General features: G+C 41.1%; 1 protein-coding gene across 2 annotated transcripts; it reads right to left on the bottom strand.

Annotated features, from left to right (window-relative positions):
• Nucleotides 1-19,236: 19,236 nt before the first annotated feature.
• Nucleotides 19,237-71,515, bottom strand: LOC115260662 (transposon TX1 uncharacterized 149 kDa protein). Of its 2 annotated transcripts, XM_029861806.2 has the most exons (5): nucleotides 71,002-71,515; nucleotides 42,022-42,161; nucleotides 20,264-20,537; nucleotides 19,736-20,203; nucleotides 19,237-19,666 (listed from the first exon to the last, which is right to left on the bottom strand). In XM_029861806.2, exons 1-5 carry the CDS (start codon nucleotides 71,017-71,019, stop codon nucleotides 19,496-19,498), a joined length of 1,071 nt encoding a protein of 356 aa, XP_029717666.1. In that variant the 5' UTR covers nucleotides 71,020-71,515; the 3' UTR covers nucleotides 19,237-19,495. The 2 variants fall into 2 exon arrangements, with proteins under 2 accessions (XP_029717666.1, XP_062701593.1); XM_062845609.1 differs by lacking the exons at nucleotides 19,237-19,666; nucleotides 19,736-20,203; nucleotides 20,264-20,537; nucleotides 71,002-71,515 and adding an exon at nucleotides 33,281-37,449.
• Between the last annotated feature and the right edge of the window lie 574 nt (nucleotides 71,516-72,089).

The raw sequence follows: 72,089 nt of genomic DNA, 5'->3' as shown, positions 1-72,089 counted from the left end.
CTCCTGCAGATTTAAAAGGCTGAAAAGATCTTATCGCATTTTCCACTCTGGCCTTCGTGAAGATTTCATCAGCTAAATCTGAGGCGGTGTTTACTGTACTATTTGACTCCATTGAGTTTATACTAGGACATCCTTCACCTTCCAGAGATATAGTATCATTGGAATCCACACTTAGAACCGAACCCGGAAAATGGGTTTCCATCATTAAATCCAAAGTTTCACGAGGAGTTTTGGTAAAAGCTCCATCGTCACGCTTCAGATTTCCCAATTCATTTGAATGATCTTTTGCAAGCGTTTTTTGTAGTCTAGCAACTACTGGAGTACTGTTTATGTTTTCACATGTCAGCACCCAAGATTTTCTTTTAGATTTTCGTATTTCGTTGTTGTACTCAGTCAGGGCTTTCCTATACTGAGTCCAATCTCCCGTTTGTTTCGCTCTATTGAACATTTTACGAGAAAATTTTCTTAGGCGATCCAGTTTAAAGTTCCACCATGGCACGTCTCTAGTAGAAGACGATTGTATGGTGGGACAACTGCTGTTATAGGAATTGATGATACTTTCATTTACTCTTTGAGAAAATGATTCCAACTTTTGGGTTGAATCGATAGTTTCCCCCATTGTAAATGAATGCGAATTCAACAATTCTACATATTGATCCCAGTTTGTCTTCCTGGGATTTCTAAATGCAGTTCTAGAATAATCTCCACCGCTCCAATTGAAGATTATGTGTTTATGATCAGATAGAGAAATCTCATCTGACACGTGCCAGTTTGTGATCTTGTCAAAGATTGCAGCGTTGCACAGTGTTAGATCCAAGACCTCTTGTCTGATTGCATTTAAGAAAGTAGGTTTATCACCATTATTACAAATGTCTATATTGTTCGAAGACAGATACTCTAATAGTGACTCACCTCGACTGTTAATATCCGTACTACCCCAAACCGTGTGATGCGCATTGGCGTCACAGCCAATGATGAACGATTTGTTGTTTTCTTTACAGAATTGAACAAATGATGCGATCTCACGAGGAGGTACCTCAGGAACATCACCAGGAAAGTAAGCTGAAGCCACAGCGATCTCAGTTTTACCCCTAGTGGTTGGTACCTCTACCATGACCGCAACAATGTCCCTTCTGATAAACTCTGTAATAGGATAACATTTTAACGTTTTACGTACTAGGACAGCAGTTCTGGGAGAATCTTGTTGCTCATCATAAAATAGTTTACTATTTTGTGTCAGAACACCAAGAATCTTTCGTTTATTGGACCATGGCTCTTGAATAAGCGCCACTTCCAGTCCTTCTTTTTGAAACCTTCGACTCAACACAGCAGAAGCACCTTTTGCGTGATGAAGGTTTACCTGTACAAACTTGATTCCAGTCATGAAAATATACATTTACCCACTTTTGTTAAGCCTCGGAATTGAGACTTAAGAAAAGTAGCCGATTATCCCGGAGACAAATTAGGTCCACTACGTCATTGCTCCGTTTAACACAGCAAGGGCAAAAATACTGTGGAGGGTGCCCTGGTACTCCACAGGCACCGTTAGCGGCTAGGTTTTTATTAGACCCCCCTAACCATTCATTCCTAGGCACGGTACGCATTATGCCGCTTGACACCATGAATTAGGGGTCACCTGTTAGTGGACTCTTACCACCGGAACAGACGGTCCGTAGTGTTATTCTTAGCCAGTTGAAGGAACTGCTACCGACACTACACGGCTATCTAGGCTGATCGGGAATAGAAATTAATATTGATGATCAAAAATCAAATGTAGTTATATCGAAATGACATTTTCAGCACTGTTGCTTATAAATACACCCATCACATGTTTTCCTGAATATATTTTACGTCGAATGTAGTAAACCTAAATGAAAACAAATTTTTGGCCTGTTAGTTAGATTTTATACTAAAGTTCGCATAAAATTAAGATTTCTACAATAAATATTACATATTTGGCAGCACTTCCGTTCAGATAATGTTAAAATATATGATATTTGTTTAGAATTAAAGATCTCAATAGATACATTTTTTTAATTCAACAGGTTATGCTAGTCCATCACGATAGACTCATAATTGATGAACTGGCAACACTGCACATTTTTTTAATCCTTCTTATACTTGATATAGTTCAAATCAGCACAAAACGTTTTTATATGGTATCGAACAATGTTTTTTTGCGAAATTTATAAACTGCACCTGATTTTATATGATATTTTATATAAAAAATGAATATATTTTCTTAAAAACGCTATATCTCAGGAACGACGCAAATTACTTTGGGGAGTCAAGCTTTTTCGATTGAAAAACGTCTAATAAACACGATGGCAACAAAATTTTTAAAATCAAAATATACGTATTTTGAGAAAAATCGATTAGTTTTAAAATTGAAAAATATGATATCTGGCAACACTGCATCAAAAAATAATATTTTTTTCTGAATTCCCTGAACGATTTCCTTCAAAAAAGCCGAAGGTCGAAAATGTGTATGTGCAATCGTTTCAATGATAAAAATAAAAGAAACAGAGGATAATTTTCATATCGGCCGAAATGAGGGGTGCTGCCACGGGCCGAGGGGTGATCCGATCGGCACCAAAATTTGGATTTTTTCTTTTTCCATCTAAATAAATGTTTCAACCAAATTTGGTTCAAATCCGTGATGGTCGATTGCAAGTTTTCACATTTTCTCGGACACTTCATATGGAATGACCCTTATATGCACAATGAACAAAAAGCTAGCTTTGCTGGGGCCCGTGGTGTAGTGGTCACACGTTCACTTCATAAGTGGATGGTCATGGGTTCGATCCCAGCCCCGGCACTTGCAATTTTTCGTCAGTTCCCGAGCAGAGGAGAATATATAATTCATAACAACAGAATCACATAGCCTGTTTTTATATCATAATTTGTTATTATTAACTTATCAAAGTATTACTTTTTTATAACATGTTTTGTTATGCAATCTTATTTTCTTATGATCAAGTTATTAAGTTTCATCCACTAATCAAAACTTCAATAATATACTTTGTTGTAGACAAACTTTTGTTATTATTCTACTATTGAAAATGTACAAAAATGTGATGAACTATAACACAACAATAACAAGTTTTTATATTCACTGCAAGATTCATTGTTATTAAGTTGTTATTGAATCTAACAAAACATGTTATTCAACTGGTTTTTCAAGAACATATTTTTGTTATGATTTTTGTTATTTTGTCGCTTATGACAGACAAGTTTATAACATAATTATATATGTTAACAAGATATTAAAATCCTCGTGCTCATTATTCTACCATGGACAGGGTGGAAAGCAAAGGCAACCAGTGCGATGTAGTAGAATTAGAATAGAATACAATTAGGCGCTATAGTAAAGTGTAAGTGCAGCTGCCAATTGGAATCGCCCACGCAGTGCCCTGTAGACAAAAGAGCTTTAAATTAGGTTAAGTAGTTGAAAGAAAGGCACGGTAAAGGCTGGGTATGCTGCGCAATTCAGATTCCATTGTGATCCATTAGCCTCTGCCCAGCAACTCCTATCCCTACCTCCACGCGGTACCGGCCGAAAACTATGAGCAACCTTAGGGAGATCGGGTAACCAACCCCGGTGGGAACTTTGGTCGTAGGCTGACAGGGAAGGGGGGGTTCCCAGTTAACCAGTGATCGTATAAGATGTTGCATAAGATGTTAAAGTGGAGGCGATATGCGTACATTTTATATGCGCCTAAATGGAGGCATGCACGTATATGGCCTCCACTTTATCATCTTATGTCACATCTTATACGATAACTGGTTGTCTGGGTTTGCTTCGGCAAACCTGAGCGTCTGTTCTCCAGGAGGAGCGGCTCACAACAGCGTCTGATCCCCATGTTAGGGGCGGCTGATCTACGTCCGAGTGCCAGGGAAGGACTCTAAGCTCAACTGTGCACTATGGTCCTCCGGAAAGTAGGGGTTTGGTGTCAGGCCCTACGAGCCAGCCGTAAAAAACCATTGTAATGGAAAATCAGCAACAGAATAATACGAACCGAGACCAACGGCAACGACCCCAGCGAACAAAAAGGACTTGCGATTGGAAACTCGGTACGTGGAACTGCCGATCTCTCAACTTCATTGGGAGCACCCGCATACTCGCCGATCTACTGAAGGACCGCGGGTTCGGCATCGTAGCGCTGCAGGAGGTGTGTTGGACGGGATCCATGGTGCGAACGTTTAGAGGTAATCATACCATCTACCAGAGCTGCGGCAACACACGCGAGCTGGGAACAGCTTTCATCGTGATGGGTGATATGCAGAGGCGCGTGATCGGTTGGTGGCCGATCGACGAAAGAATGTGCAGGTTGAGGATCAAGGGCCGATTCTTCAACTTCAGCATAATAAACGTGCACAGCCCACACTCCGGAAGTACTGATGATGACAAGGACGCATTTTACGCGCAGCTCGAACGCGAGTACGATCGCTGCCCAAGCCACGACGTCAAGATCATCATAGGAGATTTGAACGCTCAGGTAGGCCAGGAGGAGGAATTCAGACCGACGATTGGTAAGTTCAGCGCCCACCAGCAAACGAACGAAAACGGCCTACGACTCATTGATTTCGCCGCCTCCAAAAATATGGCCATACGTAGCACCTTTTTCCAACACAGCCTCCCTTATCGTTACACCTGGAGATCACCACAGCAGACGGAATCTCAAATCGACCACGTTCTGATTGACGGACGGCACTTCTCCGACATTATCGACGTCAGGACCTATCGTGGTGCCAACATCGACTCCGACCACTATCTGGTGATGGTCAAACTGCGCCCAAAACTCTCCGTCATCAACAATGTACGGTACCGGCGACCGCCACGGTACAACCTAGAGCGACTGAAGCAACCGGATGTCGCCTCAGCATATGCGCAGAACCTCGAAGCCGCGTTGCCAGACGAGGGCGAGCTCGATGAGGCCCCTCTAGAGGACTGCTGGAGTACAGTGAAAGCAGCCATCAACGACGCAGCCGAGAGCACCATCGGGTACGTGGAACGGAATCGACGGAACGAATGGTTCGACGAAGAGTGCAGAACGGTTTTGGAGGAGAAGAACGCAGCGAGGGCGGTAATGCTGCAGCAAGGGACTCGACAGAACGTGGAACGTTACAAACAGAAGTGGAAACAGCAGACCCGCCTCTTTCGGGAGAAAAAGCGCCGCCTGGAAGAAGCGGAGTGTGAAGAAATAGAACTGCTATGCCGTTCCCAAGAAACACGGAAGTTCTATCAGAAGCTCAACGCATCCCGCAACGGCTTCGTGCCGCGAGCCGAAATATGCAGGGATAAAGACGGAGGCCTCTTGACGGACGGACGTGAGGTGATCGAAAGGTGGAAGCAGCACTTCGATCAGCACCTGAACGGCGTGGAGAACGTAGGCACGGGAGCCCACGGCAACGGAAGGAACGACGACGCCAGTGCAGCGGAGGACGGAAATGAACCAACTCCCACGCTGAGGGAAGTTAAGGATGCCATTCACCAGCTCAAAACCAACAAAGCAGCTGGTAAGGATGGTATCGCAGCTGAACTCATCAAGATGGGCCCAGAAAAGTTGGCCACCTGTCTGCATCGGCTGATAGTCAGGATCTGGGAAACCGAACAGCTACCGGAGGAGTGGAAGGAAGGGGTAATCTGCCCCATTCACAAGAAAGGCGACCATTTGGAATGTGAGAACTTCAGGGCGATCACTATTTTGAATGCTGCCTACAAAGTGCTATCCCAGATCATCTTCCGTCGTCTGTCACCTAAAACAAATGAGTTCGTGGGAAGTTATCAAGCCGGCTTCATCGACGGCCGGTCGACAACAGACCAGATCTTTACCGTACGGCAAATCCTCCAGAAATGCCGTGAATACCATGTCCCAACGCACCACCTGTTCATCGACTTCAAAGCGGCATACGATAGTATCGACCGCGCAGAGCTATGGAGAATCATGGACGAAAACGGCTTTCCTGGGAAGCTGACTAGACTGATTATAGCAACGATGGACGGTGTGCAAAACTGCGTAAAGGTTTCGGGTGAACTATCCAGTTCATTCGTATCTCGCCGGGGACTGCGACAAGGTGACGGACTCTCATGTCTACTCTTCAACATCGCGCTGGAAGGTGTGATGCGACGAGCCGGGCTCAACAGCCGGGGAACGATTTTCACAAAATCCGGTCAATTTGTGTGCTTTGCGGACGACATGGACATTATCGCTAGAACATTTGGAACGGTGGCAGAGCTGTACACCCGCCTGAAACGCGAAGCAGCAAAGGTCGGACTGGTGGTGAATGCCTCAAAAACAAAGTACATGCTGGTAAGCGGAACCGAAAACGACCGGATCCGTCTGGGTAGTAATGTTACGATAGACGGGGATACTTTCGAGGTGGTGGAGGAATTCGTCTACCTCGGATCCTTACTGACGGCTGACAACAACGTGAGCCGAGAAATTCGGAGGCGCATCATCAGCGGAAGTCGGGCCTACTACGGGCTCCAGAAGAAACTGCGGTCGAAAAAGATTCACCCACGCACCAAATGCACCATGTACAAAACGCTAATAAGACCGGTGATCCTCTACGGGCACGAGACATGGACCATGCTCGAGGAGGACCTACAAGCACTCGGAGTTTTCGAGCGACGCGTGCTAAGAACGATCTTCGGCGGTGTGCAGGAGAACGGTGTGTGGCGGAGAAGGATGAACCACGAGCTCGCTGCACTTTACGGCGAACCCAGCATCCAGAAGGTGGCCAAAGCCGGAAGGATACGTTGGGCAGGGCATGTTGCAAGAATGCCGGACAACAACCCTGCAAAGCTGGTGTTTGCAACGGATCCGGTTGGCACAAGAAGGCGTGGAGCGCAGAGAGCACGATGGGCGGACCAGGTGGAGCGTGACTTGGCGAGCATTGGGCGCGACCGAGGATGGAGAGCGGCAGCCACAAACCGAGTATTGTGGCGTACTATTGTTGATTATGTCTTGTCTTAATGATGTTGAACAAATAAATGTATGTATGTATGTAGTTGAAAGAAAAAAACAGGCTGGCTTTTCAACAGCGTCTTAAATTTTTGTATTCTTCAGAAAATTTAAGCTCAGATTTATATACACTTACCAAAAATCCTTCAGAGTCACATGACTTGGTCTTGATCGTCAAGACTAAAAAAATCCTTACGTATCGTGTAGTTTACTCATCAAGCTTGTTTTCGGTTATTGTACGATGTTATCTTCGCATGCAATAAATCTTATTTATATCAAGAACAATCATGTGTATCATCTGTAACAATCCAAACTGTAGCATCAATCTTTGCCTTGAAACAAAGCTTTCAATGTCCTACATTTGTCTTCTAAGGTAGAACATCTTGACTCTCCTACTTGAACTTAGTTGAGAGGAAACGTGGAAAATCTTCGGTTCATTCTTCCATTAAGCATTTTTTTCTCCTTCAGCAGGCGTTCATCAATCAACCTGAACAGTTCAAAGAAAAAGCCATGTTTTCTTCATTTTTTTTTCTTTTGAGGCGAGATGCTCCATCCTTCTTTGTTTGCCTATATTATTCTTCATTTTTTTCTGTCCCAGATAGCGGCCAAGGAAGAGCGGTTCGATTGATTTGGCCATACACACAGCTACTTTGCTGCCCTACACCAACATCGGTACCAAAAGAAAAACCGGAAAAAAGCTTTATTTGCCTATTGATTTCTTCCTCTCCGACGTCAGCACTTTCCGGTTGTCGTGGTATGATGCACACTAAGAAAAATCAACAAGGATTTTTATGAACAATGTTTCAGGAGTGAACTGTAGCTATAGTTGAAGTAGCAGCAATTTGTTTTATCAACGGAAGATATTTTCAATTTTTCGCCGTGTTTCTTCATGTGGGTTCCCGTCCGTCTATACCTACTATCCATTGATCATCAGTGGAGCGCAAAGTTCGGGCTAAAGTAAACGGAATAATTGATTATTTGCTTCCTACATTGGCCACAGAAGTGGCTCATCAGTCACCCGGGTGATTGATAGGGAAATCTTTAAAATCTAATCTAAGCGATTGCCCTTCGTGTGGCTTCTGGGCAGGATCGTGTTGAATAATTATTGGAAACTAGCTGACCCGACGTGGCTAGCCACTGTCGTTTTCCATTTTTTAAATAACTTTTCATCAGATAATCATAATCATTATTCAAGTTATGTTTTGTTTTATAACGTTCTGTGTTGAAAATCTTGAAAAATGATGATTCTCAATGTCAATGCAATGTTGTACCAAACTCTAAAAATGAGACAATTTACGGCTTTCCCGTGGGTGGACTCGACGGATGAACTTCATTCTCATACACCGCAATTTGAGTGCCGACGTCTTTCAAAAACTCGAAACGTGTATGGTGGCGCATGGTGAGTTGATAAAACCGAATTTATTGCTTTATTTCGTTCAACAACATTGCGTACAAGCCACCCACGGTAGGGATGGACAAACTTTGCCTGAACTGAATCATGCATTGTGTTACGCGCTTCATTGGCAGCCGCTATTCAGGCGACTTTCTGTGGAACGATAAAATGGGTTGGTAGGTACGTACCAGTGAAGTAAGGCAAAGCTTTAAAAAGTTTTGTCATTTATGATTCATAAAACTCAGAAAAATCGGATTGAAGTGACATGACGAGCAATAAAGTCATTTACAAACGATAGGGACGGAAGCGTATTGACGCAGTACAGTTTCAACAAGTTTTTTTTTTCGTTTTATGATCAACATATTTTATTCATGGAGTTATTCAGGAGCATGTTGACGTAGCAGGGGATGGCGTATCGTGTTCGCCAGCTTCCGATATATTACTGTTTATTGAACACAATGAACTAATTTACTGCATAATGTTGATCAATTTATATGAAAAGTGATGAAAAGTAGAAACTTTAGACCTTATTGAGCTGTAGGAACAAGCTGTGACGATGTCTGAAATAAGGCAGCTGATCGATAGTAAGGAAACTCTTGAAATGTAAGATAGTGAACAGCCTCAACAATCAAGATTATACAAACGTAGGCCAATTTACAAAAAATGCTATTAAGATGGACTGAACATTGCATGAAATGATTTGTATAATAATATTGTATAATTTATTTTCAAAAATAATTTTGCAGGGTTTTCGTGTTTCGTGCCCAGCTACTCATTGAGTGACAATTTATTCAATTGATAAGGATTTGCTTCTCATTTGATAGGTGCTCTGATTGAATGAAATCGTTTCGAATATGAATAAAAGGAAAAATGACTGAAAAGACTTGTTGGTTAGTGTCCAAATGAATGAGATATTTTTTTTTGCAATACTGCTTTTGTCCATACACAATTTTCAAAATTTGTATGGACCGTAGACTTTGGCCAGATCCAATCGTCCCCCCTTCCCTAAGAGTCTACGTCGTTTACGGACTTGTCCTTCTGACTTCAGCTAGATTGAGGAGGTACGACTCGAGCGTCTGTTCACCAAGGAGGTGCGGCTCAAACAGCGTCTGTTCTGGCATCCAGCGGCTGAGTAAGAAGACTAGTCACGCATCTAGTTCTAGCATTCTAGTTCGCAGACTAGTCACTGCATCACGCCCAGCTAGATCCAAGGTGGTGGCCCCTTCAGCGTGGTCGTCCCAGTGATGGTTGGGACACTAAACAGAACTGGCACGATGGCCCTCCGGTGAGATAAGAGCGTTTGCGTAGGTCCAATAAGCCCCACCCGTGAAAATCATCATTACGCATAACATAGCACAAAATATTACTTGATAAATCAGCAAAGACCTGCACGAAGAAAAAATGACGATTGGAAACTTGGAACATGGAATTGCAAGTCTAGGTTTCGCAGGATGTGACAGGATAATTTACGACGAAATACATCTCCGCAACTTCGATATCGTGGCGTTGCAGGAACTTTGCTGGACTGGACAGAAAGTGTGGAAAAGCGGGCATCGAGCGGCTACCTTCTACCAAAGCTGTGGCACCACCAATTAACTGGGAACAGGATTTATAGTGTTGGGCAAGATGCGACAACGTGTGATCGGGTGGCAACCGATCAACGCAAAGATGTGCATGTTGAGAGTTAAGGGCCGTTTCTTCAACTACAGCATCATCAACGTCCACTGCCCACACGAAGGGAGACCCGATGACGAGAAAGAAGCGTTCTACGCGCAGCTAGAGCAAACATACGATGGTGGCACGCCGCGTGATGTGAAAACTGTTGTCGGCGACATGAACGCGCAGGTATGAAGGGAGGAAATGTACAGACCGGTAATCGGGCGAAACTGCCTGCAGGCCGTATCGAATGATAAAGGCAAGCGATGCGTAAACTTTGCAGCCTCCCGTTTTATGGTAGTCCGAAGCACCTTCTTCCCCCGCAAAGATATCCACAAAGCCACCTGGAGATCACCCGACCATCAAACAGAAAACCAAATCGACCACGTTCTAATCGACGGTAAATTCTTCTCGAATATAACCAATGTCCGCACATACCGCAGTGCAAATATAGACTCGGATCACTACTTAGTCGCTCTATGCATGCGCTCAAAACTTTCGACAGTTATCACCACGGGTTGAAGTCGAACGCCGCGGCTCAACATCGAGCAGCTGCGTAACGTAGAAGTGACTCAAGACTACGCGCAGCAGTTAGCAGTGGCCCTACCAACGGAAGAGCAGCTTGGCGCAGCTACACTTGAAGATGGCTGGAGGGATATCTGATCTGCCATAGGTAGTACCTCGGCTGCAGCACTAGGCTTCGCGACTCCGAATCACAGAGACGACTGGTACGACGGCGAATGAGAACAGTTGAAAAACGAGAAGAATGCAGCATGGGCGAGAATGCTGCATTACCGTACGAGAGCGAATGAGGCACGTTACAGAAGGAGTGAAACAGGCAGAACTCAGTCTTCCGGATGAAGAAGCGCCAGCAGGAAGAACGAGATCGCGAAGCGATGGAAGAACTGTACCGCGCTAAGGACACACGAAAGTTCTACGAGAAGCTGAACCGCTCGCGCAGAGGCTTTGTGCCACAAGCCGACATATGCCGAGATAATCACGCGAATATTCTCACTAGCGAGCGTGAGGTGGCCGAGAGGTGACTACATCATTACGATGAACACCTCAATGGCGACGTTGCAAGTACCGAAGGTGGCGTGGTAACAGATCTAGGAGTATGTGCACAGGACGAAATACTTCCGGCCCCTGACCTCCAAGAGATTGAGGAGAAGGTTGGCCGGTTGAAAAAACAACAAAGCTGCTGGAGCAGATCAACTACCAAGCGAGCTTCCAAAATACGGTGAAGAAGCACTGATGAGAGCACTACACTGGGTCATTACCAAGATTTGGGAGTAGGATGTATTACCGGAGGAGTGGATGGAAGGTATCGTGTGTCCCATCTTCAAGAAGTGCGACAAGCTGGATTGCGGAAACTATCGCGCAATCACACTGCTGAGTCGTGCCTACAAGATACTCTCTCAAATTTTATGCCACCGTATTGCAATAGAATTCGTGGGGCTGGGTTCATAGGTGAACGCGCTACAACGGATCAGATGTTCGCCATCCGCCAGGTGTTGCAGAAATGCCGCGAATACAACGTGCCCACACATCACTTGTTCATTGATTTCAAATCGGCGTATGATACAATCGGTTGAGACCAACTATTGCAGATTATGCACGAATACGGATTCCTGGATTAACTGATACGATTGATAAAGGCGACGATGGAATTTGTGCAATTCGAGTATCAGGGACACTTTCGAGTCCCTTTCGAATCTCGCAGAGAGTTACGGAAGGTGTTGGTCTTTCGTGCTTGCTGTTTAACATTGCTTTAGAGGGTGTAATTAGGAGAACGGGGACAAACACGAGTGGGACGATTTTCACGAAGTCCGTTCAACTGCTTGGTTTCGCTGATAATATTGATATAATAGCTCGCAAATTTGAGACGATGGCGGAAACGTACATTCGACAGAAGAATGGAGCCAGGCGAATCGGATTAGTAATTAATGTGTCAAAGAACATGATGGCCAAGGACTCCAGGGAGGAATCACCGCGCCCGCCATCCTGAATTTCTATCGACGGTGATGAAATCGAGGCGGTTGAAGAATTCATGTACTTGGGCTCACTGGTGACCGCCAACAACGACACCAGCAGAGAAATTCAGAGACGCATTGCGGCAGGAAATCGAGCTTACTTTGTAGTCCGCAGAACTCTACGATCGAACAAAGTTCGCTGTCACACGAAGTTGATTATCTTTAAAACGCTGATTAGACCGGTAGTCCTGTATGGGCACGAATCATGGACGCGTGTGCAGAGGACCAACGCGCCCCTAGAATTTTAGAACGGAAGGTGTTGCGTATCATCTACGTCGGAGTGCAGATGGAAGACGGGATTTGGAGAAGACGAATGAACCACGAGCTGCATCAGCTGCTAGGAGAACCAACCATCGTCCACACCGCGAAAATCAGGAGGCTACGGTGGTAGGGTCACGTCATCATAATTTCGGATAGCAACCCGATTAAAATGGTTGTCGAGAGCCATCCGACCGGTACAAGAAGTAGAATGGAGGCGAATCCTACGTACAACAGAGAAAACTCAGCTTCCTAGTTTTTCGTGATAAAAAAATAGTTAGTAGTGTCCTAAATGTTATGTATAATTACTTGTTTTAACCATTGTCTGTAAAATTGTAAGAAATTGATGAAGTTTGTTCATAATCTGACTACATTCTTTGTGCATTCCATACAATAAGACAAAGAACGATTTTTCTGTAAGTTTTGTGTTCACCTTTGTAGTTTTCCCTGTCTAATTCTAATTTGTGCAATGTCAAAAAAATAGAACCCTTGAAAAAGATGGCATGGCCCGAAACGTCGGGCGTAGAGAACATATGTCGTTTTAATTGCACACCGCAGACTGAAGGCCGAAATAAACCCTTGAGTCTATATTGTTTTTCGTAGGAAAAAAATAGGAGCCACATACTTAATAAGGGAACCAATACCCTAGATGGTTCCACCAACACCCGTATTTCTATTAACGAGTTCAGTCCTCTCACTGATTGGTAGTATGAGTGGTTTGGTAAGAAGTTAGAAATCGTACAGCGATAAGAAGAAACCTTGGGAGAACCTGTAACAGTTGTAAAATCGGATAGTGACTGTGCGCAATTAGCAAGATAGAGAGAGAGTTTAAATTGGGCGGTGAGAGAAGCGTATAACCGTTTGGTTCATCCTAGGTGAACCACTTCCCCTTCATCCTGGTGAACCACTTCCCTTATTGAATTCATTTTAAACCAAATGAACACCTCCCATGGTGGATGAATACGGGAGATGAGTGTTTGCACCAATAGCCGTGCAATTTTGACCATTTTACAACTACGATGATTGCCAGATTTTGGGTTCCAAATGGATATAGATCGCGGGCGAAAAGTTTAAATTAAAAAAATCTACCTACAGAAAAGAGATAGAAGGTCAGGTTCAGGTTAGATGGACAGGAAGATGAAAGGGACAAAACTTTAGGCACATATGGTCGGCGTTAAGTCAGACCGGACCATCTGTTTTCTAATGATTTTGGGAAAATGTCCTGCAAGCACTTGGAATGTCAAATCGAGCGCATTATTTTCTGGAATACTATAATTCTATTATGTAATGAAACATCTGCATCAAAATATCGTCGAAAAGTTCAGAGTTATCGAACTCCTTCACTTTTCTTTACGTGCCCAAAAAATCGCGTAGTCCACTCTGACTTATCGCCGACCATATAAAGATCTAGTAACTTCCGCCAAGGATTTCGCGACGATAGTAGTAAAATCTTGGTGTAAATGAGATCTTTGCCCATTCCTGATCTAAGTCAGGCGATCATTTTACAGCCTGATTCCATCGTGACAAGTTGTTTTAAAAAACTGCAAGTCCAAAGGTGATAGAATTGTTCTACAGTTGCACGTGTGAAGTGTACAGTAGTGCCTGAAAGGTAGCTAAAAACCTTGTAAAGTTATTATAATTAGTTCTACTAGTTAAAACGTTTATTTTATTAGGACTAAAACTGGACTAAAAGCTAGAAAACAAAAAAAAAGTGTGTGAAACGTAAAACGAAACGAAAAGGTAGGGATAAAGTGAAGTTAGCTAGATATTGGGGTGATTTTAACACGTGGCTTTCCATACCCACGGGAAAGTGGCTTTTCCGTTTGGAATATTTTCATTTCCAGGACGAAAGCTGGTGAGCAAACGAGCCCGCCTCACCGAGCGAGCATCCATAAGGGACCGCCACGAGGGCCGGTGAAGCCGGCGTGGGTTCAGCGTGAGTCCATCGTGAACCGGCGCGAATCCAACGTCTGTGGAAGACTGACGAGTGACAGGGTCGAAGATCCTGGCGGCGCAAAACGTGTCGTAGTGAATCCAGCCGTTTCGAGAGCAGCTTCCGAGAACCACGTGTCCCGTCGACACCTGGTTCAAACAAGCATCAGCAGGATCGGATACGGGATAGAAGGTAGTCATCTCGTGGTCGCAATCAATTAGTGCGCGTGGGTCGAGCTAGCAACGCCCCCCCCCCCTGCGATCCCACGAATCAGTCACGTCCCCACGAATCCGAAGCTTGGGGTGACCCGAGCGTATGAGTGACCAGCATTTGACGTAGGCGCATGAGTGCCGGCGTTCCATTACCACGTTTCCCGCTCGTACACCGAGCACCAAGAGCGCAGCATCGGTAGCAGATCGGCCGCAACGGCATGTTAGGGATTAGGGCGATGTCAATTATTCACAGGTCCGGGTGAACGTATATGTTTGCCTGTATTTGTTGAAAAAAATATGTAAACAAACTGATCAGCTGATCGCGACGTCACGTTCGCCAGAAAATTTGTTCGCAGCTTCTGGAACGATTCTATACCATTACCCGGAAAACCATTACCCGGAAAACCATTACCCGGAAAACCAATACCCGGAATGCCATTTACCGGAAAACCATTTACCGGAATGTACCGTTTACCGGAAAGTACCATTTACCGGAAGGCACCATTTACCGGAATGTGCCATATACCGGAATGTACTATTTACCGGAAAACCGTATCTCGAAATGTACTATTAACCGGATATATACTTACCCTCAAGTAACACACTTGTCACAGAAGAGTCACGGTGGCACAGCGTTTTGTTGCACAGAAGTCATTGCAACTTACTTCAAGAAAGTAAGTATTTATATGTTAGAAGTAAGTCACAATATCTTCTACGCAACAAAACCTTGCGCTGCCGTGACTCTTCTGTGATGAGTGGGTTACTTGGGCCGTCTACCCCCGTTGGTTTGAATGACACCTCATGCAAACTATCGGAATTCATTTTTAATTTGAACTTATGGCAACTCTGTGCATTTGATCAATTATTTGTTTTAACGATGTGCAGATTAGCGGGTTTCAAATTAAAAATTGCTCAAATTAGATGCGATCAAACCAACGGGGGTGGACGGTACTGAAATGTGCATGTCCAGAAAAAAAAGTTTATGAAAACTTTGCATGGTAGGGGCTATATACCACATGGTCTATATTAAGCTATGTACATAGTAACATAGTTCCTACTTCTGAAAGCCAATCCAGACAGAAGATTTAATTCTTAGTCCAACCGAGGATCATTCATCATAATAAAATAGATAAAATAGAAGAACCCAATTATTATTAGGCTACATAGTGATCAGGCTAGAGCAAAGACTAAAAACGAGCATCGAAAGAACAGCCTGTTGCTAGAAGAAGAGCAAATATCTAAGAGTGAAATTTACTATTTGTTATTTAAACAATTCTGTAACAGGCTTAGTTCAAAGAACAATACATTGAATAAAGAAACATATCAGACAAATGTTTTCGTTTTTGATTCAGTTCCAACCTGGGTTGGAACTGGATCAGATAACAGTTTCAACCCCAACCCAACTTCGGTTTCGCTTGTACTAAAGTTTGTTTGACGTTGTTTGTTTACACATTTTCCGCCGATCCAGTTCCAACCCAGGTTCAAAAACGAATTCGACAAAAGTTAATAGTGTCGTAAATCAAGTTTGCAACGATGCAACTTGATGCAATTGAAGAAGGGCAAAACTTCTACCTAAAAAACAGCAATTGCCAATAAACAACATGGTAACCAAACAGCTCTATAACAGTGTATGTCAAAAGAACAGCCTATGTTTTAAAGAAGGAAAAACAATAAATGGAATTAATAGATTGATCGCCAAGTAATTCTGTAACGTTACATCGTAAGAAAGAATAGCCTAAAAATTGAAGAAGGGCAAATCTCCTATGCAGTAAAAAACCGACTGCCTATAAACTTCATAAATTAACCTAGAAGCAGAATCTGTGACAAAATGGAAGAAAATGTCATATGGAAAACTACAGTTTTGTTTCCAGTCTAAAAATGTTCATTCAGCCCAACGATGCTTGCTCTATTTTGCTAAGTGAACTGAATCGAGAATCTATTTTTAGTTATATATAATCTTGAAACCATATTTAGAATATAGTTTAAAGGCTTGACTATCTTGAACTTGATCATCAACTGATAAGATTAATCGAAATAAGAAACAGAATATCAGATCAGGTTTAAAAACACCGAAACATTTTCTGAGACCTTAGGTTTTCCTAGGCCTTTCCGGGAAATAACTCATTTCGGAAAATGGGGCAGTTCGGAAAATGGTTTTCTGTGAAATGCATTGTTCCGGAAAATATATTTCTGGGAAAAAAAAAATTGAACCTTACGACCATAACAGTAAACCTAGAAAGAACAGCCCATGTTAAAAGAAGGGCAAATATCTGCTGGAAATATTAGCAATCAGCACATTGTTTATAAACTCGTTGATGAACCACATGTATGTACACTACATGATAGCTCCTTCGGTCAACCAATTTACTGCTAATCATAATTTGGCGAAACTAGTGTGCAGCTAAATTACCGCGTCATGGTTTGGATCAAAAGATAACCGGTGCAAAAGGCATGGGATCAAATGCCTGGATATCGCTGTGCAATCTGGAAACAAATTTCGGGAAAACAATCTTTTCCGATAAATGGTTTTCCGGTAAATGGTTCATTCCGGTAAATGGTACATTCCGGTAAATGGTTCATTCCGGTAAATGGTCTTTCCGGTAAATGGTTTTCCGGTAAATGGTTCATTCCGGGTAATGGTTTTCCGGTAAATGGCATTCCGGGTAATGGTTTTCCGGGTAATGTCGTAGAACCTTCTGGAACGTGACGTCACCTTCGGCAACTTCGTGCGATTTCGATTGCCGAAGTTGACATGACACGACTACTACTTCAAAATTATCATATCACAAACACCACTTTGCCCGATGGGCCTAACCTGGTGAAATTTAGAACATTGGGATTAGGGCCCATACGCAGAAACGATACCCATTGCGAACGATTAATACCACTGTAACCGAACAAACTGGCTTTCAATATAGATTATCCACAGACAAACAGACGTAACACTTGCGAAATTTCCATCGACCTCGCTTTTAACGATCATTTTAAATTTTCATAGTTGTGACTTTCACAAGCAGATGCGCGCGCATCGTTTTTCTATGCTTTTGACGTTTCACACTAGCGCCTTCTGTTGACGATATTGCACAACACAGTGATTCGTGCAACTTTTCCACCAGGTGATGGTAGTGTGAACTGGGCGATGGATTTCCATGAAAATCGTTCAAGGTGTTACGTCTGTTTGTCTGTGGATTATCCCTAACAGAACAGGCTTGCATGAGAAGGTTGGGTTGTTGAGTGTATTGTTTGTGTTGAGATTTGGAGTGAGTTTTTTTTTTTATCGGTTGATTTCGTAGCCAAGGAGTGATCGGCTTTATTAGTTGGCGTTGGTGAGAGATCCGAGTTAAGTGTTTTGAGGTTTTTGATCGGACGTTCGAGTGATCCACAGAACCTGCCCTGAGCTTCGTTCTCAGTAATTAGTCGGGCGTAAAACACCAAGCTAGCAATCTGGATGTACGTTAGCGTGGGACACAAACAGACATTCTACTCCTGTATATTTTTTGAGTTCCATTTTGGTCCCATATCAACTGTGCAAAATTTCAGCTCGATCGGAGAAACTATATTTTAGCGCCAGTTATTTTAAGTTTTCATATGATTTACTATGGGGAAAATCACTTTTTCAAAGAAAAATCGCCACAGGTTGTGCCTTAACCCCTACAAATGAATCGATGAATGATTTCTGTTGGAAATATTACGAAGAATCAACCCTCCGAAGACCGCAAAGCGATCTAAGGCATGTGGAAAAAGTTATTGACTGAAAACCGAATGGCATGCCAACGCGGTTTAACATGTAAGGAATAACAATAAATAATAAAATCTCGTCATTTCATCGATCGAATGAGGCTTAATAACTTTTTCCACGAACGTCGCATCGCTTTGCGGTCTTTGGAGATATGATTGCTCGTGAAGTTTTCTACAGAAACCATTCATCGACTTATTTTTAGGGATCTAGGGGTGACTCCTAGCGATTTTTCTTTGTAGAAGTAAAATTTCCCCATCGTATGAAAAACTAAGAATGGCGTTAACTAAAATATAGTTTTTTTCCGATCGATCTGAAATTTTGCACAGTTGATATGGGGTCAAAATGGAACTCAAAAAGTATACAGGAGTTAAAGTTTTTTCATTTTTTGTATTTTCCCATATAAACCGTGTACCAGGCTAATGTACGTTCAGATTGGCGCATAAGCTAGTTGCGGTTTATGAACCCTTGATTGCCGGGAAAATTCCCATTACAAACCTGAAGTGGTCATCATCTGAACCAAAACTAAAATATTTAATTTATTTTATTATTATTTTTTTTTTAAATATTTAGCTGATGTAATGTTGTAAATCTACAGGCCTGGACTACGCTGGAGGAAATTCCACCTTTGGTTAACACCAACCACGACAACTTCTCAGACTTTGATAGGTCCTCTGCGAATTTTGATCTGTCCATGCCCTTTCTTTTTGGTTCCGGTACAGATCAGGGCATGTTACCCGTAACCTCGACACTGCCGCGCGAACCCAGGCTTCTCGTGTGAAGAATTAGCTATAGTTAAAATTCACAAATATAAAGAAATAAAAAACCTCGACTTCTCAAACTAACATAGCATTAAGCTCGTTAAAATAGAAAAATGTAAAACCAATGCAAACAAAATGTTTATATGATTTCAGAACAGCCTTCTGAATAGACGATTAAATATAACAACCCTCAGTTGGAGTATGGAGACAGAAGAATACGTGGCTTATGGACAGCTCATGAGTAAATATGGATATTTCTCAAATGTAAATTATTCACGCATAACCGTTCGATGTATAATCTTCTCACAACCTTTTATTATCAATTACATACAATTATCAGTTCTATATTAACGTTCACAGTCCGAAAAGTCACTCTGTGTCCTTCATCGAACACAGAGATGACAAATGATCTTTATGGTTTTGTTCTACTTCTCATTGATGGCAATTCGCATTTCTTTTGACAAGCTCAACTAGCAAAAGCTAGAGAAAGCAAATAAAGTGCATTTACACAAATCCAGCGTCACTTCGGTACTCTAAAGCGTATCTTAGTAGTACCCGAAGGAGATGTCATGCAGCGGTGCAGCTCCACCCTGTGGCAGTGCGTAGTCCTTCGCCAGCTGATCCAGGACACTGGTGCTACGACCCTGAGCCGGTCGTGGCTGGTACACCGCAGGGGCTGGCCGTGGCTGTGGAGCAAAGACGGGTTGCGGTGCAGGCTGTAATGTAAGCATGGTGGTGAAGCGTTAGAACTACGAGGTGCTGAATCTAAATGAGCTGATAATTACGTTCGATTTGGGAAGCGGTGCTGGGGCAGCCGCAGCAAAGGCAGGTGCCGAGTAGCGAATTTTGGGCTCAGGGGCCGGTGAAGCATTGGGGAAGGTCTGTGGTCGCGTGTCGTAGTCGGGTTCTGGACGAGCCGGACGCTGCTTGGGCGAGTAGACTACATCGATTGGAACGGCATTTGGGATATGGGCACGTTGGGGAGCTGGTCCAGCAGCGAGGGCACCTGGTCCGAAGTGCGAGTTCTGGACGTATTGGACCTGCGGTTGTTGGGGTTGTGGGATGTATCTTGGCTGTTGCTGAGGCTGGGGCTGGAAGTGGGCCTGGGTTTGGAGAAGAGGTTGTTGGTGATGCTGGGGTTGCGGTTGGGGCTGATGCTGTTCTTCTTCGTAGTCGTAGAACTGAGGCTGTGGCTGGGGCTGTGGACGATGTTGTGGCAATTCTTGGGCTCGTGGTTTAGATGGACGGATTTTCTGAAATAGAGATAAATTGATTTTTCTGGCATGCATATACCCACATCAAGTTATATGTACCTGAGGACGTGGAGCAGGCACATTGTCTTCATAATCTAGCAGAGCGTCCTTGCCGGTGGTCTCGTCAACTAGAGTCGGTGGTGGAACAGTGATACCCTCGCCGGAAGGTTGGAAACCGTACTTGTTCGCTCCGTATTCCACAACTTTTACCTTGCCGGCTTCGTCGACGTATCCGTATTTACCCTTGACTTCGCCGGTAGCAAGCTTCGTTTCAATTTTGAAGGATCCATCAGCACCCTCATAGCCATAGGTATAGGATCCATCTTCGTTGTGTCTGAAAATATTAGATTTCATCGTTTTGAATATATCTGGCTATAGCATGGGTGAGATCGAACCCCAGAAACTCTGAAAAATTTAATTCTCAATAACACAGCCAAACAACAAGATAATCATTAGCAACACCCAACTTGTATAGCGACATTACAACAGATTAATTTCTGACTTTTCCAACACAACTTACATTACCCCTTTGTCAGTCATAATCCTTTCCCCAACTTTAGATCCCATCCTTTCCTCAATGGTGCGTACCGAATGCCAAACATGATTCGTGGTTTGCTAAACAATTTCTCCCGAGGATCAACCAAAATACTCTGTTGATTTTTTAATGCGCCCCAAGATCCTTTTTCTGTCCTTCTTAACTAAGTCATCCTATCAATTATGCAATCTGCTAACGAGACTGTGAAATGTCGATGCTCTCTTTAGCAGTTGGAAAAAAATGGAATGAACGGACTTGTGAACGGAATAAGGCAAAAGGGGTTGTCTAGCTTTTACGCTTTGTGTGCTGTCTGTCTGGAAGCAAAACGACGACGGAGCGGAACGTAATGGGATTAAACGAAGATCTGAGTTGAATCTTAGTATCGATTCCCCGTAGACAATTGTTTTGCATATTTGCAGACCAGAAAACAAAGTGCGGCTCTCACTGAAGACTTTTTTTTCCTAGAAAAAGCAAGAAAACCAGAACACTACAAGTTGTGCATTTGAGGCTTTGATGGAGACTACAGATGGATATAGTACAATTACCAGAACATTGCACATCTAGCATGTACAAAAGAAACAATAATGTTTGTCAAATTAAAACTCAAAGACAATGGAACAGAGTATTTCAACGAGAACAGCATTGTAGCAAACTTGCAAACTTCTTCAGTCCCCATTTCTTAACCTATGCAATATCCCTAAATTTTCTTTTGCCCCTTACACCTCCTAGAACCGTGTTTTGGTAAACCTCCAGCGTGATCTTTTAACTACTCTTTGACACTTCCTGAAACTACAGACAAACAGACGCAACACTCTAATAATACCTATCGTACAGTCAGGTCTTTTTTGTACTCCATACAAAAGAAATCATCGTCTTATTTTTGCATGATTCTTCGAGAAATGGTGAGACATTTTTTACGCGGTTTTTTACCCTTCTTACACCCATAAGAAGGGTATAAATATCGCTCGAAAAACCGACTTTCGATCCGAGGCCCGGAGGGCCGAGTCTCATATACCAATGAACTCAGCTCGACGAACTGAGCAAATGTCTGTATGTGTGTGTGTGTGTGTGTGTATGTGTGTATGTGTGTGTGTGTGTATGTGCGTTACAAAAAAAAGTCACGCACGTTTCTCAGCCGTCTGTCAACCGATTTGAGTTCTCTTGGAAGCAAATGAAAGCTACTACATCCTAGTAGAACGCTATTGAATTTTTTTTCGATTGGACGTTTGGTTACCGAGATATCTCTCGAAGAGTACTTATGAGTCATACTTCTAAAATTTTTAAGATTTTTGACCAAGTGTATCATAATAAATATTTCGACCATTTGTCAATCGATTTGGGTTCTCTTGGCACCAAATGAAAGCTAAAGCATCCTAGTAGATCGCCCAGAAATTTTATTTCGATTGGACATTTGGTTACAGAGATATCTTTCGAAGAGCACTGCGGATTTATACAACTAATCCTTTTGAGATTTTTGACCAAAAGTATCATAATAAATATCTTAGCCATCTGTCAACCGATTTCGGTTATCCTGGTACCAAATAAAAGCTACAACATTCTAGTAGAACCCTATACAATTTCAATAGGATTGGACATTTGGTTACCGAGATATCTTTCAAAGAGTACTTGGGAGTAATACAGGTTAACTTTTTGAGAGATTTTTTACCAAGGGTACCATAATAAATATCTCAGCCGTCTGTCAACCGATTTGGGTTCTCTAAGCACCAAATGAAAGCTACAATATGCTTGTATAAGGCCCTGAAGTTGTATTTCGATTCGACATTTGATTACTGAGATATCTTACGAAGAGTATTTCAATTAATTCTTTTTTTATTATATTCACTTGTTATCTTGCATTTGTTTTTGACCAGTCTATGGAAAATTATTTTTCAATAAATGATGCTGACCTCACAGACAAACAGACGTAACACTTCGAATATTTTTCGATTCAAATCATAGTCACGGAAACATATTCACCCAATGCTAAAAGGACTAAGTTTGGCCGACCACCAACTAGGTGGCGGTAGTGAGCAAACATCAAACTCGAACAAAAACTATGCGAGCGCCACGGTTGGGCAGTTGGCCAACTATCAAATTTTGAAAAAGACCGGTCAATCGGTGTACGATGAGAATTATCAGAGTTTTACGTCTGTTTGTCTATGCTGACCTCATACAAAATGTATACTAGCAGGTTATTGTTTTCAACAAAATTATAAATAACAAACTACAAATACAAAGGAATTTTATGGAAACTAACAATATGTTAAATGAAAGCTTTGAAGAACCAGACAGCCAAAATAACTAGCTAATGACAAAACTGATTAACTTAGTAGATATATCATTTTTGTCGTTTTTACACCATAACCATGAATACCAAGTACTTCGGAGCTAATTTAAGTGACTGATTTAGACAGTGTATCTCGCTGATTTTCTTACCCATTTGTTAATCGATTCAAGATCTTTTAGCAGTTAATAAAAAATACAAAATTCCAGAATATGTAAGCTATATTTTAAACATTCCATACAAGACTCTAGGAAGTGTCTGGCATTTCTGGTAGTTTAGTCCATGGTCCATGATGCTATTTTGGAAACCAATCCACTAGATGCCAAATCCACAATATTTTCTAGAACTTTTGGTCAATTCCACAAAACAAATATGTTAAATACAAATAACACCAAGTTAGCTCTACATTTAACAATTACACAAAATAAATATGTTAAAAACAAATAATACAACAATAATTTTAATAAGTGTAAGAAGGGTTCTGTTCACCATAGGTGGATTAAATCGGGTTTTTAATTTTGAACTGAGTTTTTTTTTATGCGGTACGTATCCCCCGCGTAAAAAAAACCTGACTGTACACTGATTCAACGGTATTGGGGACTACGAAGGTGATGATTTTGTTTGCGGTTTTCTGTGGGAAAGTGAAGGAGGGAATATTTTTTGCTTTTTTTTTTCACTCATACTCCCATAAGAAACCCCGTAGGAAAGAAGAGTGTTTCCCGGCTACTCAACCTTCGTAGTCCCCAATAAGGCTATCTGACGTTTAATCATCTTTCTCTTTTTGGCCCCCGAGGAGGATAGGTTTGTTTTCATACGGAAACGTTTCTCTATGAAAACAATAAACAAAAAATTGCTATCTTCTGCTGCTGCTTGAGGGAGAAGGGTGATGAACGCCAGATTGCCTTATATTTAAAAATTTAATAGTTGGCGGACTGCTCATCCATAGCGTTCGCATCGTTTTTGTTCGAGTTTGACGTTTGCTCACTACCGCCACCTAGTTCATGGTTGGCTAAACTCAGTAATTTTAGCATTGGGTGAATATGCTTCTCTATAAAAGTATTTTAAACTTCCTAACCTCCCCTGAATCTCTCCTGGAAACCCTTTTGGCCGTATCCTTAAGTCCAAAAAAACAAAGCATTGCCAACGGTGAGTCGATAAGAAGAGCGTCCAAAATAGCACTGGTCTTCACAAGTTCCTACCTCATGCTTCTACGGGTCAAGCGATGACAAAGACCGCCAGCTAAGAGTTGTGTAGTCTGGACACTACTGTTGTCCTTCTGACTTCAGCTAGATTGAGGAGGTACGTCCTGAGCGCCACGCGCCAACCGATGCTGCCGAATTGCAAGACAAACAGAACTTTTATGTACAGTCAACTAAATGCTGTCGTGGGTAAGATTCTTAAAGGTTGTGATACCAAGATCCTCATGGGCGACTTCAACGCGAAGGTTGGTTCCGACAACTTGGACTATGAGCACGTCATGGGACGCCATGGTCTCGGAGAAATGAGCGAGAACGGAAAGCTGTTTGCAGAGTTTTGTGGCAACAATGACGCTCTTTCCTTATCGACCAGTGCACAAAATGACATGGGTTTCCCGTGCTGGCGTTTCGGAAAATCAAATCGACCACAACTGCATCAGCCGGAAATGGAGACGGAGACTTCTTGATGTGCGGAACAAACGTAGTACCTAAATTGCGCCTGACCATCATCTCCTAATCGGCGATATCCGGCTGCGCATTGCGAGGATTCATCGACAGGAGGAGAAAATCGAGCACCGGTTCTACAAACGCCAACTGGAAGACGCTACTGTGAAAAGGTTCTTCGTCGAGGAGCTGGAGAACCATGCTGTGGATATTCCGGGAGCTGCAAGCGTTAAAGGTCAATGGAGTGCCAACAAGAACCCCTTCATCGCCACCGGCGAAAATAATTTGGGTGAGCTACGCATCCAGAGCAAGCAGTGGATCGCAGATAACACCTGAAGGAAGATAGAGGAGGAAAGGAAGGAACGCCAATGTCGTGATAGAGTGATCGAAAACACGAGGAGCCAAAGCCGTAGTCCGTTAGCGCTATTCGGCTCTCATGAAGGAAGTGCAGCGCTCATTTAGGCGGGACAAACAAGCGTGGGCGGACTCCTAGCCGACGAAGGCGATAAAGCCGCAAATACCGGCAAAATGCGTCTTCTCTACGAAGCGATGTCTCACGTCGTCATAGTGGGACTAAGATGAATGTTACGATGCCCAGGAAAGACAGATTCTGGACAGCTATTGACCGACCCGGCTGATCAGCTGAAACGCTGGTTCGAGCACTTTGGCAGCCTTCTTCAAGGGTTCGACGCATTACCCGTGTCAACGCCGAAGCTCCCTCAGTGCAGGAGATAGAAACAGCCATCCGTAGTATGAAATTGAACAGGTCCCCGGGGGACGATCGAATATAAACCGAGACGCTCAAAGCTGACCCCGTAATATCTACACAACTTCTGCATCAATCATTCGGCAACATATGGGAAACCGCGACATTTCTGGCCGACTGTATGCAAGGCGTCTTAGTAAAGGTCCCCAAAGAGGGTGACCTGACTGTATGCGATAATTGGCAGGGCATCATCTTACTGTGTATCGTTCTGAAAGTGCTCTGTTAAGTGATCATTCACCGGATACAAGAGAAGATTGACGCAGCTCTCCGGTAGCAGCAAGCAGGATTCCCTGCCGGACGATCCTGTGTGGACCATATTGTCACGCTCCGTATGATTATGGAGCAAATCAATGAGTTCCAATAATTTTTCAACCTGGTGTTTATTGATTACGAAAAAGCTTTCGGCCGTCTCAATCATGAAAACATGTGGGAGTCCTCAGGTGCAAGGGTGTCCCTGGAAAAATCATCGGCCTCATTGAAGCACAGTACAGGGCATTTTCGTGCAGAGTACTGCACAACGGTGTCGTGTCCGATCCAATCTGGGTCGTTGCTGAAGTGAGGCAAGGATGTATCATATCACCGCTACTGTTCCTTAACGTAATCGACGAGATCCTGGAAGGTGCTATTGATCGTGAACCCTTCGTGTGTTGCTGTGGCAGCCCATTACCATGGAGCATCTAAACGACTTCGAACTGACTGATGACGACGTTGCTCTTTTAGCTCAATGGCGCTCTGATATGCAGAGTAAGCTCGATGATTTTGCCGATCGCTCCTCGGTGGCAAGTCTTACCATCAACGTCAACAAGTTGGATGTAAACCCGCCAAATCGTTGGATGTAAACACGGTCAATCCTTCCAACTACACGGTAGCTAGGCAAGCAGTGCAGAATGTTGAAAGCTTCCAATATCTTGGTAGTCAATTGGTGGCCGATTTTGGCACGTAGATCGACATAGGTACTCTGATCAAGAAGGTGAAGAAGAAATGCATGGAACAACAATCAAATTAGTCGACGAATCAAAATCCGAATTTTTAACTCGAATGTGACATCAGTGCTACTGTACGCCTGTGAAACTTGGTGTGTATCAGTGGAGAACACTCAACAACTGCAGGTCTTCGTCAATAGATGCCTGCGGTATATAATTCGTGCATGGTGACCTCACCATTGTAGAGGCTCATGGCGGCGCAGCTTCAACAAGGAAATAAAGAAAGTCGACAGAAACTTGACCTTGCCACAGGCTGGCAATCGCTCAGGATGAAGATCTTTCAATTCGGCCCTCTGCATCGCCATGGGTGCTCAGGACTGAAAGTAGTAGTTAATCAAAGCCCAAACCTGTTCTTGCTAATCAAATTCCCTCATTTTGAATACACAGCGGTTCTATTTACGAAAACAATCTATAAATGCACTGATTTAAGTTATCAGTTCACAGAAAGAGGTTCCAACTTGGGTTCCAAGTTGTTGTTATTCTGTTTCTCATTCAAACATCCCAACTGGTTGGATATATGGACCATATCTCAGTTGTATCTGTCATCAATTAATTATCTACATCAGAGATGTTATCACACTTGGCACATATTCTGAATGAAATGAATGACCACCCAAGTAACACACTTGTCACCGAAGAGTCACGGCGGCGCAGGTTTTTGTTGCGCAGAAGTTACCGTGACTTACTTCTAGCAAGTAAGTGTTTATTTGTTAGAAGTAAGTCACAATAACTTATGCGCAACAAAAACCTGCGCCGCCGTGACTCTTCGGTGACAAGTGTGTTACTTGGGCACGTGGTTGTAAAATGTTTGTCAACACGCTTGAAAGATGGGCATCCCTTAATTAAAACATATGTGCGACCTTGACATTATCATCGAAGCCGGAAGCATTGTAGCATTTGTGAACAAACGATGCGGTCGATTGAATGAACCCCAAAATAAAATAAACAACAATCGGAACAGGTTTTTCGGTCAGGTCAGGTTTTCGATGTAAACATAGGAAGGTTCAAAGCACCAAATTGAACTGCGATGTGGCATTCGTGGAAGAATAAAGTGTATGAAAAGAAGCTTAGATTTATTTGTTTTTCGTTTCATCTTGATTTATTATTTTGAACTTTAAATGATTTTTCGAAAATGATAAAGAAATATGAGAAATAGATATTAAACTTAACAGGTTTAGAAACATTCCAATAAATATTTTGAAAGAATTCCAAATGATAATAATAAAAACCCAGTAGGAAACAAATGCTGAAGATTAAAAGACATTCAGAAAAAGATTTATTATAAACTAATAGAATGAGAGTATTTTGAAAAACATAATTTTATTTCATATGAGTTTATGATGGTAGTATAGATCACTATATTTGTACTTAAACATATCAGACTGCGAATTGTATGATACAACTGAAAATTGACTTAGTGGTTTTCAGTTTCTTAATCCGTAACTGACATGATGCAGTATTGTTTGCATTTCTCCGAAAAAATATATGTGTTCTGAACAATCTTCAAATAACGATTAAGTGTTAATTTTGAACTTGGATCTTATTTTATTTTCTTCAAATTTTGCACCCTAAATTTACCTACATATGGCTTCTTAAAATCAATATACCCGGTCTGACACTAGAATCTCACTTTACGTATAAGTTTAAAGAAAACTTACAATCAACTACGCAACGTTTATTTTCCAGCAAACTTTAAAACTTTTCATAATTACGTAATCTCATGGAAGCTTAACTATACACACTGCAAAAGAAAATATTTACATTCCATGTTTACAAAGCAAACACAGCGTCCATCCAGGCGCCCTAAACCTTTTTGTAAAACTTCTTTCCACCAACAAAACCATTGCCTGAAGGTCCTTTGCCGACACTTTCGGTCACTCCACCTGATGCTGCCTGCTGTTGCTGTTTACGGGTTTGCTGTTTTTGCTCCTCGTCGTCATAATATTGCGACCCTTTCGGTTGGTAATTGGAGCGGGTTTTGCTGCTGGAGTGCGACTTGCACTTGCTGCCAGCCATGAGGAAGCACCGTTTCCGGCTGTCCCGGTCACTTTTCGAGCCCGGCGTGGATGAAAAGATGCAAAGGAAACCAGATTTAGGAACGAATGCTCGGACGTGAATAGCCCCGTGGAGGGGGGCTAGTTAGTCTATTGAAGTCATGCAGCCCAGCAGTTAGGACAGAAGGAAAGAGAGAAAGTGTAACAGCAAGCGGACGCATCATGCAATAGTTTAGTTGGGTAGATGTTCAATTGTGAAGAATGGTTATCAAAAGTGTTCTCGGTAGCAACATGTTGCAATGAAGCATTATTATTTATTGTAATGTTTCCTGCATTATACTTCCAAAACCGTAGATTAGGATCTGAACAAAGTCACATTTCTCCACCAGTATGTTAAACGATGAATCGTAATTCGAAAAATACAAGATTCTTCCATAATAATCCAATGTCGTTATTTGTAAATACTGAGCTAGGCAAATGATTCGTGCACCTTAAGGCGAAACTGGAAGCATTTCCTCACTTTTTGGTTTTGGATTTTTTTATTAAATAACGAAGCAATACTTTCAAATTCGGGTTTCGTGCACATGTAGAGTATGGATCAAGGTATCTTCTGATTTTTTTTGTAGTGGAAAATGTTTTTCGTTTTTGCAGAAACCATTTTTGAACCAAATTTCACAAAAAATGGAAAACATTTTCCACCTCAAAAAAATTCAGTAGATACCTTGATCCATACTCTACATGTGCACGAAAACCGATTTTGAAAATATTGCTTCGTTATTTAATAAAAAATTGAAAACCGAAAAAATGAGAAAATGCTTCCAGTTTCGCCAAGTTTCCAAGCACCGCCGTTGAGGGTGAGAATGAGTCAAAATTGCGTACTTTCGCATTGATCATTGACTATCTTCCGAATGATATGTGTTCATGCACATTTTTTTTTTGTTTTCCTCAATGAAAGTTTATCAATAATCGTCCATTTGAGGAGATGGACTTAAGGTCAAGAGAACCAGATTTGTTTATCATTGATAACACAGCAAATTAATAAAATTCAAGACAACAAATTATGGACTGGAACCTGGAATATAGTAAATGCCAAATATTTTAATTAAATCATTGTATTCTAAGCAGTCGGAGAAAAGGAGGCATGGAGGACATGATTGAACTATCTGAGGGAACCCAAGAACTCACTTAACCCTCTAATCCCCAAATTTTTGATTTTGATCTAAATATCATTTAACGTCTTCGATTTAAACGTATTTTGGAAAGTGACTCTTTTTAATTCTCGTTTTAGTAAATTTTGGTTATTGATTTTTTTTTAAATTATTTTAAACATATCCACATTTTTGTGTTTTTCTTGAAAGCCTGTTCAGAATACCGATTTTTAGGATGCAAACATTTTTATATTTTGAATTTTATTCATAGGAAATCTTATTTTTCGTGTAAATTTGAATAAATCAAAACGACCACATTGAAAAGCATTCAAGCAAATGAAGCAAACGCAAATCGTCGTGGCATTCATTCCACCACGATCTGTGTGCTGTCTGCGATGGTTCTGTTCGATGCGAACTTTGGCAACAGCAACTACCGAGCAGACTGAAACTGCGGACAATTTAAACTTATTTTAAGGACAAACGTCTTGAAATCCCGCTTCAATAGTGTGCATCAAACTTCAGACGCACAAATCTCAATAAGCAAGCTTCAAACAACAATGCATTTTATTATTCTGCTGCTGCTCACTTGTAATATGCTTCAAATAATCAGATCAGGTGTGCTGGTTTTATTTACGAAGAGCGCTCGAAATCGCGAGTAGGTGCCAAAGTCGGCCATTGTGGTGGCCATTTTGGGATTTCTAACAAGTCTGTCCTTAAGTTTGGCACAGCTCTTAATTACCGATAAAAAGATTATAAAAGCTTTCAACCACAATACAACTGTTGATTTGATTTTGCTCCCGTAACCCATTTGTTAGAAACAACACCGATGAACCAAATTCATCGCGGTCCGAGAATTTAGACACTAGAGCGTGGTCTGTTCCAATCAGAATCGTCCAATTCTGATTGGAACGGCCCCGCTCTAGTGTCAAAATTCTCGGACCGCGATGAATTCGGTTCATCGGTGGATAAGTCCATTGCGCCGATGAACTGAATTCATCGCGGTCCGAGAATTTAGACACTAGAGAGCTATTCCCAATCAGAATTGTTCAATTCTGATTGGAAATCGTTCACTTTTGATTGGAAGTGGCCCCGCTTTAGTGTCAAAATTCTCTGACCGCGATGAATTCATCGTGCTTCGCCAGTTCGATCGCTGCTCAGCAACACTGTTTGAGATATACTGAACAGTTCTTTTTATCAGTCAAAAATATAAAAGTTTCGATTACCCAGGAAAGAAAAATGCAAAACTGGATATTAGAGGGTTCAATATTGATCGAAACCCCATGCAACGCCTTGAAACATTTTTGAGATCTTTAAATTGCATTTCACCTTCACGTATGCTGGTATTTCGTAAATTTTTATCCGACTTTTTTGAAGTCACATTCAATCGATCATAAATTGGTGCAAGTTTATTATACTAAAAGTGACCATGAAAACCATTCCGGAGATATTCTGGATTTTACTGGGGTCAGTGAGTGGAGAAGGGGTCTGTTTTGCCAAATGACTAAAAGTGATTATTTCTTGTGTAATTGTGTTTGAGAGGACCCCGCGGAACTTGTTCCAGATATTCTGGAGCAGCCACATCAGTTGATACACACTTCAGTCAATTTTTACTACCCCATTCTCTCAAAATTATGAACGTCGCACGGCATGTTTTGCTTGCAAACCAGAAATGCCCCCGATGACACATCCGTGGAACCTGTGCTAGATGGTTCGGGGTGGCCATATTAGTTGATACAGACCTCAGTATACCGTTTCTGACTCAGTCTTTCGAAATCATGAAGAATGATATGTCGCACGGCTTGTTTTGGTTGAAAACCAGAAGTGTCTCCAATGAGGCCCCGCGGAACTTGTCACGGGGATCCGGATGGGTCAACTTATTCAAATCTGGTTAACGCAGTTGTGTTTCACTGTTCGCAATAAAAAAAATCGCTGGAAATCGATGGTTCAAACACAATACCACACGAAATAATCACTTATAGCCATTTTGGCAACCCCCTGACCCCAGCACAATCCGGAATATCCCCGGAATGGTTCCGGATACTGCATGGTCACTCGAGTATAATAAACTAGCACCAATTTATGGTCGATTGGGAGCGACTTCAAAAAAGTCGGAAGAAAATTGACGAAATACCAGCATTTTGAAAATGAATTGTTGGGGTTCGGGTACGTGAAGGTTAATACAGCATATGGCATCATGATTGTAAGACAAAACATGATGATGGAAGTAAGACATGACAGTTCCTGGGGTTCCAGTGTTTTTAAATTCTGCGAAAGTGTTATGCAGTAACTCGAGAGCCGGAAGTCTGAGAATGTAGAGACATTGATTTTCGTAGTAGATTTCAGAGGCGTTTTTGGGGTCGAAGGGAGTTGGGCGGATTTCGGAGACATTTCAGAAAGTTTCAGAGAATTTTGGTAGGGTTTCAGAGGAGTTTTTCAGAATTTCAGAACATACATACATACATTTATTTGTTCAACATCATTAAGACAAGACATAATCAACAATAGTACGCCACAATACTCGGTTTGTGGCTGCCGCTCTCCATCCTCGGTCGTGCCCAATGCTCGCCAAGTCACGCTCCACCTGGTCCGCCCATCGTGCTCTCTGCGCTCCACGCCTTCTTGTGCCAACCGGATCCGTTGCAAACACCAGCTTTGCAGGGTTGTTGTCCGGCATTCTTGCAACATGCCCTGCCCAACGTATCCTTCCGGCTTTGGCCACCTTCTGGATGCTGGGTTCGCCATAAAGTGCAGCGAGCTCGTGGTTCATTCTTCTCCGCCACACACCGTTCTCCTGCACACCGCCGAAGATCGTTCTTAGCACGCGTCGCTCGAAAACTCCGAGTGCTTGCAGGTCCTCCTCGAGCATGGTCCATGTCTCGTGCCCGTAGAGGATCACCGGTCTTATCAGCGTTTTGTACATGGTGCATTTGGTGCGTGGGTGAATCTTTTTCGACCGCAGTTTCTTCTGGAGCCCGTAGTAGGGCCTACTGATGGGCCTACGCTGATGATGCGCCTCCGAATTTCTCGACTCACGTTGTTGTCAGCCGTCAGTAAGGATACGAGGTAGACGAATTCCTCCACCACCTCGAAAGTATCCCCGTCTATCGTAACATTACTACCCAGACGGATCCGGTCGTTTTCGGTTCCGCCTACCAGCATGTACTTTGTTTTTGATGCATTCACCACCAGTCCGACCTTTGCTGCTTCGCGTTTCAGGCGGGTGTACAGTAGGCCGTCCCTATTTTTGCAAAAGTTGAAAATGTTAAAAGTTCAATATTGCAAAACGATCGTTTTAGCTTAAAAACCATCATGACAAAATTTGAAGTCCGTATCTCAAGGCTAAGTGGTCCCCCAAGGGGCCTAAAGTTCTCAAAAATTGTATGGGGTCGAAAAAATCATGAAATTTTTTCGACGACAAAATTACACTATTCTACTAGAATCGGTAATTTTAAGACCCTTAAGGGCCAAAAACTGGCTCAGAATTGCGATATCTCTTTTTGTTTCTGAGTTATTGACGAAAAACTATCTAAAATTGAACATTTTGACCATTTTTTGAAATCCCTGAGTAAACCTCCCATATTTTGTACGATAACTCAAAAACGAAAAGAGATATCGCAATTCTGAGCACATTTTTGGCCCTTTAGGGTCCTAAAATCACCGATTCTATTAGAATAGTGTAATTTTTTCGTCAAAAAAAAGTCATGATTTTTTCGACCCCATACAATTTTTGAGAACTTTAGGCCCCGTGGGGGACCACTTAGCCTTGAGATACGGACTTCAAACTTTGTCATGATGGTTTTTTGGCTAAAACGATCGTTTTGCAATATTGAACTTTTAACATTTCCAACTTTTGCAAAAATAGGGACGGCCTAGTGTACAGTTCTGCCACCGTTCCAAATGTTCTAGCGATAATGTCCATGTCGTCCGCAAAGCACACAAATTGACCGGATTTTGTGAAAATCGTTCCCCGGCTGTTGAGCCCGGCTCGTCGCATCACACCTTCCAGCGCGATGATGAAGAGTAGACATGAGAGTCCGTCACCTTGTCGCAGTCCCCGACGAGATACGAATGAACTGGATAGTTCACCCGAAACTCTTATGCAGTTTTGCACACCGTCCATCGTTGCTTTAATCAGTCTAGTCAGCTTCCCAGGAAAGCCGTTTTCGTCCATGATTCTCCATAGCTCTGCGCGGTCGATACTATCGTATGCCGCTTTGAAGTCGATGAACAGGTGGTGCGTTGGGACCTGGTATTCACGGCATTTCTGGAGGATTTGCCGTACGATAAAGATCTGGTCCGTTGTCGACCGGCCGTCGATGAAGCCGGCTTGATAACTTCCCACGAACTCATTTGTTTTAGGTGACAGACGACGGAAGATGATCTGGGATAGCACTTTGCAGGCAGCATTCAAAATAGTGATCGCCCTGAAGTTCTCACATTCCAAATGGTCGCCTTTCTTGTGAATGGGGCAGATTACCCCTTCCTTCCACTCCTCCGGTAGCTGTTCGGTTTCCCAGATCCTGACTATCAGCCGATGCAGACAGGTGGCCAACTTTTCTGGGCCCATCTTGATGAGTTCAGCTGCGATACCATCCTTACCAGCTGCTTTGTTGGTTTTGAGCTGGTGAATGGCATCCTTAACTTCCCTCAGCGTGGGAGTTGGTTCATTTCCGTCCTCCGCTGCACTGGCGTCGTCGTTCCTTCCGTTGCCGTGGGCTCCCGTGCCTACGTTCTCCACGCCGTTCAGGTGCTGATCGAAGTGCTGCTTCCACCTTTCGATCACCTCACGTCCGTCCGTCAAGAGGCCTCCGTCTTTATCCCTGCATATTTCGGCTCGCGGCACGAAGCCGTTGCGGGATGCGTTGAGCTTCTGATAGAACTTCCGTGTTTCTTGGGAACAGCACAGCAGTTCCATTTCTTCACACTCCGCTTCTTCCAGGCGGCGCTTTTTCTCCCGAAAGAGGCGGGTCTGCTGTTTCCGCTTCTGTTTGTAACGTTCCACGTTTTCAGAACATCTCAGATGCGTTACATTCCGGGCTTACGGAGGGTTTCAGGTGCGTTACATGGTGTCTGAGGGGGCGTTGAGGTGTTTTGAATTCATTTAACTAAGTTTCAGATGATTTTCAGCAGATTTCAGACGCGTTTCAGATGAGTTTCCAAAAATTTCGGATAATATTCAAAGCTTCTTCATAAAAACCCTTGAAACGCCCCTGAAATGTCTTGGAAGACCCCTGAAATTTTAATAAACCCATTAAATTGTTCTTGTAATCCATGCAACCCATTTGAAAAGCCCCTGAAACCCCTTTGCGTTTATGGTGTTCCCAAAACCCGCTGATACGGCCCTGACCTGAAATGCCTCGAAATGCCACTGAAACTACCGTAATGTCATTCAAAAGCTATTGAAACAGTCTATTGAAATGCCCCTGAAATCCTTCGGAACGCCTTTAACCCTCAAATGGATACCTTGAATAAAGGTCCGTTTCGGGACCCTGTGGTCCATTGGACCCCAACATATATTCTCGTATATCTCGTGATCCTTACTTTTTAGAAGGGTGATGTTTTCAGCAAAGATGTTAGGTATGTCAAGGCCTATCTAGTGATAAACAATTTAGAACATGGAATTACCACTAGGTGGCGCTAGAGAGCATTCCAAAATGCTCCCAATCAATAGGGTTAAACGCACCTAGCAAACGGACAAGACGCTCAAAACAAAAGGGTAAATTGCAATTCTGGTTCAAACCGAATCGAATCGAGATAGGGTGACAAAGGGTATTATCGGCAGGTTTGTTCTTTTAGTCATGAAGGGTTTTTGTCGGCCAAATTTCCTGAAACTTGGTTATATAATTCAGCTTGATTGGGGAAGATTTGAGACGAATTTTGAGTTCAATAGGTTTCAAAAAAACCCCCATGACGAAGAGAACAAAACGGCCGAAAATACGTATGTTCCCCTATGTCAGAATAAATAAGCTAAGCACAAGGCTAAGCATAAAGTCTACTCAGGTACTCATGTGGTTAAGCTGAACGAGTTGATTGAGAATTGATAATGAAGTAGCACCTTTACAAAATCTGGTATGGATGGTTCTGAAATGTTTGTCAACATGCATAACAAACAATTCCGCTTCCTAATTGGAACGGTCTTGCTTCATTATCATTAGGAGCGAGAAGAGTGCGGCATCCGTTATTTTGTGATTTCAATAAATCCTACAGATAAACAGTTACAGAAACAAGTTTTTAACCAGCTTAGAAAATTTAAACAACAAAATCAAGGTTAAATGGCTTTGGTCTTACGCCCTAATCAATGGATAGCTTACACACGATGGACATGAATATTTCATGTGTTAGGTCCATATAATTTGGATCAGTTCGAAATAGATCATCAACCTTACAGAAAAAAAAAACCATTTGTTTGTTAGTCGATACTTAAAAGTGGGGTTACCTTGGTTACCCGGGCGGAAGATAATAACAAAAGAAGACCAATTTCTGCGATTTAAATTTAATGGCTGAATAGCAAAAGTTGTTACTGGTTCGTTGGGAGTAAGAGCTAAGAGAACTACAACTATAACTGACTCTGTACCGGAAAATGACTCGATAATAACAAATTTTTACATTATAAGAACGAACAAAGGATAGCGATAACATATTTATAAATAAAGAATAACTGAATCAGATATTATTGAGTTATTGACAACAAAGTAAGAACAAAATTATGCCACAAATGTTCAGCTTATTGGACGCAGTGGTTTAATTTCCCCAACGGGGAGGAAAAAAAAAGAACAAAATTAGTTATTTCTGGAAAAATCATTACGACGATAATCTCACTTTGGCGCTCATTCATAAAATTAGAAAATGCCAATAGCTATCAAATTTGGAAAACTTTGGTAAGGAAATACATTGTGCAGCAACCTTGCGCGCACAATCCTATCCCCATTAGAGCTGGTGTACTATCCCCCAATTTTCTTTGCGTCAAGCTGTCACTTTGACAGGTCTGCGTTCGAGCACGTCCGCTTAGCTCACCGTCACGGCGTCAGCCAACTTCCGTTTAGACTTGAGTTAGTCACTCTCGATCAGACCGTTGCGCAATAAAGTCCGCATTTAATATTTTCTTTCTATTAAAAAACGTGTTTGCGTGAAACCGTCTCCGAACGTCCCGAAAAATACCACAATTGTAAGAATTTGAGTCAAATATTCGAACTCCGGGACCCCAAATTTAGGATGTAAGAGTCTTTTCATACAAACACAAAACAACGGATGCATGGAATTTATATTATCAGGGATTGGAATTTTAGCAGTGCGAAATTTTATGAAAAAATATTGCAGTTTTAAAAAAGCACACTAGAGCAGAATTGAATATAGTACTTTATTCTACAACCTTAAGCTTGCAATCAACAATCAACTATTTCTTAGAATTAGAACATTTCATATTTAGTTATTATTATTCTTGGAATACGCTGCTGTCAACTTTCATCGACATGATTATTTTCTTTGATGGGAGCTATTCTTCCACAGAGTAATTAATTTATAAAACTTATATAAAAAGCTGAAAAACATCTTATATGTATCGTATTTCAAATTCAAGCATTGTGATTCCACATATTTATGCATATTTACAACAACTATTTACAAAACAAACACAACGCTCATCAGCCCTGAACCTTCACGTAAATTTTCCTTCCACCAACGGAACCTTCGCCTGAAAGTCCTTTGCCGACATTTTCGCTATCTTCAACTGCCTGAGGCTGCTGTTGCTGTTTACGAGTCTCCTGGTGATGCTCCTCGCCGCCGCCGTCATGATCTTGCGACCCTTCCGGTTGATAGTTGGAGCGAGTATTGTTGCCAGAGTGAAATCTGCAGTTGTTTCCAGCCAAGATGAAACATCGCTTTCGGCTGCTCCGGTAGCTTCGTGAGCCCGGCGAATGAAAAGGAAACCAGATTTAGGAACAAATATTCGGACGAGAGCTGAAATACTCTTCCTCTAGGTTTGACATGCGAGTCATTCGAAGTCATGCAGTCCAGCAGATAGATCAGAAGAAATGATAGAAGGAATGCTGGCGATAAGAGGACTATTCATGCTTTGGTTCGGATTGGTTGAACTGGTAGACTGAGATATGAAAGTATTTGGAAAAGAATGAACTCCATGCAAGCAAAGGTGTATGTATGTATTACATATCATTAATTATAATGCTGCCATCGTACTACCCAGATCACATTCTATAAAACCAATTTTCAACATGCACATGAAAATGTCTTAGTCTTCGTTTTCTAAGCTTGACTATAGCTATCTTCCAGTCTGTTTGCCACCCCACTTTCGTTCTACAGATCAAAACACGTCAACAGGCAGTACGGAGGCCGATGAACGAAGTTGGAAAGCTATGGTTGAGAGAATTGTCATTATTTGATACATAATACACTTGTTGTGAGTTTAATTCAATCAGAAGAGTACTGGTGTCAACGTGGTTGACGTGGTTGGAAATTTCTAAGGGAACCCCTGAGTAAATTTTTGAAGAGATCCCGGAGGAATTTTTGAAGAAATCACTAGAGGAATTCCTTGAATACTTAATCCCTGGATGAATAACCAGAGCAAACCCTGGAGGAATTCCTGGAGATATGCCTGGAGGAATCCCTGGAGAAGTTACTGAAGAGATCCCTTTAGGAATTCCAGGAAGAATTCATAGAGAAACTTCTGAAGGAATCCTTGGAGGGATTTCTGGAGGAAATCCTGAAGAAATTTTTGGAGAAATCCCTGGCGAATATCCTGGAGTAATCCCTGAAGCATTTCCTGAAGGAATCCTCCAGGAACGCCTGGAGGTACTTCTGGACAAATTCCTGAAGAAAACCCTGGAGGAACCCCTGGAAGAATTCCTGGAGGAATCCCTAGAGGAATTCTGGGGGATATCCCTGGCGGATCTTCTGAAGAAATCCCTGGAGGAATCCCTGGAGGAATTCCTGGACGAATCTCTGGATCAATTCCTAGAAGAATACATAGATGAATTCTAGGAGGAATCCCTGGAAGAATTCCTGGAGGAATCCCTTGAGAAATTCCTAGAAGAACTGGAGGAAGTCCTAGAGGAAATCCTGGAGGAATCTTTGGAGGAATTTCTGGAGGAATTCATGGAGGAAGCCCTGGAGGATTTCTTGGAAATATCCATGGAGGATATCCTGGAGGAATGCCTGTAGGAATTTCAGGATAAATTCCTGGCAGAATCCTTCGAGAAATTCTAAAGAAAACTCTGGAGTAATCCCTAGAGGAATTCCTCGATGAATTCCAGCAAAAATTTCTGAAGAAATCCCATTAATAATTCCAGGAAGAAATCCCTGGTGAATAGCCTGGAGGAATCTCTGAAGAAATTCCTGGAGGAATGTCTGGAGATACTTCTGCACAAATATCTGATGGAATCACTGGAAAAATTCTTTAAAAAAACTGAAAGAATCCCCGGAAGAATTCCTGGTTGAGTTCCTGGAGGTATCTCTGGACAAATGTTTGGCGGAATCTAGGGAGGAATTCCTGGAGACATCCCTAGAGGAATTCTGGGAGGAATCCCTGGAAAAATTTCTAGGAGAATGATGATGAACCTGGGCGTGTTAGTGGAATACCGGTCGAAATACGTATCTGTCAAAGGATGCAAATTTTAAGTGGAATTAAAAGGAACAGTACTAAACACGATTTTCTTTTTACCTTAAAGAATTCCTAAAGTAATTTTTGGAGGAATTTCTGAAGATATCTTTGAAGGAATTCCTTGAGGCCTGGATTCCTCCAGGATTTCCTCCAGAAGTTCTTCGAGAAAACAAATTCTCCAGGAATTTCTCAAGGGATTTCTTCAGAAATTTCTCAGGGATTCCTCCTAGAACTCTTCTATGGAATCTTCTAGGAATTCATCCAGAAATTCCTACAGGAATTCATACAGTAATTGTTCCAGGGATTTCTCCAGGGTATCCTCCAGGAATTTCTCCAGGAATATCCCCCAGAATTCCTCTAGGGTTTCCTCCAGGAATTCTTCCAGTGATTGCTCCAGGGTTTTCTTCAGGAATCCCTGAAGCAATTCTTGGAGGAATCCCTAAAGGAATTCTAGGGGATATTCCTGGAGAAATTCCTGAAGGAAAGCCTAAAGGAATCTCTGCAACAATTCCTGTATGAATTCCTGGAGGAATTTCTGGATGAATTCCTAAAAGAATCCATAAAGAAATTCTGGGAAGAATCCCTGAAAAATTTCTGAAGAAATTTCTCAAGAAATTCTTGGAAAAATTCTTGGACAAACTGCTCATGTAATTCCTTGGAGAATTCCTGGAGAAATTCTTCGAGAAATCTCTGAAGCAATTCCTGGATGAATCTCTGGAGAAATTTCTTGGAGGACTGTCTGGATAAATTTCTGGAGAAATTAATGGAGAAATTTCTAGAGGAATCCTTAGAGCAGTCCCTGGAGGAATCCTAGGCAAAATCTCTGGAAAAATCATGTATAAATTTCTGGGAGAACTTCTGAAGGAATCCCGGGAGGATTTCATGAGAAATTCTTGGAGAAATTGCTGTAGAAATTTCTAGAGAAATTCCAGATTCGATTCGTGCAGGAATTCCTGGAGAATTTCCTTCGGTAAAGGAGGAGTCCTTGGTGAAATTCTTGAATGAAATCGTGGAGGAATGCCTAGAGGAATTCCTATAGGAATCCATGAAGGAATTCCTACAGAAATTCTTTGAGGGTTTCTTGGAGGAATCCCTGGAGAAATTCCTGGACAAATGCCTTTTGGAATTCCTGGAGAAATATCTAAAGGGATTGCTGGAGGAAACTCTGAGGGAATTCTTAGATAAATCCTGCAGAAAATCCCAGAGGAATCCCTGGAAGAACTCCTGGAAGAAATCCTAGAGAATTTTCGTGAGGAATTTCGAAGGAAATTCCAGGAGGAGTTTCTTAAGAAATCCCTGGAAGTACTGAAGAAATCGCAGAAAGAGTTCTAGATGAATTCTTGAAGGAATCCTATAAAGAGTTGGTGGAGGAACTCCTGGAGCCTTTTCAGAAGAATCCTCAAGAAAAATCCCGAAAGCAATTCCAACAGGAATTCCTGAAGTAATCCCTAAAAAAATTCCTCGAGAAAGTACTACTTTAATTCCTGGACTAGTTCATGAAAATATACAAAAGGAATTCCCAGAAGAGTTGCTGGAGGAATCCTCGGATGTTTTTTTTTTTAATAATACCTGCTGTTCCTTCTAAAAGAATAAGGAATCCCGAATGATACCCTGAAGGGATTTTGATATGAATTCTGCAGAATTACTTCGAATCATTCCACATGGAATTCTATCAATCAAGCAATCTCTAGCGAAATTCTAGAGGGAATATATGGAGAATTCCCCGAAGAAATCTATGAAGGAATACCTGCGGAAATACGTAATAGAATCTCTGGTGAAATTCCTTCGGGAGTCCTTGGAGAAATTCCAGAAGGAATCTTCAAATAAGCATTGGAACAATCACTCGAGAAATTCCCGGATGAATATGTGGTGGAATCCCTAGAGGAATACTTGAAGGAATCACTGCACTGGAGGAATCACTGATCATCCTTGCATAAGTATCTGTAACAATTCCTGAAGGAATCGTTGGAGGAACTCCTGAAGCATTTATTGGAATACGCCCTGAAACAATCACTATCGACATCCTTGGAGGAATTTAAAAAAAAACACAGGTGTTTTGCTTTTGCTTAACGTGACGTTTGTTTAAATTTTATACCAGTGAAAACTTGTGCATTTTGAGCTTCCACTCTCTATAGCAGCATATGGTTCTAAAAAACCCCTATTTTTCCCTTTAGCAATTCAACCAAGCATGTTATTTGGTAAAATTATATGCTAAGATTGAAGTTGTGCTCTTAGAGAAGCAGCTGACGATATTTCTTGTGGTTTTCGAGAAAAAAAGTTTGAAAATAATGTTTAAAATCCCAAATGATTAGAATAGTTTATTGCTTTGAAGTATTTTCAGAGTTCTACTCTGATAATCTCGAGTTGGTTCGGCCCCCACCCCCTGCCTCTTTCTGGCTACGCCCACATATAATGGCTACAATCTGAACCAACACCCTTGGTTCTCCCTAGAGCCCTCTAGAAAATGATGTAGCTGCATCAAAGACAGTTTACGTAGACATCATTTGAGGAAAAGAACGTGTGATTCTGTTATAGAAGTAGAGTAATGAATTATTTCAATGAGGAGAAAATTTTAAGAAATATGTCAAGAAATGTGTTAAATAATAGTAAGGAAGGATTCGAAACTGTACCATCGACTAACTTACAATAAGTGGTTAGCATTGAGCTCCGTTTAAGAACAAGTAAACAGTTGAATTATTCATGAAAAAGAAACCCTATCAAGACTTGTTATGTAAATGACTGACTAAAGTCATTAATTAGTATTAGTCGGTTTCGTAGCAGATGCCACCGGATACCAACAACCAGCTAGAGGAAAGGGCTCGCCTTCTCGACGGGTCACCAATTGGACTAATTACCTGTTGATCTGCTTCAGAATCGGAATCGGCGTGGGTTTAGGCTCCGCGGCATTGGTACCAATACGCAGTGGAGCCGGGCGATATTCCTGTTGGTAGTCCTGTTGCGCGAGTGCAACTCCCAGCACGCACACTGCCACTAGCTATGGAAAGAGAAAGACGGGACAACTCGTTAATTTAATTTGCAAGCAAACTTGGTACGGTGGGTGGTCGCATTGAATAAACCATGATTAATGAAGATGAAAAGATGAAGTATAACTACGGTTCTCTATTCACGAGATGAATAAATACGATCAATATTAATGTTAATTGAAATGGTGTAAATTTATTCCCAGAACATAAATTACCGAAGGCTCCCGGCATTACGTTTTATCTTCCTTGAACAAATTCAGCGATGCGGAGTGGTCTCCTGATGTAACTGCAGCGTGTCGCTGCACTTCAGGGTTGTAACGCGGAGTCGAGTGCCCTACATTTGGCGAGCACATTTCATTCAACCGATTCGGCTCTGATGCACATCCACTATCAAGGACCACAACCAGGAAGCAGAATGATAAATCGAATCGATGGGAATTAATTATTCCGAACGTAGCCATCAGGCACCGTGACTCTCTGTCTGGTGTGAGAAAAGAGTACTTCGTCATAAATTATTCATAAGGCACACACCCACATGAATACAGAGCTACTGCATCGGAGTGGGAGAAAGTATATCACACTTAGTGGATCGTATTCCACATTCAGTCATATCTGACGACGACGGTGGTGATGCTGTGACTGAAATCAACGACTGGAAATCGATTCGTGACTCCAAATTGTTAAGCAGTTCGTTCGGTGTGAAAGCTCCCCCCGATTAAATCAAAGAGAGTGCCACCTATTTTGAAAATCAATAAATCCCATACCGTCCATCGATCATCACTTAAATTGTGTGATTTTTCTTTTTGTGATAAATTCAGGCGATATTTCCGTCGGCCAGAAATGTGTATCGCACCGCTGGCGCTGCTACAAAAAATTGGATGCATCCAGAGGGATATCATAAATCAACACCCTTTCCGGTATGTACTCCTGCTCATAAATTATCCATTGAATGTCGAAGCTATGCATTAGGCTTGCCGGCAGTGCATGTATAAAATGAACCACCGTTAGGGAGCGTTCATAAATGACGTAGCACTTTTTTCCGATTTTTACACGCCCTCCCCCCCTTCTCGAACAATATTTTCCCATACCTGATACATGCCTAAAAGCTACATCAGTTATGGACTCTCTCTTAGGAGTTACGCGCCTGTATAGAGTAAAAAAACCAATTGAAATATTGAACTGGACTGTATAGTTTAGTATGCAGTGTCAAATAAAATGATTTTGTTCGTTCAAAGCAGAGCATCCATAGAAAAAACCTACACACTAAAACTGCTCAGCACTTAAATGTGTAACCTGACCATACAACCACACCAAAAATAACCTTAGAATTATACTATTATAACTATGTCGTACACATACTAGAGTCGATCTGTTTTGACATAAAAGTTTTTGATTGGTCAACGTCGTACTTTTGTGCTGTGTAGACTACTTTTTATGTAGATGCTGAAGGCAATTATAGTTATACACGGAAAAACAATTTTTGTCCCATGTTATGCAGAACATAGTGTTCCATGCCATTTCAAGTTTTTTCACCATAAGTTGTCCCACGATGCATTTCATAGATACTATCAGAATTCCTGGTTATTTTTTAGGATTCTCACAGAGATTCTCGGCATTCCTGGAGATTTTTCGGAATGCATTCGGTATTATTAAGATTTTTGCTAAATATTTAGGGAATAAGACAGGGAGGGGTGAAATCTACATAGTTATTCTTGGAATGGTCTCGACGACGAAAAGATGTCCAAACACAGTTGTTTGAAGCCATTATGGAATCATTGATGGCGGATTCTGAATTGTTTAAATACATGGAAACCCAATGAGTACGAGTATTTTAGGACCGAAAATCGATGTCCGAAGTAGCTCTGGAAATCCCCCTAGAAACTCCACTTCCAGTAAATTCTTCTGGAAATTCCTTCAGAGACTTTATCTGAGCATTACTCCACAAATGCCATCTGGAGATTCCTTAAGTAATTTAATCAAGGAATTCTGCCAGAAATCCCATCCATAAACAAACAGACGCTACACGTTGAACATTCCCCTCAGAATTCTATCGTGTGTTCTACTTTCATCTATTGCGCCATGCTTCACGAAAGGTGCCAGGCCATTCGGCCGAAGGTCATAAGGCCGAATGATCATTGGGTCTTATTGTTTGCCGTTACGTCCCCACTGGGTCAATTCTTGCTTCTAAACTTCTATGTTCTATGAGTACGTCCACAGTTATTAACTGAGAGCTTCCGCTGCCAATGACCATGTTGTATGTGTACATCGAAGATAAACTATAACCAAAAAAGTCAAGGGAATTGCCTTAACGGAAAGTTACTGGACCGAAAAATTTAACTCAGTGCCCACCCTCAGCTTGATTTTTTCCTTCTTTTAAACATATATCGTTCCTTCTGATATTTAAATCACAATTTTTTTCTAGTTTTTTTGTTATTCTTTCTAGTTTTATTGTTAAAATAGTTTTTGCCAATAACTGTTAAAAAAGCTTAAAACCATAGATCCGTTTTCAGTTTCCTGCAGAATTGCAATTCATCCTGATGACAATTCGGCCTAGGGACCATTCGGCCAAGTGACCATTCGGCCTAATGACCCTGCATCTTCACGAAACATGGTATTGCGCAACGAATCCGTGCTGATGGATGAATGGTTGAGGGGTTTTGAAAGATGCTCGCTCTTTCACGGAGCCCGTAACGTGGGTTGATCACCTTTTAAGGTTGCGTTAAGGTAAAATATCTACCAAACCGAACCCTAGTGACATTCGGTTTGTTAAGCTAGGGTAGTTTGTTTTGGTAATGAGGATTCATGGTACAATGTCCATGTTACTGGTGCCAGTTTCTAAAATTGCATTTATTCTGCTTTGCTGATTGTTAAAGACTCGGACTTTGCCCACCCGAGACTACACTTGATGTTTGGAAAACGAACATGCTCTGATGAATTCGAGAACGCAAACATGGTTGGATATCGCAAGCAATTTCAAAAAGAACTCTTGCTAGAATCCCAGTATAAATTCTTGCAGCAAATTCAAAAGAAACTTCTGCAGTGATTCATGTTTTGTATCGCAACAGCGACTAATTGAGATCATAAAGATCCGAACATTTACACTGTCATGTACAATCCTTTTATTTAGTTCAAACATTGAAACAGGTAATATGTTACCTACAGATTAACGATTATCATATGGTCAGTGTTAACTCAGAGTGGACTGGGTGATATTCGAAAAGTGAAGTAGTTCGACAACTCTGAACTTTTCGACGCTCTACAGTTGTTCTATTACATGAAATAGGTAATTATAGTACCGTGATTTCGGGTGAAATTAATTGACATGCGAACCATTTTTATTCGTTAAAAATTTAAAGCGTTATTTTAAAATAATTAATAGAAAATAACCATCATCTGGTTCAAATGTTATTGAATGATGAGTTTACATATTTTACAGGCAATTAGTCACATATTTCTAATATTCAATATTTTCCGAAATAGCGTATTGGGCGAACTGACACCTTTAACTTTAAAGTTAAATAACTAAATATTTAGTAAACTTGAAAAAGTTTTACTTAGCTTTTCGCATTCTGGGGTGGCTGATTCAAGTGGAAAATTATGTTCAGCGCTTGCAAAGGTATTTCGCTGACTGATCAATTTCTCCCCGAAAGTATGTTTTAGTTCAAATGTTATTTATTACAATAAAACGATTTGCAGTAAAAGTTTCAAGCTCGTTAACTGATAAAGACCGTGGTCGCACTTGTATTAAAGTATTAAGTTTAACCATATCGATAATTTTCCAAAAAATAGACGCGAAAAACTGCGAAAAGTGATCAATTTCACCCGAAATCATGGTATTTTAAATAATAACGTTCTTGATTTGGCGTCCCAAGTGTTTGCAGGACATTTTTCCAAAAACCTTTATAAAATTCGTGGCTCGGTTCAACTTTACTTCAGCCATATAATAAATGATCTTGTACCGACTTTTCGAACCCTCTAATCAGAATACCCTCTTCGAATGAGTGTAATCAGTTTCGTACCTTTCAATTCCGCCCTAATTGCTTATCCTTTGACCGATACGCGTATTTCGACTACCACTTGTTCTACACTCGTGACTACACTCATTCGAACATATAATAAATGTTAATCGATATAAAAATCGATATAAAAATACAATAAAAAGACAAAAAGATCGGCGAATCAAGCCTTTTTCGCCGAATAACCAAATCACGAATAATCGAACCATTTGATAAGTGCACGCTAGGATAAGTCCACCCTTCTCACTGATTTAAACTCCTCATTCCTCACTGGTTCACACTTTCTTTTTTCAATATTCGCTCTTGCTTACTTCTCACTCATTCCTCAATCTCACTGCTCACTCATCATTCTACACTTCTAACTCCCCACTTCATCACACTCCATAGTGGTAATCACGTTCAAATGTATGCATGTTTCTTTTATTGGACGCAGTGGCTTAAATTCCCCAACAGGGGAGGGAAAAAAATGCATGTCTCTTTTGTAAATGTAGTTGTGAAACTTGGAGGAAAATATGTGCACTCTCACTTCGGTTGTTAGTTTCATCATTATTTAGCCGTTTTACCCAATTAGGTAATATCTGCATATGTAATCTGAATAGCCTTTGAATTGGCGTGCATTTTTGTGAATGGAAAAATTCACGCTAATGTTGGTGTGTTGAAATGTCACATATCTCTATACTCTTTACTTTTTACTGATCAGTACTCATTTATTACAGTTCACTTATGACTTTTCACGGCTCACTCATTATTTCTCTCTTCTCTTTCCTTTTCTCACTCTTAGTCCTCACTGATCACTTTTCACTGCGCATTTTTCCCTCCTCACCGTCAAAATACCTCACTGCTCACTTCTCACTGCTCATATTTCACTTCTCACTGCTTACTTCTCACTCCTCTCTTTTCACTAGTCATTTCCTTTCTTTCCTTAACATGTCGGTCGGTCACAATCGTGCTTCGCTTCAACCGGATGATTCGCTCTATCGAAGACGCAGTTTGCTTCCAGCAGGATCTGGATGCATTCATGAACTGGTGCATATTAAACCGAATGGTGGTTAATCTTGTCAAATGTTCCGTGATTCCGTTCGCTCGAATTCGTAAACCTATAATTTTCCAGTACAAACTCTTCGACACCGTGATTCAGCGTGCAGATGGTGTGAAGGACCTGGGGGTGATTCTGGATTCGCAACCAAGCTTCAAACAACATGTTCCTTTCGTCGTTGAAAAAGCGTCTAGAACGTTGGGCTTCATATTTGGGATCGTCAAGGACTTAACCAGCGTGTATTGTTTGAAATCACTGTATTGTTCGTTTGTTCGATCGTCCCAAAAAAATGACCACGTGGTTTATGGACAGCCCCTAGGGAAATAAGTTAGGTAGTTATATATACATCATTAGGATTAGTGTTGTATGTTGATGTAATACAAAAAATAAATAAATAAACAATGGAAATCGTAAAATTTATCTTAGCACAGAGAACAGACATCCAAGTCCAATCTGAATTTTGTGTAAGGAATATTTCATCGGCAACACAAGTGGCAATAGCGTGGCGCTGCAATCGGTTAATTTCTCATACTAATTTAATTCACCACTTGAAATGTTTCAATTCATCACTGACTGTGGCAATATGGTGTTTGGCGGCGTTAGTGTTGTCATCGTATATTGGTTTGCAACCTTACTCAAGTGAAGATTCAAATCCTTACACAACTTTCTGAATGAATTTTTTTCTAGCCTGGATGTCTGTTCTCTGTGATCTTAGTCCCACTCACCAAAGTGATGTGAGACATCGTAGAAGAGACGAATGTCGCTGGTATTTGCAACTTTCTCGTCTTCGTTGGCTAGAGAGCCTACATGAGAGCTTCACTTCCTTTTCGAGAGCCGAATAGCGCAAACGAGCTACGGCTTTGGCTCCTTTCGCGGATTTGGCGTTCCTTCGCTCCACTATCTTCCTCCAGGTGATGATACACCTGGGCGTATTAGTGGAACATCTGTAAGTAAAAATAAAATCGGGTTAAGTACTGTTGCTTTTAATTCCATTCAGAATGTGCATCCTTTGACAGATACGTATTTCGACCTCAACTGTTAGGTCGTCTTCAGTGTCCTGTACTTGACTCGACTCAATTACAAGACACTAAAGACGACCTTACAGTTAAGGTCGAAATACGTATCTGTCAAAGGATGCACACTCTTAATGGAATTAAAAGGAACCGTTCTTTACCCGAATTTATTTTCGTTATGGGAGTTTTTTTCGGCTTTCAGTCACGGAAAAAGCGTTGATACTTCTATATCATTGCCAACGTTTCGATCCTTGGGTTGGGATCTTTCATTTGTCCACTGCTTTCTCTAGGTGCACAGTTCACCCAAATTACTCTCGCCTGTGGTGATGAAGGTGTTCATGATGGCGCTCCATTGATCTTCTACACTTCCAGCTTCCGGAACATACACAGCACGATTTGAAAACCTCCTCGCCGAAGGAACTTTTCCCCGTAGCGTCTTCCCGTCGGCGTGTGTTGAACCGGCACACTTTATTATCTCCTCTTGTCGGTGGATCCTAGCGATGCGCAGCTGGATCTCACCAATTAGGAGATAATGGTCGGCAATGTCGCCCTACGTTTGTTCCGTACATCAAGAAGGCTCCGGCTTCATTTCTGATTGATGCGGTCGATTTGATATTCCGTGACGACATCACGGGAAATCCATGTCAATTTATGCACTGATCGATGAGGAAAGAGCGATCTCGCAATTAACATGTCATTGTTGCCACAAGACTCTGCCAACAGCTCTCCATTCCCGCTCATTTCTCCGAGACGTTGGCGTCCCATGAGGTGGTCATAGTCCGATTTGTCTGAATCAACCTTAGCGTTGAAGTCGCCCATAAGGATCTTGATATCACCTTTCGGAATTTTGTCAACGACAGCATTCAGTTGGCTGTAAAAGCTCTCTCTGTTTTGCATTTCGGCAGCATCGGTTGACACGTAGCATTGGATCATGGTAAGGTTTCGAACCCATGTTATGAATCTGGCTACCATTATCCTCTCATTAATAGGTTCCCACTGCATAAATATGCGCAGCGTGTGCGTGACCGCTGAGCAGGAAACCAACTCCACGATGATGAGGAGCGTGTTCGCCTCGTAAGCCAGATTATAGCAGAATTTGGCTCGACGAGAATCTAGCTTCTCCAAAATTCGGCCAACGGACTTCGCTCAGCCCTAGAATCACAAGCTTGAAACGGCATGCCTCATTGGCTAGTTGTGCCAGTCCACCCTGCTGGCGCTGTGCTTAGGGTTAATACATTCCAAGTTACAATTCTTGTCCGTTGTTTCGCGCTAAAAGTCGTTGCCGTTGAATCAGTTCGTAATCTTTCATTTTTGGTTTCTGTAACGGTTTTTGGGTTTCGGAAACTGTAGGTTGTTGGGCTAAGGTCCTCTATCCACCGTGGTGGAGCTGCCACCTTAGATACAGCTTCCAGTGATGGAACATTTCGTACTCAGCCGCTGGATGCCAAAAAAGACGCTGTTTGAGCCGCACCTCCTTGGTGAACAGACGCTCGGGACGCACCTCCTCAATCTAGCTAGAAGTCAGAAGGACAACAGTGCCCAGGCTGCACTACCAGCTAAGCACACAACTCTTAGCTGGCCGTCTTTGTCATCGATTTACCCGTGGAAGCTTGTGAGGACCAGAACTATGTTGAACGCTCTCCTTATCGACTTATATGCATGTTGTTACATATTTCATGATATGAAAAACGTACTATTTAGCATGCTTATATTAAAAAATTGCGCATTATTGTCATCGTATGTCATGATTACCTACTCATATCATATTTTTTGTAGCTAAACAACGTTCATTATTCTTTTGGAATTACCATTTTTAATCGAACCCGTTTTCAGAGCAAAACAAACAATCACAAACCTATATGCATCAATGTGCAATCATGCTCCTAATTGCTGCATATTGCATTGTTCTGTCTGTGTGCTTGTTGCTCCGCCATTTGGATCGGAAAAGCAGAGGGTAGCAAATTTCACGTGAAATTAAACTCCGGCGTATTGATAATGATGTCGTCAACAGCAACACTGCGCTTGCACTGCTTGCTTACGATGACGATGATCATGCTGCTCACGAATCAGACACTTTGAATGTGCAAGGGCCTTCTTCATGCGACTACTGGTAAGCTGTGGTGAGAAAGAATCTAGACGTCGTCGCCGGTCGGCTCGGGATGCATGCCTATACCGACAAATTTTGGTTCCATCGCGTGGAATCATAACGACTTGGTTGTGAAGTGGATAGGCAAATGCAAAACACTAGGCTGCACAGTACGTGCCGTGGATTGTGGAATACACCACCGTACCGGTTCGTCGCTCGAAGCATCAAGTGGCCTGGTTATGGAAGAGTGATTTTTTTTGCTGCCATTGCACCTCGCACCGTGATGAAGGAAGAATTTTAATCACCCGGAGTGACTTTCCGATTTGCTATTTCACGAGTTATTGACTTCATAGTTTCCGCCACAAGAGCCACTATTTCGATTCGGGTAATTACTCATAAATGTGATGGCCTGATGGCTTGTCATCTAGTAGCGAGTGCATAAATTTTGCAAAATTTAATTAATTAGCCGGAGTCATTCCATTTATTTTATGAAATAGGTGATGTTTTATGCATGCACTCACAACTGGATGCTGGAATGCCCGTCTGCTGCATAGTCAACTTCACGCTGGCTGACTGAATGCATCGTGACGAAGATCCGTGGGAACGCGTTTGGCATTCATTCGCATGAAGACATCTTGAATGCAAATCATTTGGAAGCATGCCAGAAGGTTATATTTTTATCTCCTTTAGTGATTAAATATTCATGCTATCGGCAGTATATCCACCGACGAACCGACGTGACAGTGGTGATTCAAAAGTGTCCCCCCCCAAATTTAACGGTCGACCACCGAAGCGAGCGATCGCTTCTGTCAAATCAGCGCAGACGCGAACCGTTTCCTATATGAACACACGGGGGTTCGGTGTCGAGCTATCAAATCATCGCGAGCCGTTATAGAGGTGGCGATAGTGTTCGGCTATTTTTCATCATGGCGTCGCGGACAACAAATTTGAATTTATTTGTTCTAGCTGTCACGTCGGTTCGTCGGTGGTATATCTCTTGGTAAAATTTAGCAAATTATTTCTAGACAGATCTTAGTTTATAAACTAGCCAAGATCGTTCCAAGGTTAATAAAATTGAAGCTGGTAGGTACACGTTCGACAGACATTTTTAAATTTTTGTTTCCATCAAAGCCATTTTAGATTATTGTTGGCTTTTAGTAGATAAATAATGGGTTCAGATCATCTTATCAAGAACTTTATTTTGAAGTAATTTAAAAATCTTGAAATCATCATAAGTTTGTTGATGGTGTATATTCGAAAAACAAGAACTTTCATTTGTTGAGATATGGTTCGTGTATTGTGACGCAGTTTTCTAAATGGAATCACTAGATAAACACCACAACAGCAATTGTACAAGTTTTGTTCCAATGTAATGCCAAGGGCTGTAAGTCTCTATAATAAAGCTTAATCAATGAAATCAATCCAATGTAATGTCACGCTCCGATGGAAAAGAAGCTGCAGAAAATAAATTCAATTCCAATCAAACCGAGCTCTTCACGACAATATCCACCAAGTGCACCAATCATTTACTTCAATTTTCGTTCCGTTTGTTCCGCTTAATCCAGTTAAAGCATTGCGAAGTTTTTCAACCGTTTCCCAACGACAACCGCTGCCATTTAGTTTGCCGTTAGTTTACTATGTGTGGACGATGAACTGAAAGCCACATCCTTTTGGTGTAGAGCTATGAAGCCAAGATGACAGTTTGCACACACACACACACACACACATACTCCCATATATTTAGTTTCTGAAAGTTTTCTTTCTTGGTGGCTGAGGGACCGAGGAGTTCAGCGCAATTATGCAAATGGATTACCATGACAGAGAGCTTCGACATGAGAGTTAGCTTTGTAGTAAGGATTTTATAAGATTGAATTTGAGGTTGACTTATGTGGTTGGCCTTTTTGATGTTCTTGAGTGACTGATATTTTGATTTTATACATGTACCGTTAATATATTTTTAACAGGGTTTTTATGTAATTTTCGTCATATCAAGCACTGAGCAGTAATGATCAATTTCATTCTTGCACCTAGCCTAACGCCTCATGGCTAGTTTGTTTTCAATGACATATTCACAAATTAGCTTTCATATCATGTAAAAACATATTGTAAGACAACAACTATTGCTTTTAACCTTTTGAAGCCGGAATTTTTCCAAGCGTTATAATAGAGTTGTTTTTCTGTGTATCCTGTACACACTTAATTTAGAATACCGTGTTCGGTAAATTTTTGACTAAAATAGAACAGCTGAATACAGCTATAATGCATTGTTTACATTTTGCACCCGGTTTTGACAGTTGGTGTACTGAGCTCAGTAAAATCGATTACCGAAGCTACCGAAATAGTGCTGCTGTTCTATTTTCGTCAAAAAAGTGCTGAACAGGCAATTGAGGATTAAGTGTGTAGTTTTGGTGCTCAATAGTATAAAAAGGGTAGAATATGATGCAGAATATTTTTTCTGGATATCCTAGGTCCTGAAGTCTACGGGTGTAATGGTAGTTTCTTTAATTATACAAAGCTTCGATTTGTAATCTATCATGTCCAGTAAGTCTTCTGAAAGTTTAATAGATAGTATCAGATCAGTCGAGATATCCTAGGTCATCCAAACTGTTCTTAAGCTTAGATTCTAATGTCTATGGCTATAACGACAACTTCTTCCATTATACAAAGCAACGATTTGCAGTCTATCATATCCAGTAAAGTCTTCTGAAAGTTCAGTAGACAGTATCAGATCAGTCGGGATATCCTAGGTTAACCAAACTGTTCTTGAGTTTAGATCCTAAAGTCTACGGGTGTAACGCTTACTTCTTTCATTAAAAGCTACAATTTGTAATCTATTATGTCCAGTAAGTCTTCTGAAAGTTACAGTGGTTGTTTTTATCAACTAAGCATCATAACAGTAAGGAAGCCCATAATACCCAAAACAACAACGCTTATTATGATGTTGATGAACCTGGGCTTGTTAGTGGAATACCTGTAAGTAAAAAGAAAGTCGGGTTAAGTACTGTTTCTTTTAATTCCAGTAAGCATTTGCATCCTCTGACAGAAACGTATTTTGACCCCAAGTACAAGACACTGAAGACGACCTTACAGTTTCCCTTGAGTCAAGTACAAGACACTGAAGACGACCTTACAGTTGAGGTCGAAATATGTATCTGTCAAAGGATGCAAATGCGTTGTGGAATTAAAAGGAACAGTACCTAACCCGATTTTCTTTTTATTTAACGCTTGTTATCCCGCTAACTACTTTGGTAAGTACAGTGGACTATGTAACACTACTTAACGTGATGGCAAAATCTATTATCACAAGTGTAGACCTGAAGCTACGGTCTCCGGAGTAGTGATGTTGATCTGGAATTACATAAAACTATCTTGAAATGACTCATGATATACCGGGGGGATTGCAGATTATAGTTTAAAGTTCATTGCGAGAATATCTACTGCTACTATCAAGAGTTGAACTTCAGGATATTTTGGAAGACCTTCAATTTCCCAAAGGTTCATTATAATATAAAGTAGACTTCAGGTTGATTCAGTCACCGCAATTGATAATGAAGCGTTATTCAGTATATAGCTGATGTTACGTGTGTGGACCTGAAGTTCTGAACTCAAAGATAGTTTGGCTGACCTGGAGTGTTCCCATAGTTTCTTTAAATGACATTTGAGATTTTAAGAGCATTACGGATCTCAGAAGATTATACAATGTTATTGTTTATGGTGAAAACACAGAACAGTTTGGATGAACCTGAATGTCCCAAAGCTTTATAATAAGAAAGTAGACTTCAGATTGGTCCAGTAACCTCGGATAAATATGCAACGTTAAAAACAGCAGATATGGCTGTTGTTACGAGTGTAGACCCGAAGTTCTGAATTCCAAGGTAGTTTGGTTGATCTGGAATATCCCTGCAGTGTCTCTAAATGACATTTGAGACTTCAAGACCTTCGCGGATCCCAGCAGATTATGCAATACTATTATTTATGGCGAAAACACATAAAGTTATTCTTGTACATTTGAAGGACTTCATTATAGAACAGTTTGGACGACCCTGCATGTCCCAAAGGTTTATTCAAATCAGTAACTGCGGGGTCTCCAGTTAGCCTAGTGGTTAAGGCTATGGATCGCCAATCCGGAGACGGCGGGTTCGATTCCCGTTCCGGTCGGGGAAATTTTCTCGACTCCCTGGGCATAGTGTATCATTGTACTTGCCTCACAATATATAAATTCATGCAATGGCAGGCAAAGAAAACCCTTCAGTTAATAACTGTGGAAGTGCACAAGGAACACTAAGTTGAAGCGAGGCAGGCCCAGTCCCAGTGGGGACGCAGAGCCATAAAGAAGAAGAAGAAGAAGAAATGCGGTTAATTATGCGGCATTAGTCAGTATAACATATATGGCTACTGTTACGAGTGTAGACCTGAAGTTCTGAACTCCAAGGTAGTTTAGCTGACCTGGAATATCCCAATAGTATCTACAAATAACATTGTAGATGTCAAGAGCTTCACGGATCCCAGCAGGTTATGCAATGCTATTATTTGCGGTGAAAATACATAATATTATTCTTGTAGATTTGAAGGATTTCACTATAGGACAGTTTGAAACACCTAGAACATCAGAATATAATAAAACACCTTTCAATATTTTTGACCAAAGCTAAATGAATACATATAAACGTAACCCACATCCAAGTTCAGCTTTTAGAACAACTGGTACGTCAATTATTTCGTTTTTTTTTTTCATATTTCATGGTGTTCAGGATGATCTAGGTTATCAATGAAGTCCCAAATACAAATATTCCTATTTTTCCCTTATAGAGGACCCAATTTACAACAATTTTGCCAAAGACAGTTATCTGTTTTATCGAATGGGTGAATTTATATAGCCGTTTCTATGTTGAGGTCATATATGGCCCCTCCGGCTCCAAAGGGTTAAGCTTTTAATTTGGATGCATGTTGATAAGATGTCACATATTTATTATTTGTGATAAAGAAAGTAAATATACCAATTTTAATTATTTTCATAAAGCTTACTAGCATTCAGTTTAAACCCACTATTATTTATCAATTAGTTTAAATAGGATATAAAATTAAATAGGTTCAATCAACATTTTAGCAAACTAACTCCACACTACACTTGTAAGTTGTAACATTATCTTTTCTTCTTCAATTCCATTAACGATGCTATTCTTCCAATTAACCGGATGTCGTCTCAGCATACGCGCAGAATCTCGAGACAGCGTTGCCAGGCGAGGACAAGCTCGATGTGGCACCTCTAGAGGACTGATGGGGACCAGTTAAAGCAGCCATCAACAACGCAGCCGAGAGCACCATCGGCAACGTGGAAAGGAGTCGATGAAATGAATAGTGCGTCGAGGGGTGTAGTGCGATTTTTGAGGAGAAGAACGCAGCATGGGCGGTAATGCTGCAGCAAGGAACACGGCAAAACGTGTAACGTTACAAACATAACCGGAAGGAGCAGACCCACCTCGCCCACCTCTTTCGGAGGAAAAGCGCCGCCTGGAAGAAGCGTAGTGCGAGTGCCGTTCCCATGAACCACGGAAGTTGTACGAGATACTCTACGCATCCCGCAACGGCTTCGTGTTGCGAGCCAAAAAAGGACAGAGGCCTCTTAACGGACGGACGTGAGGTAATCGAAAGGTGGAGCCGCACTTCGACGAGCACCTGAATGACGTGGAGAACGTAGACACGGGAGACCACGACAACGGAGAAAACGGCTACGCCAGTGTAGCAAAGGACGGAAATAAACCAACTCCCACGCTGAGGGAAGTTAAGGATGCCATTCACCAGCTTCATTTCAGTTGCTCGCGCACGTGAACGGTTGTCTATTCAAAAAACCGCAAGAGTAATACGCTAAAATTGCTCATTCGCTTGTACCCTCTAAATTATTGAGATAAACAACCATTATTCTGGACTTCCATTATCTAATCTCACAAAGCTCCTAACAAGCTTGGTGTCCTTAGCAATTTCTAGCCACAGCTGTCTACCAAACATAAAGTCGAGTATTGCTCCTCCCTAGCGTTCCACTTAGTTTTTACCAACCAAATAGCACAAACGACACAATAAGCCCTAGTTCTGACAGCAGCAGCCCGGCCAATCTCGTAAACTTCCAATGTTCATTCAGCGCAGCGACCACACGGTATGGTTTTACAACCGTGCCGCCGCCGTCGCGCCGTTGCAGTCGCATGGTTTGCAAATCCCAGTCGCAATTTCGACCGGTTTGCCGAAATGCCTCGACGATGTTGACGTCGTCGTTGTCGTTCGTAGGTCGCTTTCATATGGCCTAGCCACCATGTGCGCGTTGGATATTATGATTGCCGCCCGCACGGGGTCTGCAAAAATCTTATTATAGCAATAGCACTAAGTGCTCACGACGCTGTATAGTTCGGCCTTAGTAGCTATTTGCTCCCTCGTTCCCTTGACTCCGAACTGAAAACCAGTATATGTACCGAATCTGGAACATTTCTGATCTGAAAATGGCAAGCGCATTAGTCCTAGCAAATAATAGCTTACGTGGGGTATGGTCTGTAAAACTTGAACTTAGTGTTTATTAAAAATAATAAAAATAACTGGTACTGACCTGTTGGCGGGTTAAATTAGCAGGACAGGGACCTACCGAAAAAGAAATCAAAGGGATTCCCAGAGGAAAATCCTGAAAAACCCCCATAGGAAACTCCTGGAGGATTATCCGAACTGAACTTGTTGAGGAGTCTCGAAGGAATCCCCACCCAAGTAACAACCTTGATTATATTTGGTTTTATTTGTTTTAATGATAGTTTTATCGGAACATTGCACATTCTAGTTGATCTTATCTTCGTCAATATGTGGTTTTTAAAACACCTCCAAGACTACTTGAGGTTTAGTTCATGAAACCATAAACACAACAATAACTGTTGAACTTATTTTCAGTTTTATAAGGTTCTTGAAGTTATCTTCAATCATCCGTTCTTGATCAAGAGCAACTGTTTTCGCATGAGATGAAAGAATTTTAGAACGATCTTATGGTGAAGTTGATTAAAACCATCGATAATGGATCGACCACCGGCCTACCCAAGTAACATTTTGATGACCAATTAGTCTTGTAGAGGTTTTAAGAACTACTCGGGTAGATTTCAATGGAAGCCATGTTGAGAAAACTCATGAAGAATGTTCCCATGTCCAGGAATAGTATTTTTAAATATTTTATTAGTGCATTATAATGGAAGCGCGTTGCAATTTTAGGAAGTATCTTGCCACATATATACGATGAATTTTGCTTGGCATTTGGCATCCTTGTCACACCACGGAAATATTTCCAATTTGTGTAATAAATTAATCCCGATTACAATAAAATGTCATTTTCATTGTGCGTTTTGTTTTTTTAATTTAATTCACCAAACTTTTCTGTCGACATATAAGCTGCATCAGCAACAACACTGACAAATTTATTATCGTTTTATCGTGCACTTGAAGAATTCTACAAGAAGAGAGCAATTCGCCTTGAGGACAACTTGGGAAGTATAACAAGCTTTAAGAGAAATTTAAAAACAACTCTCTAAGAGCATCCTAGGATGGGTCGCTTTGGTCTCATGGCGGGTTTATGGTTGAATTGATATCGTTTTGCAGAGTATTCTAAAATTAATGTTGTTACTTGGGCAGAGAGTACTCTTAGAAGAATCCCTAGATAAACCTGAAAGAATTCTCAGAGGAACTTTCTGGGGGAGTCCCTAATAGGAACTCATTAAAAAATGTCCAGGTAGGTGAGACCCTGCTGTCTGCAACCTTCGGGTGCATCTGATAGGGCCTGAAGGGTAGTGATACCCTTCCTTTGCGGGCAGGTCAGATTGGGTTGCACGTGGGCATCAGTTCTTGATGTCTGCAAAGCAGTTGGGCGCGGCACAGTGGCGGGCCTTCATACAAAAGTCGGACAAAACCTCAAATGTTAGCCTAAATTGCTAAAATTCACAGGTTATGATGATTTTAGTTCCCTAAATCTATTTGTGATATGGAACTTATCATATATTATGATTTTACTATATTAGGGTGCTCAAAATTTTGAAATCTGCTGATTATGGAGAGCATGTAAAAATAATCGATAATAAGGTATCACGATGTGCTTTCTGAACGTATGTTTTGATTAACCTTTTAATTTGGGGGTTCTTAAATCATGTATTGGTATTGAAATAAACTATAATTGTGTATTTGTTGCTCTTAGGGTGGTCCAAAATCTTCAAAACTACATAAATCATTTAAAAAAATCGTTTACCTACGTTTTCTTTCAATGGATCAATTCAGATACATACCAATGTTGGCTGACAAGACGTGGTCTATTCTCCAGGACTGCCCATCGACCACGTGACATTTTACGGTGGGTGCACGGAGGTGTGTTAATTCAATCGTTATGGTGTCAGATATTCCAATATAGTGAACTGCGTAAAATTTGAGCTGCTTTTTATCAATCTCGTTTCAACAACTTCGACCGAGGTACATCGTTCCCTGCTACCACTTGTCGAAGAAACCGAAACCACCCTATCTATAAAGAATTGGCAATTCATATTCGCAATATTGAAGGGAGTTTATGATAAACGATCATCAGAGATCGGTAATCATATAAATGAACAGTAGAGTTCCATCAAATATTTTCAAAATCTCGATCACTCTGTGTGTCGTTCAGTAGATCTGTGTTTAACGAAAGTGCATGGATAACATACAATAAAACTTCAAGTTTAAAAAACCAATATAAGGGGTTTTACTAAAGAGCATAAAATGTTCGTTTCATAAAATTGCGATTAAAATATTCAAATATTACCTTGGTGATCACGACGTTTACACAGAAAAATATTTAACGTAGCGTTTAACGCCGTTTAGTGAATTTCTTTTATATTTTATAGATGATTGTTGCTTTGAACTTTAGTGATATGCGTGTAGAAAAGAAACACGTAGATGTCGACGAATTTGTGTCACTATATATTGAAAATTCGATAGAAGTTCGTGAAGAGATTGCCAAGGTTGTTGAGCAATTCTAACGATTAGGATGAATCGAAGAAACGACCAGTTTAACCCGTTGAACCCCAGGTAAAAAATGAAAGTTCAAAAAATCGCCAACAGCCCATTTCTTAACAGAATTTAACCAAATTTTGAACACAAACTCGCACAACACTATAGTTTTGGAAATATATGGGATCAACATTTTCTTGGACTTCTGGACGGAGTAAGGCCGGTGGGTCACTGGGTCAAGTCGGACGAAAAAGCATCAACAGCTCAAGGCCTGACTTCATCCCGAGTTCTCAGGAAACTAGTCGAGGAATTTATTTACTCCTGTTCGATGTAGTTTCTGGAGCTAACCATTTTTTTCCGCGTGCAAAAAAATTTCATGATTGTCCGTCTATGGTACTCTGAAGTCAAGGCATGACTTCGCTTAGGTCATCACATTTTCCTAGGAATAGTTGTGCAAGACCTTTTCCCTGACACATGGTGGAATATGAGTTTATAAAGTCCACAGACATCCCACACAGGTAAAAATGTGATTAGATTTCATCTACATCTCAATGAACTCAAGGCCTGACTCAGGAATCTAGTCGAGGAATTTACTTACTCCTGTTCGATGCAGTATTGGTTTCTGGAGCTAACCATTGTTTTCCGCGTGCAAATAACTCTCATTGTTGTCCATCTATGGTTCTCTGCAGTCAAGGCATGACTTCGCTTGGGTCATCACATTTTCCTAGGAATAGTTGTGTGGGACCTTTTTATTGACACATGATCGAATATGAGTTTATGCAGTGAACAGAGGTTCTACATAGGTAAAACATGTGATTACAGTTGATCTACAGCTCAATGAACTCAAGGCCTGACTTCAGCCAGGCCATCCAGGGTACTCAGGAATCTAGTCGAGGCTTTTGCTTACTCCTGTTCGATGTAGTATTGGTTTCTGGATCTAATCGTTGTTTTCCGCATGCAAATAGATCTAATTGTAGTCCATCTACGGTTCTCTGTAGTCAAGGCATGACTTCAATCAGATCGTCCAAAATTTCTACAGGTCGTGGATATCACAAACATTATACAGATGTTCAAGTATTGGTGCAAATAAGAGCGATAAAAATCGTTGAAAACAATCCTTGCTGATTATTTCGAGTGTTCATGTTTTGTAAGGACGGATTCGGACAATCCATCGAGATATTCAGGAAATATTAACAGTACTACAAGGACAACACATGTTCTATAGATGTCTCCGATTACCTATGGGGTCAATAAGGGAATAATATCTCGTGTTTAATTTCATTTGAGAACAACAAATGCAAATGTAGACTTGGATGGTTCAAAAATGTTGAATATCCCAAGAACTCAGAAGAAACCTATCGGAAAATCTCAAATTCGAACCTGTAGCAACATCAACTATCATTAGGCAACGGAATGTGCAAACTCCCATTGAAATACTTCGTTAAGAAGAAAGTTATGGGGGTGCAAATCGTACTTGGCCTTTTTTTCGCCCGACTTGACCCAGTGACCCACCGGCCTTACTCCGTCCAGAAGTCCAAGAAAATGTTGATCCCATATATTTCCAAAACTATAGTGTTGTGCGAGTTTGTGTTCAAAATTTGGTTAAATTCTGTTAAGAAATGGGCTGTTGGCGATTTTTTGAACTTTCATTTTTTACCTGGGGTTCAACGGGTTAAGAAAATCAATGAGCAATGGCTTGTAGTTATTTGTACACGTTTTTCACGGTTTTTTTGTCTTTCTTTTATTTTGAAGGTTTAAAGAGTTAGTTGTATCTGGTGAAGCAACATGTGGGTAGTGTCTAAGAAAATAGGCTTATTCATACTTAGTCATCACTCCTTTCCTCTCCAGATTACTGTTTTTAACTGGAGCACCCACCTTCTTGTGTTTTTCTGTTGAAAAATAAAATAATATTTAAAAAAATAATAATAAAAATGTTAAAGCTGTTGCCATTACATTATCAGACACCCCCACCCCCCTTATGACCATCTGACTTGGTGAAAGTCTCTTACAACAATGAAAATTACACTAAATTGTTAGTATTCGGAAGTCAATTTGAACTATGTTAAGATAAAATTTAAACTTTAAACAATATCACTTCTGCTACAACCATGCGGCTCCATTGTGATCTGATAGACAAAAAAAAATTTCGCTCTTAGCGCAAAAATGCGCAAACAGTGACCTATACAGCCAAAAACTAGACAAAATTGAACGTCAGTTCCGGGATACGGCGTCGTTTTCTGATGTTTCCTAAACAAGTACTTGATCTCTTTAATACGAAGTTTTTCTCCAAAATTTCATAAAAGTCAATATGTTTGCATATTGTAAAAACATAATAATTTTGTGATTGAATTCCAAACAATCCCTAAAATGTAATGGTTATTCATACACAAAAACACAAAAAATATTGTCACATTATTCAAGTCTTCCCAACTTTCACAACCGACTCATGAAGGAAGCTCATAAAATAAAGACAATAAATACTAATATTGTAGCACATAAATCTTCAACTTTGAAAAAATCCACAAGACTCAATTTTCGACCAAATGACTTAAAAATTTGGGGTTTTCTTAGTTGAAGTATCTATAATGGAAGAAAAATATTAAAAAAATAAAATATTGAAGTCGATTTTTGAGGTTTTGTCCGGCTTCCGGCCACTGTACGCGGGCGGGGTTGACCCTGCCCGCCTTCCGAGGACAAAGGGAGCGGTGAGGACCACTCGGGAAACTGGCTAAGCGCCAGCATGTTACCGTGATGGACTCTCCAGAGCGAGTCATCGATGATCGTTGCTGTTAGGCTGCGCAGCTAACCTTGAGAGTGCGATGTGCACTAGCCCCTCTCTGAAGCAATACCTTCTTGGTGGTTCCGGAGAGACGTAGGGTTTGGCGACCATAGGAATGTGTTTAGTGGGTACGAGGAGAGAGTAGTCCAGGCTTTTACTTTTGTTGTAGAAGACGGCCTCAGACCTACACTACCCTAACCTTCTGTTAGGGTGTCTGTTGAGCAGATTATCCCCCTATATGGTTTAGACGGAAAAAAAAGAGGGAACTTCCAGCGGATTTCCCGGATTAGTCTTCTGCAGGTGTCCGCAGTGAACTTCTTGAAGGAAAGTTCACTCTGGGAGATACCCCCCCAACCCTACCCCACCCAAAAGAGAACTTCTATGCACACTTAGAAAAAATGACGGATTACTGTAAAATTTTACCGTAATCTCAACAGCTGGACGTACGGTAAAAAGTTCGGTGATTTTCCAAATCACCGAACGTACTGTGAATCTCAGGAAAATGCATATGTTAAAATTACCGAAACGTTCGGTACTTTTTACAAATTTACCGTAAAAATCGCAGAACATTCGGTATGTTTGTTTACGAATGAACTGTCACTATCACTGAACGTACGGTAAATTTTACAAATGATTCGTAAATTTAACTGACTGTACGGAAGTTTTTTTTGCAAATTTACGGCGATTTTATGCGAGCACAAAATAAACCTCTTTTTTCATAAAAAGGTCGATGATTGGATTGAATACACGACCTTCTGATCAGGAACCACACTTGCTGCTACTGTAAGTGAGTCTTGCTTGGATATGGTGTGCATATTCTTATAGAACTGATGCTCAAAGCTGCCGGCGTGGCTGTCAAACGCATTTTACAGTTCGGTAAAATAGTCCCATCACCGATCTGTTCGGTAAAATGTTCACAGATGTCCTGTAAATTTGTTTGATTTCACCAGTTCTTCGGTGATTTCTTAAATTTCACCGATTTTCTCCTGTAATTTCATCGATTTCGCCGTAATACTGTAGTTTGCTTGTTTACAGACCTGTTTCGGAGAAGTTTTTTCACCGAATACTTTAATTTATTCTAAGTGTGTAGGAATCTCCAGTGAGAACTTCAGGAAGAATCACCTAAGGGAATTCTTGAAAGAATCCCCAGAAAGAACTCCTGGTGAAATTCCCAGAAGAAACTCCTGCAGGAATCCCCAGTGGGAACCTCTGTAGGAATTGCTTGAGGGAATTAAGGAATCCCCGGTATGAACTCCTGGAGGAATCCCCAGAGGTAACTCATGAAGGCATCCCCAGAGGGAAGTTCTGGAGAAATCCCTCGAAAAAGAACTTCTGAAGGATTCCCCTGTAGGAATCCACTGAAAATAAAAATCGGGTGCAAGCACCTGTGCACAGTGGTCCAGGACCCAGATTTACGAGGAAAGATGCATTCAGCGCCTTCAGCTGATTTTAAGACAAATATGGTCCAATGACACATATTTCCCATTTTACTGGCATTTTACCAGATTTGCTGGTATGTCTGAAAAATACCGGAAAATCTTGTAATTAGAAGGCACGAAATTTTGCTAAAGGCCAATCCACAAAGCTGAAAGAGAGATGAGTTTGTGAAATAGGAGTGCTCACGGTGTGGCTTCGGAGTCAGTTTGGCTTTCTATTCCGCAGAATAATTACTTGTTCTGTGGCTTAGTTGGTTAAAGCGCCGGTGTAGTGAATACGCAGTCGTGGGTTCAAATCCCACCAGAACGCGATTTTTTTCACAAATTTCATATCTCAATTTGTCAATTATCAATATTACAAGATTTTTCAGTACAAATATGGTCTTTTGCAAAGTTATTCCTAATAAAATAAGGCCCTCTTTTCAATGTACACGAAAGTTAAGGTGGTCTATATTTTCAGAGAAATTTTAAAACAAGCCTTTTTATTTGCAGGAACAATTATATCCCTTTCGGGACGGAGCACAAAAAAGTGAAGTCTCCATACAAATGGCCCAACTTTAGCTCTCCAGAACTCTTATATTTCCCAACAAAACAACAATTAATTTTCCTCATTTGAAAGAACTACTCTATATCTTTCGATTTCTAGATTCGACTACCTGGATAAATCGGAAATAAAAAATATGCGACAGATAAAACTTTTTCATGTTTTACGGTTTTTGTCCACTTTTTGTTTACCTTGTTGTGGTAAATCCCACAGGCAACGTAAACAAAAGTTTGTTTACACACATACAAGTATCAGTAATGGCTGAATTATGGGAAGAGTTTACATCACATAAAACAAAATCCAAACAGATGAAAAAAAAACCCTAATTAATCCACCTAGCGGTGATGGTGCCTTTCTCGTGCTTTAAAATATCCTTTCAACAAAACTCGAGCGACATGTTGATGATATTGACATAAATACAAAATGAAAACTGCTTGCTAAATCTACTCAATATGGATACATTTTATATTAGCATAACATCCAATATTCAGAAAATATAAGACAACGATCCAAAACACAAACCAAACAAGTGTCATTTAGCCGCAAAATTTTGAAACGTCATTTTAGATTTTCCGGTCATCATTTTATGACTCCGGATATCTACCCCAACTAAACTAACCGCCATCTTGAACATTGAGACACCATCTTGGATGTTCTGGTATTCATTTTTGTACTCTGCACCTAAAATTACATAAAATAGTCGCCGTATTGAATTTTGGCATGTCGTTTATGATTTTCTGGTTACCAGTTTTGGACGAAGACCGGCATTCTTCCCCATTCAAACTATAGTCATATTGCAGACCTTGTGAAACAGCGCACAGCTTGGGTTTTCTGATTACAAATTTTGAATTCTGGACATATTTTCATACAAAATATGCCCATAATGCAAGAATTAAAAATCCTATAAAATAGGCACTAACTTGAATACTGGGCCATTATATTGGACTTTGGACCGATATCTTGGATACTCTGGTGGACTCCGAACATATTTCCCATACCAAATACACTTATTTTACATAGTTTTAGAACTCAACATTCCTTAAAACAGCCACCATCTTCTGTTGACGCGATCAAATTCTTATTTTTCCATTCAACGTTGACCCATCCTGCTATAAATTTACACCTTAGGAATCTGAAATGGTACGATTTGATGAGATCGCTTTAGTTTTGTCTATATTTTGTTCTCATATATGAGAACTCAAACCTATTCGTCACTGTTGTTCATACCTAATGTTTATTAGGCCATTAAACAAAGCCACGGTTTAATTTTTCACATGAACGTTGGTTCTGCTACACAACAGCTAGTCTCTAATCTGATTTAAGGCTATTTTCTTGCTAACCGTTCATTAGATTATCAAAAAATCTGCGATCTGATGTGTCGTATGTATGGGTTTGGTTCATTTTTATATTTGGTAATTTCCGGTGGGATAGCCGAATCTGATTCCATGAGTCATGGACCATGACACTACCGGTTATCCCAATTATGGTCTGAGAATATTTTATTGCTATTTATTCACCTTTACCTAATCACCGCGATTTGATACATCGCATGAATGGGTTTGCTTCACTTTTTTTTTAACCACTTTCGAAGCCACAGCTGAACCCGCAACACTACCGGGAATGTAATGTGGTCTGACCCTATTTTTCCATCAGGTTGTCGATAAGTCGTGATCAGTCTTGTTAGAGATCACAGTCATTTGAACCTTTTCGTCGATATTCGGCCTCCTTTGTCTCCGACATTCGCAACACAAGCAATCAAACTACTGTTCGAAACAAAAATGTCAAACGAATGCACTTCACCACGATAGCGGCTTCGGGAGACGGTTCGGCTTTTGTTATTCCTGTCTTCTTCCATAATAAGAGCTATGTTGTCCATCTGTGTGTCGTATTCAATGCAACATGCAATAATAAACTAATATTAACATTCATAATCGGAATTGGCTTAAAATCTATGCGTAAAGCTAGAATTAGACACATGTCATCGTGTCAGATGACATTGATTTGACCCTTTCTTATGTTTATTGATCTCCGTTCTACTGCTCGTGTTGTGTGTAGGTAAGAGGTAACGATAGCGCACGAATGTAACAAAGCCGACTGACACCCGACTGCGGCAACGAAATGAAGGTAGTAAAAAGTGTCGGATGTTTACAAGACTGGTCGTGATTTGATGTACCGCATCCATGGGTTTGGTTAAATTTTACATTTTACTACCCGGATCTGATTCCAGGTAACTACCGGCTGAACCAAATATGGTCTAACATTATTGTCTTGTTAACTGCTCATCGGTTAACCAAAAACGCTACAAATTGAAGGTGTCACATGCAGGGTTTGACAATTTCGACGGGACTCTCGGAACCAATTCCGGAACACTACCAGTTGTCTTTAGTGTGACGTAAGGCTATTTTCTAGCTAACTGTTCATCAGGTTATCGCAAAAGCCACGATTTGATGTGTCACATGCCTGAATTTGGTTTACTTTTACATTTGGCCTTTTCCGGCCACTCAAAACCGATTCCGAAACACTTGCTGGCCGTTCATTAGGTAATCTAAAAAGCCGCTATTTGATGTGACGCATGTACGGGTTTGTTTCTCTTTCAGATTTAACCACTTCGGCGGGAACTCCGGAACGGGTTCCGGAACTCTACTGGTTCAGATATGGTCTAAGATGGTTTTCCTGCTCATTGTTCATCAGGTCATCGAAAATGCCGTGGTTTGATGTGTCGCATGCATGGGTTTGGTTAACTTGTATATTTGGCAACTTCCAGCGGGACGACTAGAAGCGGTTCCGGAACACTACCGGTTCAGATATGGTCTAAGATGATTTTCCTGCTGATTATCCATCAGGTCATCGAAAATGCCGTGGTTTGATGTGCCGCATGCATGGGTTTGGTTCAATTGTGTATTTGGCCACTTCCAGCGGGACGCCTAGAACCGGTTTCGGAACACTACCAGTTCAGATATGATCTGAGACTATTTTCCTGCTTACCGCTCATCAGGTTATCGAAAATGCCGTGGTTTGATGTGTCTCATGCATGGGTTTGGTTCACTTTGATATTTGCCACTTCCGGCGGGACACCCGGAACCGGTTCCGGAACACTACCGGTTCAGATATGGTCTTAGACTATTTTTCTGCTTACCGCTCATCAGGTTATCGAAAATGCCGTGGTTTGATGTGTCGCATGCATAGGATTGATGCATTTTCATATCTGGTCCCTTCCTGGGGTACAGATCCGGAACACCTAAATGGCCATATCTCCGAAACGGCCGAACCGATCCGAACCATTTTCAATAGGAAACAATGGGACCAGATTCCACGTCGAATGAACCGTCGGTCATTGAAATCGGATGAGGTTTACTGCCAAAAAGAGATGTGAGTTTTTTTGTACACACACATACAGACACACACACACGCACACACATACACACACACAGACATCACCTCAATTCGTCGAGCTGAGTCGATTGGTATATGTGATTTGACTCTCCGGGCCTTCTATCAAAAAGTCAGTTTTGGAGTGAACATATAGCCTTTCCAGTGCACTTAGTGTACGAGAAAGGCAAAAACATGAAAACCTGTAACCGCTCAACAGCACAATTGTGCTGGTTCGTCACGAAAGGGATATACACTCTTTTGCAAATTTGTAGATCTATAAATTTTGAGCAAGTTTGCTGGAGACAGTTTTTATGTAGCTTTAAAATTGATCGATCTGGAGATATTTTTCTGAATTAGCATAGGGTGGTTCAAGAAAAATCGGTTTTCTGGTAGTATCAAGTTCATCTAAGAATCACTTTAAGATCTTTTAAAAAAAATTGATAATTGTCTAGAAAAAATGAGCAATTTTTCATTTTTTTTCTTTACTTTCTCTCAGAAACGGCTACGCAGTTTTTTTATATATAGGGATCCCCAAAGAAAATTGCAGCTCTTGGAGAATCGCCAAAGGGTGCTGGAGCATCTCCCGAAATGAATTTCGGGAGCAATCACCAAAATTTAACTTCTGGAGGAACTCTCTGAAAAGGAACTTCTGGAAGTTCCAACGAGAACTCCAGAAGAAATCTCAAGAGAAACCACCTGAAAGCAAACTTTTGGAGAAATCCCTAGTGGAAACTCTTGAAGGAATCCTTAGAGTGAACATCTGGAGGAATCCTCAGAGGAAACTTCTGGAAACATTATAATGACACGCCCAAAAAGGGTTAACTTAACAAAAAGTGGAAATCTTGCATTATAAATGCAAGAAAGTATTCACCATTGAACATAATATCATACATATTATCAATGCGACTTCGAAGTTTGATCCTTACATAGTTGAACAAAACAAATATCAATTCACATCCACTCCGATCGCATCTGTTCACCAGCGACAAAGGCCAACACGTGCCATTCTGAAAAGTGAAAGTGTACCTAAACGGCCCACACAAATATCGCAAACAGCTGCGTCCACATATGCATATCACTTTATCGCCGTTTGCATTTAGCCAATGCATCCCTTCCATTAAAATCAATAAATCAAATTTATGCAGCATGTGCTAGTGCTGCGCTGCACAGTGTTCGAAATCGACGATTTTGCGATCAAAATTGAATAACTTTTTTTAGGTTGGTTCTAGAGGTTTGGCGTGTTCTACAAAGTTTTTCTGCATGTTAAAAGGCGTCTTCTGATAAAATGTAATTAATGATTAATCCCCCTAGAAGTGAGATATTTTTTTTATTTTTTCAAAAAAATTTTTTAGAGGTTTGACGTCTCTGGCAAAGTTGTAGCTCATAATAAGAGAAGCAACTTCGTAGAACATGTCAAAGCTCCACCTCTTACGGTTTTCGAGATATGGAGCGTTTTGTGCGAAGTACCCCTAAAACTAGTTTTTTCAGTGTAGCTTTAACAGATAAAATCCTACAGTTTTGTGACCTTCTACAAACTTGTTCGGGACGTCAAAATACATATTTCTTCCGAAGATGTTAAGTCATTATATCTTAAAACAAAAAAGTTATAGGCGAATTTATGATATTTTAAGGTGTACTTTCACCTTAAGTAACTATTTCCGGCGCAAAATGGCGCAGATGGCTCAGTCGGTAGGTGAAAGATTAGACTTTTTACTATCTCTTGAGGGTGGAAACCCTCGTGGGCAATAGTGGGAAAAGTGTTTTAAATCCAAGGGAAAACTTATTATTTTGCCTGTAATACAAGATAAATAAATAAAAATAATAATAATTAAGATGCCCGCAATAATTTTTAATGCACTGTGTTGCTTCCGGCAAAATCTTTACAAAGTTTTTGCAAATAACAGTGAGTTTTTATCAGTAAAAATGGAAAAATCAGTAGAAAATATTCTGAATCTGCATGCCAAACTAAGTTTAAATCTAAATTTTCATTAATTTTGGTGTCCGGGACGATTTTCTGATGAAAATAAAGCAAACATGTAATTGGTTAACGTCAAGAGATTAAAAGTAATGTTTAAAAAAAAATTCGCATTATTGCTTGGCACACCCTGAATTTTATTGATTTATATCTGATATATTTCAATTGCTGCCCAGTTGGAAGTGAAACTCGTGAATAATCCAAAAAGCTGTTAATCTGCTATCGGGCGAATCAAAGCATCTCCTGATATTTTCCGATACTGTGTCCGAAGTTGAAAAGTCAATCAACAACAAATATAAATACATAAAACAAATCTACTCTGTGTTTTGATGCACATCTGGAACTGTTTAATATTTCCTCTTTCCTATTCCTAGCGCTACATAACTTGAATATTGCCTCGAAAAAAACTTCAAACAGTTAATTTTAAAGTAACTTTATCGGAAATTGCCTGACCATCTAATAGTTAACAATATGAATTCAAAATCATTAAAAAATATTCTGTTTTGTAAGCACAATGCTCAAAAATGTTGTAAAATATTTCCGGAAACTACGCAATGCAGTAAAAAATACTGCGGGCTTTTAAATTATAATTTTTTATTTATTTTTCTTGTATTACAGGCAAAATAATAAGTTTTTCCCTTGAATTTTAAACACTTTTCCCACTATTGCCCACGAGGGTTTCCACCCTCAAGAGATAGTAAAAAGTCTAATCTTTCACCTACCGACTGAGCCATCTGCGCCATTTTGCGCCGGAAATAGTTACTTAAGGTGAAAGTACACCTTAAAATATCATAAATTCGCCTATAACTTTTTTGTTTTAAGATATAATGACTTAACGTCTTCGGAAGAAATATGTATTTTGACGTCCCGAACAAGTTTGTAGAAGGTCACAAAACTGTAGGATTTTATCTGTTAAAGCTACACTGAAAAAACTAGTTTTAGGGGTACTTCGCACAAAACGCTCCATATCTCGAAAACCGTAAGAGGTGGAGCTTTGACATGTTCTACGAAGTTGTTTCTCTTATTATGAGCTACAACTTTGCCGTAAGCGTCAAACCTCTAAAAAAATTTTTTGAAAAAATAAAAAAATTATCTCACTTCTAGGGGGGTTAATCATTAATTACATTTTATCAGAAGACGCCTTTTAACATGCAGAAAAACTTTGTAGAACACGCCAAACCTCTAGAACCAACCTAAAAAAAGTTATTTAATTTTGATCGCAAAATCGTCGATTTCGAACACTGTGCGCTGTTGGCTATGGTATCACACGAGTTCACTTCCGCAAACGATAGGATTGACCTTGCTCCAATTGCAACACAATCACATTTTCAGATCGATCGGCTGACTCCACCCTGCCAACCAACCGACCGACCAAGCCGGGAATAAAGTCCAGAGCCAAGCCTTACAAGGTCGCAAGCAATCACTGTCCAGCTGCTCGCGACTTGTGCTGCACATTCACTAATCCCCCCAGTTTGCCACGGTAAGTCTTCTCTGTTCCTCCATTCAGTTCCACTCCCAGGGCGATGGGAACGGCGAGACCGTATGACAAAGGTGATGATGATGGTAATGATGACAATGATGCTGTCTTTTTTTTTTGCTCACATACCAATTTGAATCCAATCATGATTACTTCACACTCCGTTTGCTTGCTTCTTTTCTAACTGACGGCCGCACGCTGGCTGGTATTCCTCCGGGGGCCTTTGATTCAATTGAACCGATCAATATCCACTGGGTCAGATTTGGTTTCGACACACCCTATTGTACTCCCGGGCACAATCACTTTCGTCCCGTCCGTCCCCTTTACCCTCACGGATGCCAATCGAGAAAAAAAAATGTCCACTGAACCACACGAATATCTAGATGTCCTGCCGGCAAACTCTATTCCATTCGACCGACGACACGACACATACAGAACGATCTCCGAGTTACACGTTACTGAGCACGGGTTTACCCCGCTCAAAAGCTTTTATACGGCGACCACTTGTAACGCGTGGCTCACCCTCGCGGGTCGCTCTAAAGGGGTTGCACGGGGTAGTCGATCGGCATTCTACTCTACTGAGCCCCTCGAGCCCGATTTTTTCAGTTCTGTGTGCTACCACCACGACGACGTCGACGACGACGGCGGCGGCAACGTGTGCTAGCGCACCCCCCGATAGCCCCAAAAGCTTACCACCCGAACAGAAGGGAATAACTTTATAACACTGACTATGGCTTGTGAACTATCATGCATTGCTGATTTTTGCAAGAAACCCCACAAGCTATTTTTGCAGTACAAGAGTTCAACTAACCACTTTTTTTTAAGCAAACTTCAACTTAATTGACATTCAGCTAGTTCTATTTTTTGGGACAGTTCATAAGACCCAGCTCACGATCATGTCCGTAATAAGTAGCAAAAATCAGAAATAGAACAAAACGAACCAAGACCAATGGAAACGGCCCCAGCCAACAAAAAAGAACTGGCTATAAGAAGCTCGGTACGTGGTAATGGTACTACCGATCACACAACTTCATCGTGAATACCTGAAGGACCGCATGTTCGGCACCGTAGCGCTGCAGGAAATGCTTTTTTTCTGAACCATATGGGGGGATAATCTGTTCAACCGACACCTGAACAGGGAGGTCCAGACAGTGTGAAGTTAAGGAATGTCTTCTACAAACAAATAAAAACCAGGACTACTCTTTCCTCGAACAACA

Source organism: Aedes albopictus, chromosome 1, assembly GCF_035046485.1.
Source record: "Aedes albopictus strain Foshan chromosome 1, AalbF5, whole genome shotgun sequence".
NCBI lineage: Eukaryota > Metazoa > Arthropoda > Insecta > Diptera > Culicidae > Aedes > Aedes albopictus.
The sequence above is the reverse complement of the archived record's forward strand: the minus strand, read 5'-3'. Positions and strand labels throughout refer to the sequence as shown.

Coding starts and splice junctions, on each gene's coding strand:
- LOC115260662 (XM_062845609.1), bottom strand. CDS start 34,468: ATGGAACTGCTGTGCTGTTCCCAAGAAACACGGAAGTTCTATCAGAAG.